At 36.0% G+C, this 72,089-nt stretch overlaps 1 protein-coding gene across 3 annotated transcripts; it reads right to left on the bottom strand.

Moving 5' to 3' along the window:
* Positions 1 to 12,709: 12,709 nt before the first annotated feature.
* Positions 12,710 to 68,976, bottom strand: Sms (spermine synthase). Of its 3 annotated transcripts, none has more exons than XM_081760146.1 (9): positions 68,849 to 68,976; positions 62,830 to 62,915; positions 52,393 to 52,613; positions 43,334 to 43,445; positions 31,171 to 31,293; positions 29,999 to 30,153; positions 28,609 to 28,698; positions 22,287 to 22,478; positions 12,710 to 15,086 (listed from the first exon to the last, which is right to left on the bottom strand). In XM_081760146.1, the coding sequence occupies exons 2-9, from the start codon at positions 62,888 to 62,890 to the stop codon at positions 14,934 to 14,936; spliced, it is 1,107 nt and encodes a 368-aa protein (XP_081616272.1). In that variant the 5' UTR covers positions 62,891 to 62,915; positions 68,849 to 68,976; the 3' UTR covers positions 12,710 to 14,933. The 3 variants fall into 3 exon arrangements, with proteins under 3 accessions (XP_081616272.1, XP_081616271.1, XP_081616270.1); XM_081760145.1 differs by having other exon boundaries at positions 68,644 to 68,968; XM_081760144.1 differs by having other exon boundaries at positions 68,814 to 68,968.
* Between the last annotated feature and the right edge of the window lie 3,113 nt (positions 68,977 to 72,089).

Raw genomic sequence — 72,089 nt, 5'->3', positions numbered from 1 at the left:
ACTTTTTTAAAAAGAAAACAAAGGAGCCAAGTGTCTGATTTCGTTCTTAAAGCCAAACAATCTACAAAGACCTTGGACAACACGTGATATGCGCTTGTCGTGTTAATCTTGATATTGCTGGATTCCAATCAACATCCATCAGCTCAAATAGGTTCATTCCCATGGTTTCAGTATTACTTTCTTCTTTCCCGTTTTTTTTTTTTTTTTATTTTTTTCTTCTTTTTTATTTTTGGTTTATTCTCGCTCGAATATTAAAGATTCTCTTTTGAATTTGTGTCTCAGTCGTAGATGTATTTGATATTTCGTTACATTTCACTGTAATTACCTTCAAAGTTTCGGCTTTCCTTCGTTTACTTTCTGGTAGCTGTGACTTTGAAAGTACCACTGGAAACTCTTTTTTTCAATATCCACAAATGCACTTTGATTGAAGCTATCGTTGCTACTTGCCCGTTTCATGGCTTTTAAGATACTACGCCATAGGTTAAAAACAACGAAATGACTGCGCGATGAATGGGAGAAATGAATAATCACTTCTTTTATTGATACGACTCAGTGCTACGTGCAGAGGAAGCGCGAGTAAACGTTCATAAATCTGGAGCAGACTAGACCTGAGTAGTGGCTTGTTTTATTGATACGAAATTGAGGGAGGAGATTACTCCAGGTGTAGTTACTCTGATTCTCGAGCAGGACTTCTCAGGAGTAGTTACTTATTTTTATTGATATCACCCAATGTTTTGGTCATTCAAGCAGCAGTGATGGGTGTTCTTAATGGGTTGTCAGAAGCGGACTTCCAAGAGATGTGCGCTGCGTGGAAATCGCTAGTAGTGGTGTGTCGATAACCGAGGAGAGTACTTCGAAGAATTTTAACAAGTTGTACCAATCGGATCAACAAATTTCATTTCCTGCAACGTTTCAATATTTTCCAGATAAACCCTGCATATATGGATTCAGATGCCGCAAGAACAGGTTACATTTTCGCCCTTATCTACTAAAACCGAAAGTCGTAGAAATCTACCATCATTTCTGGTATCAATTTTGATTCTCATAAGACCGAAAACTGTAATAGAAGAAGACAATTAGGTTTTTGATTTGGATTCGGGATCTCAAGATTAAATTCAATCTTAGCTCTTATTCTTCTATTGAGGCCGAAGTAACTTCCGATTTCAATATTGATTCGTATAGAGCAACAGCTAAAGCCAAGTAGTAAGAAATGGTTTTCGATGTAAATTCAGCCCCAAGAACAGGTTTCATATCCTACCTTATTCCTCTATTGCAACTACAAGTGGTAGCATCTACTATTTCCGCTTGCAATATTGAATCACTGTAGTTTGGAAGTCTACTGTATTTTCACGATGTGAAACGGGAAACTCACTTGTTTTCAACTATGTTTTTTTCAAGTTTTCTTTTTTTTAAAAAAAAAAGTTGCTACAAACAGAACGTAGTCTGTCACAGTTTTGATCATTTAAAAAAATAATTTTGGCATTTCAAGTTATGAAAATTTTCCTTAAAATGTCTACAAAATGTTGGTATTTCGTAAAAGGAATCTGCTAGACACTCTGGCAATAGTATTAAATTATTGTTCTCAAGTTGCCCGAATTAAAAAAAAAAAAAAAAAAAAAAGAGTATTTATTGGTGTACACTTTTGATTTAAACCGTCAAGAGCGCTACGAAAGCAAGGATTTCTTTCAGTTTGCATCGACGCTTGCGGTAATATTTTCTAAATCGCCTGTTGCCGTCTACTACTTCGCTTTACACCTAAGACATTTCAGTTATTTCAAACTTTGTAGAACAAAACTGAATAATCTTCACTCTCATAATTTCTGTTTGTACTCTTTCATTAGAAAGTTTCCTCTTCTATACAATAAATGCTACAAATGAGTGTAAGTTTCTCTAGTTATTTGGAGCTTTGTTGGTAAAATTATAAGAGCCCAATGACCACGCGTCTTAGGGCTTATTCAATGGGTGCCTTTCAATTGCAATGCGTCTAAAGGGGCCCATAGACGATATCATAGACGTTTGTGCAAACACTAAGCCATACACTGTTCAACTGTTTGCACAAACTTCAGTTCAATTTTGAATTTGATCGCGTATACATGTCCACTGAAGCAGCTGGTTTAGTGATAGTAATTGCTTGTGCTTTGGAAGCAAAAAGACCAGCAAAAGCAGAAAGAAAAAAAGAGGTGGTGGTTCAAGAAGCGGTCTAAGTTTAGTCATCAAAATTTAATAGCCGAGCTTGAGATAAGTTCGACTGTGAACTATAAACATTATTTACGAATGGATTCAACTACATTTGGTGAAATACTGGAAAATTGATTTTATTCCTCACTGACTCTCTATCCGCCTTCTATTTCCTTCATTTTATCCATCAATTTCTCATATGGCGTTTTTTTTCAGGTTCCTGTTTTCATAATCTTCACTCTTTACCAAGCACAGTTCAGGTAAATTTCGATAAAGTTCAATAAATTCTCGCCAGAATTCTTGATTCCTATTCATTAACGCCATAGCGCAAGATATATGCCTCTGTACACTAGACCTCCTACTGGGAAATAAACCTCGTGTTTGCAGAAGCATGTCCATAAATTATGCACGTGATTGCGCAAACATCATGTCCGTGTAAACAATTTTCGAACGAGTTCGATGTGAAAAAGGTTTGCACACACGTTTGCGCAAATACTTCATACAGCACCACACATGGTCAAACTGCACAAACCGTGGACCGTGTATGGGCCCTATTAAAGTATAGGACAGGTGCCTCTTAATGACAAGGCGTCTTCGAAATTGGATTAACGTGCTGTCAATGACCAGGCGTCTTCGAGTTTTGTTGGTTTGATCAACCGGACGAGATTGATGCCTTCTGTGATGTCCTGTTTCCTTTTATGCAGAAATGTTGCTGACTGCTTGAATCATCGTCACTTGTTGATCGTTGGTGACGGTGGACGACATCTTCGCGGCTGTCGTCTGAAGAGTGTTTACATCTAGCACGTGGTGTAGAAACACATGGAACCTTACAATATATATATTGTACTTTTCTTATCTCACAGGCGTCAACTTTATAACGCAGTTCATCTACGATAAATGTGTAACGTAAAACCTGAGGTGTTGACATACGGGAAATCGTTAAAAAGTCGAGCTATATTTTAAACTAGCTCCCACGTAACAAAGAAAAACACACACACAAGTTGCATATCTGTAGCCAATATAAAATAAAAAAAAGCTGTAAGAACTCAGATTATGAAACCCGAAGAAAGCTGGAGATTTTTTTTGAAGCTTCTGTATATCTAATTTGAACCATGAAGCTGAACATGGGGTCTCTCACTCGAAAAACTATTTGTATTGAATTATCTACGTTTTTTAACAGCAGCAACACTATATAAAACGAGATGTACAGCTTAAAGTGGGATCTGAAACAGTGCAATGCGTTCGATGTTCTTCCATTGCGAATGAATCTTGAATCTTGCCTGCCAAGAGCACACGTGCTAGTCACTATGAGGGCTCGCGAAAGATGAGAATGCTGATCCAAGAAAGTAGTTGAAAACATTTATTACGTCAATAAGAGGATATTTGTGTCATTCTTACAACAAAGAAAAGCTTGAATATTTCGCATGTTCTTTCTTAAATTTAAAAAAAAAAAAAAAAGGAAGAACTATATTCGAGAAATGAAACATATAAGAGTTTAACGTCCCACAATTATGCTCAGAGGCTAAGGGAGACGGTGATCATGAATAGCATTGAAACAACTAAGAAAAAAGGGAAAACCCTGAGAAAACATAAGTACACGGTGTAAGTCCACTTGGCATGAGTCGGAATTGAACTAAGGACCCGCGCACCAGAGGTGAACACTTTACTACTGAGTCACTGTGGCCCTAACAATCTTTCGAGTAGTTCTTTTTTTTTTTTTTTCTTACACAAGCCTTACCCCCATCGCGCAGAGGAAGAAGGTACCTGATTAACGAGTACCTGAACCTACTTCTTTTCGCAGCAATGTTTCAAACTTAATCATCACCAACATAAAATAAACCTGTTTTCTTCTTCTTCTTCTTCTTCTTCTTCTTCTTCTTGAGGATTATGACCATAAGAAAACCATAAAATAAAACAAACAGATTGTATCTTTTTCTTATATTATATTCTTGTGACTTCAGTTAACACAATGGAATGCTATTGTCATAATGAAATTTTAAAGCAATTATTATTTATTTGATTCACAAATTATCTACATAATATAATCGTTGTGAAACTAACAGCGACTAGCAGCGTAAAAAATATACATAAGAAATAGCTGATGGCACAACAAAAAATGGCATTAATAAAGCATTTATATTTTTCTAAACAGAATATATGGCGATTATCATTTTAAAATACATATACATGTGACCTTTCCTTGAAAAATATGGCAACATAATACAGAAAATCAAATATTTGTGCTTGGAATATATACATAATGTTCAACCAAGAGTTAAAACACAGTGAAATTCTACCAAGAACTTTTACAGACAGAACAAGCTTACAGTTATCTGTTCGCCAACAAACACAAAGTAATCGAATACTGATGCACGCGATTAGTTATAGCACTTGGTTTCCTATTACTATAGAACTATATCAAAATTTGCCACAGGTAACAAAGTGTCATAAAGAATGACTTCTTACCTATTGTAGATTTTCCAAAGCTGATTTTACCAATGGCTTTCTCTATAAATTCTGTAGCTAACTTGAGCTTTCATGTTTCCATTTGAAAAAAATAAACTGATTCCAAAATGGCGATAATTAAAATGATGACTACGAACCTCAGCATTTATTATAATTATATCGGAGATTTACAAGACAGCAATACCTGATGGAGTGTTATACAACAATACCTGGTGCTTACCGTTTTCAAATTAAAAACGAAATATTTAAGCTTTACTTCCCATGGTTACGCCGGTTAGGCTAAAGGAGACGGTGATGATGAGAAATGAATGAAATGGTGGAATGAAGAAAGTGGGAGGAAACGGGAGAACCCCGAGAAAACCCACGCACATGGTGTTTTGTCCACCACAAAGCTCACTTGGCGCGAGCTGGGATAGAACCAAGGACCCCATGCACCAGAAGTGAACGCTCTACCACAGGGCCACCGCGGCCCCTGGTTTTCAAATTAAATGATCCAGTCCAGACGTCTGTAACACACTCTATGTATCTCCTCAAGTTGGCTTATCTGACCCCTTAACCATCTCAAAAGACATATACATACATATTATATATATATATATATATATATATATATATATATATATATATATATATATGCATTAAGTTACGTCCCTTACACTTCATGTCTGGACGGCTATGTAGCATACAATTTTATAAAGCAGAAGTAAGAAGAATTGTTTTTACACGTAAAAGAATTCATTATTAACTGCAAATCATTTGGGTCATTTAGCTTCGATTTCTGCTGTCACCAACGTTTTTTTTTCCCTCTTCAAAGCTTTAGATACAAAGAATGACATTATATATAACAAATACCTGTTTCATCAATTGTTATAGAGACATTACCTAGATCAGGTCTGAATACAGATTTCATATAACATTTTTTAGGTATTTTCATCACACACTATCATTGATATTCTAACACAGTGAGTTCTCAAAATCCAGTCTAAATTACAATACACTATTTCCTTTTATCGTATAAACTGTTTGTACGTTCGTCACATTAACTGCAAGTGTATTAACTAAAACTATGTTCAAGTTATCTGGAATCTACTAAAACAAACTGAAAGATCTTTGTACTAAAATATATTGTATTGATCTACAAATCTTGGAATGAGTCTTTAAATTCAACTGCAAAACTTCGGCACTTGTTTTAATTTATTACAACATTTGATAGTAAACTCTCATCAATTCTAATACGATATCACATTTAACGTAAACCCAGTAGCGTAGCCAGGATGTGTGTTTGGGGGGGGGGAGTGCTGTTATAGGTACATATAGAAAAATTACAAACAAAAAAATATATAAACATAAAAATATATAAAAAAATTACAAACATCAAAGTACTAAAGTACATTGTCGGACCTCTTTGGGGGGGGGCCCAGCCCCTCCCCTTCCCTACGCCACTGCGTAAACCACATGATTTGATTAATACACCTGCATGCTTCTTATATAGCTTTGAAGGAGAAAAAAGCGTTAAATGTATATTGAATTCATTTTATAAATTTGACTAGCTATTACTAACTGGGCGAACAAACATGGTACAAGTTGGATCAGGCTTCAAGATTTCGCTTAATAAGCTTATCCTCTATTTTCAACATTAGGCTTATTACTGTTGAAAACAACAATCTAAAACTCTTGTTATACAAACGAACCTGCTTACATAAATAATATAAAGCTATATTCTCAGTTTTTTCACTCTCCGATAAGGATTTACACTAAGGAATCTGAGATATTCTTTAGAGATGAAACACAAAAGTACACGCAGATCTGACAAAGTATTCAAGAATACAAACTAGCGCTATGTACGCTTAACTGAATAGGGTATTTTCACGATTTTCAAAAACACTGCAAAAAGTATTTTTAAAAATATTATAATGCAGTTTCTCAGTGCATTCAAAAGAGCTGCCAAAAAATACAAAATTTACAGGAAAAAATTAGACAATTTTAATTTCATTATATAATGAAAAATCATACCTAAAATTGAATAAGAAACTTCTCAAGATGCACGTTTCTTACTACAAAACCAAAATAATCACACTTTTAAAAAAATCGGATAATAGAAACAACATGCTAGTCATTTTAATGTCGTACAAAATCAGTTATAATATGTTATTTTATTGCATTACGTCTGTATTTTATATTGGTGTGCCCTCAGTACAGGTAAAAGGTGACATGGAAACTTCTGCCTATTATAAGAAATTAACTGTCGCGCTTAATTATTACTATTGTTATCATTTTATCCCAGTTATTGTGTTCCATATGCTTGTACAGTAGTTCGACGGTTGTCAACACAAAACAGAGAATATTCATGACTGCTCCAGTACATGTTTTGGAACTAGTTGAAAGAAACGAAGGAGAGGGAAGTGGTAAGACTGTGAGTACCCCAGTTGAATTTATCAACCGTGCGTTTCCGTTTACGAGGCGCAGATGCGCTGTTCCAGGCTAGAGATATAATTGATTCAGCTGAAAAGTGACTGGCGGCACTCCCAAGGGAGAACACCCGAATACAGAGTTTTCAGAGGAGATTACCATCTTCGTTAGTCAGATGGGGGAGGCCTTCCGAAGTCTTAAGTTGAGAGGCCTTAGAACTAATCACCTGGACTCTATAATTCTAATCACCCTACAAGGAATGACTAAGAGGATTGTCTCCTTAGAAGATTGATATTCTTAGGTAGATAGTTACGAGAAGTAGTTAGGTCGCCAGTCTCGGGGCACTTCAAATAGTTCTCAGTTGAGTATATAAAGAAATAGCCTACATCCTAGCGGGAAAGGATTTCAAAACCTGGAAATAATCTCTTTGTGTTAGGGGCGCGGTGGCTCAGTGGTAGAGCATTCACCTCCGGTGCTTGCGGTTCCTGGTTCGATCCCAGCTCGCCCCATGTGGACTTCGTGGTGGACACTGTGCTCGTGGGTTTTCTCGGAGTTCTCCCGTTTCCTCCCACTTTCTTCATTCCACCATTTCATTCATTTCTCATTATCATCGTCTCCTTTAGCTTAACCGGCATAACCGTGGGATGTAAAACTTAAACATTTCATTTCATCTATGATCGCTTTACAATCAATCGAAATTACAAAAAAAAACACTTTTGTTTTACGCCCCACGAATATGCCATCCAGGCTAGGTTAAAGGAGATGGCGATGATGAGAAATGAATGAAATGGTGGAATGAAGAAAGTGAGAGGAAACGGGAGAACCCGAGAAAACCTACGCACACTGTGTTTGTCCACCACAAAGTTCACTTGTCGCGAGCTGAGATCGAACCAGGAATCCATGCACTAGGGGTGAACGCTCTACCACTGAACCCCGCGGCCCCTCAATTGAAATTACGTGGGTCCATCTTGATTATTCGGCTTTAATGTGTTAAGTGTATTTTAATCCCGGATTTGTTGTATATCGGTTGTATTTGTTATTCGTGTTACCTCCTGAGGGAATTAATTGTTAATTAAACGGATAGGGTGATTGCCCTGGACGAGAACAAGCTCCTGTTTATTGCCTAACTCATCGAAAAGACCCAAGAAATCACACACAATAGCTGAAACGTTGTTAATGCCTGCCTGTAAGGAGATTGTGAAAATAGGCCTGGATTCAGAAGCTACATGAAATTTCAAAACTTTCTCTCTGTGCGGATACAATCAACCGCTGAGCATTTTCAACTACATATCTTTGTGAACTGGGCTACTCTACGTTAACTGAAATTAAAACATCAAAGAGTCGCAATGTCAAAGATTCCTCCAAGGCTCACCCACCCATGTGCTGAGCAGCCAAAAGTATCACATTGAAGATATGACTACAATTAGTTATTTTTAATAGTAATAGAAAAAATTTTACTTTTTTTTTCTACAAGAGAATAACTTTATATAAGAAGCTTAAATCCACTGTGTGCTGTTCGCCTGATTTCGCTCTCACTGAACCTAACTCTAGCAAGCCAATAAACACGTATATCCCCTTGTGCGAGTGTGTTTTAATAAATGCAACATTATAAAACAATTTATATCTTTTTTTAGCCTATAAAGAAGAAAATTTCGATGATCTAGAGACGGAGTAAATTAACTTCTTACCATTGTTAAAACGAAACAACGAAAGAACACTAATAACCATTTGACACCCGGATCGTATACAAATAGCTACAATCTACATACCAAGTTTATCCAGTGAATCAATTTTGTTTAACACATTCAAGTCGGAGCCCATTCCTCCGATGTTTTTCCCTCAAGTCGGCGGATTTTACGATACTTTTCGATTTTTATAAAAAATAGTGTAAAAATATTAGAGCAATGAAATATTTATTTTCTTGAAATATAAACTTAGTACTACGGAATACAACATTATCAACCTGTTTTCTCCTTTTTATGTACCTTTTTATATTTTTTTATAAACGTACTTTTTTTCAGTTATGAAAAAAGACCGACAAGCAATATGATTGATTATAAGTATGCACGTATGACCTTTTTTGGCGCATTACAGTCCTTCAAATGTTACAAACCATCAATACAAACATTAGATACTTTGAAATGGCAGAAAAGTATAAGTATAAAGTAAAAATATAGTGTAAGACCGATTGTTTCTATTTTTCGCCTGGAGTCGCCCTTTTGTTGTTCGCCCTTTTTGCATTCGCTCTTCTGTCGTGCTACTATTGCCAGAAAATTTATAAGAATATAAATAAATACGATTGTTGTACCTAAGAAAATATTACAAAAAGATATTTCCCACCCACTCACATAAATGCTTATGCTACAGTCATCCTTATTGGTCAGTTATTACAAGATAAAAGAAAAAAATCAACTTCCACGCTATAGAAGCGCCGGCAACGTAATCTGGGTCAATATTTGAATCCTCAATTTCAGATCCAGAATTAACAGCAAACTCATCAAGCATATTCCATATTTCTTCGGAAAAATCTCCCATTTTGAGTCAAAACTGCATATAAAGACGCGGGAAACGTATGCCAATTGTTATCGCTCTAACTCGCTCTGCACTGGATGCACTGACACCTGGATTTTTTTACATGTACTAAAACAATCACAGTGTATATATGAGAAGTCGAAAGTCATTTACAGATACCCATCCAATGTTCAAATTAACGGAAATTTCATCACGTCGGGGAGACGTGATCCGTCCACTGAAGAAAAGAAAAACATCACGGCTATGTCAGTGGTGCCCATCCCCCCTTATGTCGATGACGCACCCCCCCCCCAATTGTCTATCCGTAGGTGTTCTTCCATGAAAAAAATCTTCTTTTCGATTAATTTTACCCCCCCATCAAACATATTTATATAGATTTTTAACCCCCCCCCAAATATTTCAATGACGCAGTTTGCGTCATAGCCCCCCCTTGTGGGCACCCCTGGCTATGTGACATGCTGAGACTTGAATGTGTTAACATTATGAAATGAATTACGTAAGATAGCACAACAAAACGACTTCCTGAAAATGAGGGTTTGTTACATAGGATATTGAAGTACTAACTAACTAACTGTAAAACACTGTACTCATATTTTTTTCTTGAACCAATTCACTGGAATATAATCATTTTCAACAATTACTGGCAAGTTTCTTGCCGTAAGCAAGGGATTTCCATGTACTAGGATCCTTTGTTAACACCTTTGTTTTGACGTATTATCCAATTCACAACCTTTATTACATCATTTAATAACTATTATGAAAGCAGTATTTTGAAAATTGTGAAAATACCCTATAGAAATCCACCAACATCCTGAAGAGAAGTTAAATAGAAATTATAGGCGGGAAGTTGAAGAAAACAAACAATATGGCAGCTATGGTTTCAGTTAACACAATTACTGACGCCTGTTGTTTTTAGAGTACATTACTAAAAGACTTACTAATCCTTTAAAAAAAAATATACATGGTGTCTCAAAAGTCCCCTTACATAGGGTAACTCTGTTATCAGAGTTATAACAAAATGTAAGAGGAGAAACAGTCTTCAAATATGATGTTTTCAATCTAAAGTGAAAGAAATTTTTAAATGGACAAGCTGTTTGGGCTGTACACTCTTTATGCGCCAAATGTTACATGAAAATGCAACGTTGCCATTTACCCAGATCCACAACATAAGTGAATGAAATTACTGTCTTTTAAATTAACGTGTCGATGGCCAGCCCCCATTCACCATACTCCTATAAAATTTGTCCACCTTGCAATCCAAAATTATGCACTTATCCATCTTCACAAAATTTATCAACGTTGCATTTTCATTTAACATCGGGCACATAAAGAATGTACAGCCCAAACGGTTCGTCCGATTTCAAAAATTCCTTTACTTTAGATTGAAAACATCATATTTGCAGACTATTTCCCATCTTTCATTTTTTTGCAACCCTGATAATAACAAAGTTACCCTATGACAGGGGACTTCTGAGACACACTGCACTTGATTTATAAAACACACCTGTCAAAAAGATTTGTCTCATTCTGTTTCGACTAGGCTATGTACAGTCTTGTTCAAAAATTTTGACTACTTTGGTTTTGAAGGCGATATTCTGGCAACCGTATATAGGTAACTCAATACTTTAGCTCTAAATCAGGAACTCAATTGGCTAAAGAAAATCCAAGTTTCAGAAATAAAATGAAATCTTTCAGTTCTACGTTCCACAATTATGCCGGCTAGGCTAAAGAAGACGATGAAAATGAGAAATCATTGCAATGGTGGTATGAATAAAGTGGGAGGAAACGAGAGAACTCCGACAAAACCCATGCACACTGTGTTTGTTCACAAAGTCCACTTGTAGCGAGCTGGGATCGAACCAGGGAGCCCATGCACCAGAGGTGAACGTCCTACCACTGAGCCACCGCGTCTCCTCTAGGAGACCGTGATGAATGAATGAAATGGTGGAATGAAGGACGTGAAGAAATAGAAGCCCCGAGAAAACACACGCACATGATGTTTGTCCAGCACGAAGTCCACTTGGCGCGAGCTAGGATCGAAAAAAATAGCATTTGTTTTTATTTAATTTCAAATACGGAAGTGAATACAGGGCATTTCAAAGGGAAGTGGGTGGCCAAGATTTTTGAACAAGACAGTACATACATAAAATTAATTTCTTCCCTTTCTATAATTTATTCATTTTTTATTTATTCGATCCCATTAATCATAACAATTTCAGAAGGTTTTTACTATTTTGTGAACAGCTACTACGAGAACTACATTCATCTCAATCTCTTTATGTGACAGAATCATGTACGCTACAGATATATATTAATATACACTCACTATCCGTCTGGGTTATCAACAGCACAATTTAAAAGAAAAGCTTTGACAACTTCTTCTTTCTTTTGTTGCAACCAACGAACGCCAACAAAATAATAATTAAAAAAAAAGCGGTATCAGATTTAGTTAGAACACTACGATACTACAAATATTGAAGAAATTCGTAAACAAAAATTGGAAAGATATCAAACATACTATAGACACATTTTGACTCTGTAATGGCTTAACCAAAAGAAACACTTTCTCAGAATACTGCAAGCTTTACATTAAATAACATAGACAACAGTAAATAAATATCAAATGTGTTCAATAACAATATTGAATATTTTTTCAATTCCTTTCAATAAAAGAAAAACATATACATCTTGACTATATACTCATTATAATTACTTTTGGATGCCCCCTCGTAAGGCTAGGTTATCAATATGTACAATCATGTCCAAAATTATTGTCGCATGTCTATAAATATGTTATTGTAGGAATATAATTTGATAACGATTTCGCCAGATATTTCTTATAATGTTAGTATGTGTATAATCGGCAAATACATGTATGTGGCAAATTTCATGTCAAAAAAAGCAGTAAATAAGAACAATAAAACGAAAACAAAACTTTCTTGTCCGTTTAGCAACATTTTATTTTATTCATTATAATTTTTGTATTTATAATTCTTTTCCTATGAAATTTACCACAAATATACATTTCCCGATTATATACATAGTATCAGTATTAAAGTACCCTGCAAAATCATTTTCAAATTATATTCTTACAAGAAGACAGTTATAGATATGCGACAATAAATTTGGACATGAGTGTACCTGTATATTCTATCAAAACACAAATAAAAACGACGACAGAATAGGAAATTCAACAGTTCTCTTCGCTTTCCTTTTAGATCACTTTAAGTTTTCTTTAAGAGGTAGCACCGTTCAAATTTAGTATTAAAATGAACTAAATACATATATACACACACTATATCACAGAGCCTTCCTCTTCTGGTATTTTACACCTACGTTCTCATTAACAATGTTCGTTATCTTGAAGCAAGAGATTCTTCCATCGAATTTGTAACTAGATTTATTCGTATATTGCACCGGCGGGAGCTCATGTGGTTCGGATTCCACGTTAATTAGTAGGTCCCGTCTCATATAGCCTCGCTGCTGTAAGGGATGAAAACTCAAAATCAACTCTGATTTGAACTTAAAGGAATGAAACTGCTTTATATTCTTGGACATCTTTACCTTTCAACTATTTTAACTTATATTATAATGGAGCGTAGAGAACATTTATTAACATTTACTGACCTGCATGTTTCTGTAACAATCTCGAATGTTTTTCCTCAGTAGGTCTGCGCTTATTATTCCAGTTTGTCAATAGAATTGCTCATATATATTTTTGTTCTATAACTGCCAGTATTTATTTAATTACAAGATACTGTCATGTACGTTGCTTTAAGTATTTTAAGAAACTCACTTATTATAACGAGAAACGAATCAGGCAAAAGTTAAAGGTGTACCTTCAACAATAACTACTTAATAAATCATTATTTTTTCAGGACATCTATGAACTTAATTGCTTCATTCACTTAATCAACCACTGATGAATCTGATCTGTTGTTCACAATGGCTCATGAAACCATACAAAAATTTAAGAATTCCAGAATACGTAGAATATACTCCAGTTAACTTTATCTCCACCCTGCTAATATAAAAGGGAACCCACTCAACTGAGCAACTACCATTTGTTCTTGTTCCCTCACTTGTTTAAAACCGAATTATTTTCCTAGTCTGCCGTTTTGATAACTTAATAATGTGTTTTATTTTCACGTTATTTGAAACTTTTTATCCAGTAAAACTGAATATAACTATTTTCAAAAAAAAAAAAAACTATTCTCAAACTCTCCAAATTAATCTACCATCAGATGATACGAGGTACAACACACATACCTACTTAATGAAGTATAAAATTAGCTGTCAACTTGTTCGATATAAGAAATGCAATACAGAATTTAAACAATAGGGAAATTATTAACCTGAAACTTTCATCGAAAACTTAACGATTTAATCTGAACTTTCTAAACTACTTTTTAACTCTAATCCAGGGGTATAAGTGACGGGAGCGTGTGGGACGTCATGCCCCCACTTTCAAAAAAAGGAAATCTATAGCGTCCCTCCACTTCCTAACAAAAATTACAATGGGTTAAGGATACAAACAGGGGACGGTGTGACGTCACTCGGTCCCCTACCTTTTCAGATCCACTTTTACTCCTGCGCCTAATCAATATGTTAATTTCGAAAAACATCTAAATTTGTATATTACCTGTATTAACAAGACTTTATACTACGACTTCACTAAGTTTATAGATATCTCAGTACCTACGTCTCATTCTTTTTCATTTATTTTGAAAACGACGGTTCAGCAATTGATAAAAAATCACCCATTTAACTTCCAAGTTTGTGCATTTTACTATGGCAAGAAATAAAGTGATCCTTGTACAAGTTAGAAAAAGAAACACTCAAGAAAGACGAAAAGAAAAATTGAAAAAGAATATAGTTCTTTAAGAAATCTTTCTTCAAAAATATTTTTCTAATTTCTTGCTGATTAACTTCAATATAAAAAAATGAAGGAAAAAATCACACCAATCTACCTACTTGTTCCAATGTCTATAAATACCGATGTTTCTACAACACGTTCAATAAAAATCCTATTTTCAATAATATCTGACAATAATACATGAATATCTTACGAACGTAAGCACTGGATTCCTAATTATTTTAACGTACTAAACTCGGATGAGAGAGTGAGATGCCATATCTCTCAATATTTTACCTCTTCATTGACACAAATTCCTTCTACACTCGCGTAACGCCATATGATTTCTTTCTTCAACATGTGTGACCATATTACCACTCATCATTAATAGAAATGTATTTTCCTTTTAATATTCCATTCATTCTTTTTGATTTTTCTTAAAGTAACAGTAACAGACTTGAACTGCAAACAAAAGTATTATGACCAGTATAGACTAGTTGGGTTTCTTCCACACTTGATAGAAGATCCAGTCTTCCATAAAAGAGGGTACAAATGCGTGGTCTTTCGAGAATTCCACTGGGACTTTCAATTTCCTTAGCTGCTCCTCATACATGGCTAATGCTGCAGCAGAGGAAGAGCCATTTCCCTATGTAAGAAAGAAAAAAATCAATTCGTCTATATTCACTGTCATACATACTGTGACCGACCCTAAAGAAACATAGAAAATTCAACAATTCTCGTACAGTAATTTCGTCAACATTTCCAATGTCTTGTTAGAGACACGACATGCAATAATTTGGAGCTGTTAAGAAATTAAAATTAGGAAGTAAGAAAATCTGAATTTCTACAACGTTAGCGTTTACGATCTCTTACCGACTCTTGCACAACGAAGTTACACACACCTCGCGTCGGCTCCTCGTATCTATCAATGCTTACTTCGCTGGCCGCACATAATGGCGCTCTCTACTGCAAGCTGTGTAACTTTGTTCTGCACGAGTCGCTTGGTGAAAACACTGCTACTGAGATACATTTGGTGTTTCTATTCCGAAATGGACACAATCGAAGCAGCCGAAGAAAGATGGAAGCGGAAGGGACACAAGAGAAATGAGAATTGTGAACTTTGGCAAAGGATTGTTTGAAGGGGCACTCACCTTGAGGGCCCTAAAATGGTGAAAAAACTGTGCGAAAAACACGTTTGTTTTCAGTTTCATTTTCTTTAACAAGGTTGCTGTCATTTTCAGGCCTCGAAAAAAATATATGTTGTACCTAAAGGTATAACAAATTTTTTAACCAAAAATTCAGCGACATGCCCCCCCCCCCTAAAAAAGTTTTTTCTATATATTTTTTTTTTGAAACTTTCAACACGCAAAAAAATTTAAAAATAAAAAAATAAAATAAAGAAAATACGCATCGATGGTTTTGAAAAAAATTGCACATTTACATCTAGATAGTATCTACAATCTGTGAAGCTTTCAAAATTTTTCGGCCACCCCACCAAAATTTAAAAATATTCAATTTTGAGCATGTATGATACGATAATTCGGTAAGGGGAGGGGGAGGGAGTCAAAAATGTTTTTCGGGGGTAGTTTTAGGTCAAGGATAACCTTTTGGGTCAATAGCGACTCAATCTGGATCAAGGGCCGATTTCACTATCTTACTAGGAAAGACCCTTTATCAATTTTAATGAAACTTTTCCCGTGCTTTCTGCCATGTTTCCCAAACAGGCCTATTATTTGAGCTTGAAATTACTCAAGTGTAAGAGAATAAAACAGAGTTAAAGTCACCCCCAACCGACATGTCCAGCTTGTACATATACAAAGTACATAATGTAATAATAATTTTTCATCAAAACTTTTGTAAAAGTTATTTGAGATTCTATTAAATAGGACTATACTTCCTCATCATCTTCACAGCTTAAGGTTACTAAAATACAGGGTGTTTCAAAATGAATTGGGATTTTAAGGCTTTATAGCATTTATTATATTTACGTACAATTATAAACAATACATCAAATGAAAGATCAAATCAAAAAGTTTCTGCTACAAGTGTTCAATGTGAGCACCTTCGCCACACGCAGGCATGTAGCCAAGGAGGGGGGGGGGGGGTCCGAACCCTCCCCCCTTCGAGACTAGAAATGAAAAAAAAATAGGGAAGGATGAAACAAAATGAAATGAGAAAAAGAAGGATCAGCGTTAAAAATAAACTACAGAAAGCTTTTGGTTACTCTTTTTTATGAGGAACTTTGTATTACTTGCAATACATGATTGCGAGGTGAACGATATATCCTGGAAGAGTCAGGGAATTTGAAATTTCTAGAAAAGTTGCAGAATTCTCAGTCAGGGAGATTTCAAGCTTCCGAAAGCACAGTGCTGTGGTGTAACAGCGTGGACATTTTTTTATCATAATTTTTTGTCATCGCATCCTTGCAATATCAAACATGTTATTTCAAAAACAATTTTCTACTGCTCCTTTAACCTGTCATTTGAAACAGACAGTAGTTGACGGAATAATAAAAACAAAAATATATGTGCAAAGAAAGTTCTGTTAACATTTGATTCAACAGAAAAACGAACGCAGATATTTCAAAATATTTTACAAGACTTTATTGAGTATGTACTTTTATAATAGTGAATATGTACTTTTTATAATAGTTGAGGTCATATTGAAAGGAAAATTGTTATATTTGAACAAACAGAGGAAGGATGTAAATGTATAACCTTTTTCAAGAAGTTTTTTTTTTTTTTTTTTATTTATTTTACTCGAGATTTCTTCATAGTTTATTAAAATACTTACCAACATATCCTCACAAACCAATATATGTTGATAGTAAAGTAGTTTAGATTGATCGAGTTCCTGGACATTCAGAATTTCATGTCAAACCTCCCCACCACCACCCCAACACCCCGTTACGAAATCCTGGCTAAACGAACCAATATATGTTCCAGTAATATTGTTTAGAATGATCGAGCCCCTGGTGTGATGACCACAGTATTTCATGTCAATCCAGACCCCTCCCCCTCCCACACACACACACACACGAAATCCTGGCTACGTGCCTGCCACATGGTACACACAGAGTCGATAGGCGAGAAAAACCCATGAACTCTCCGCCGTGATATGACATAAAATACATTCCATTTAGGAAAGTCTAATTGCACCTGTACTATCTCGTGGGAATTTGCTGACCTCCAGATGCGAACATTATGTGTTCACATCGCCACTGAGGAGAAATGTCGATTCATCGCTGAAGACGACACGATCCAGAAAATCTTCATCGTCATGCAGCAACATTTCATTGCAAAGTTAGCACGTAAACCGTAGTCTGTAGCAACTGCACACGATAAGGGCGCAGTTATAAGCTTCTCTTTAAAATTCTCCACACAGACGGTTGCACTATAACTATAGATTCAGTCTTTGCAAGCTGTAAAACACAAAAAGCTTTCTGCTCACTAGTAGTCATCTTTGCTACTAAAGCTTTCTAATGGCAGACAGAGGAAAAGACCGCATGCGTATGTACAGAACTGTTTGAGTTGCTCTTTCATTTGATATGTTATTTATAATTGTAAGTTAATTGTAATAAATACTACAATGCCTTAAAACCACGAGTTTATTTTGAAACACACTGTAGGTCAAGAATGGTGTATATTTTCTTCCACAGTCTCCTATATACAGTGTCTTTCCATTAACAAAAGGTATTCCTATTGCTTCACAGTTGAAATTAATTAGGATAAAAGTGTGAATTTGCCACATGTTTAACTACAAATAACCTTTAAAAAATAATTTTAAAATATATTTTGTGGTTTATACAATATTATAATATTTAATATTTAATAAATATTAAAATATGTATACAATATAAAATATATTACTGTATAACTGTATAACATTATAATTTAAATTTCTTGTAAATATTTTAATTGAACCGTTTGTTTGTATTAGCTTCAAGAATAAGTAAAGCTGATCAGGTAATTCTTAAAATAATGACTTATGGTACTGTTCAGTGACACACAAGGACCCTTACAAATGTGATTTCTTCGACGCCTGTGTTATTTCTTCGAAATGTACTTGATGAAAAGAGCAAAAGCGACTCTTGAAACGATTTCATCATGCTAAATATTGCAACACAATACAGGTTAGTTATTGTTTATACCGTATTAGCCTAAATATAGTACGATATTTTTAGTATAAAAACAATTTCGTAAAACTCATATTCGTGTCTTATAACTGCAGTCTAGTTTTTCACATTATCTATAAGTACATTTCATAGCTTATTTAACCCTTAACGAGTTTTCGTAACCATTTGGTTACACATTTTTTGATTTTGCCTATTGGGTTGAAGAGTGTTATATTTCGGTATTGTTCGTTGTAGTTATTTGTGTACATACTTTCTGCGATGGAAGAGCAGCTATTGCCCCCTTGTGACAACTCTGGTGAATTTTATGCGGGAAGTAGTGTGTGGATATGTTGTTGTTTTGCAAGCAGTGATGGAAGCAGACAGAAAATATTAAATACTGAAGGTAAGCAGTTTATGTTTTTATTTTTCTCGATATGTTCTTGTTTGTAAGTCATTGCCCAACAATGTGCAGGTATGAAAACGGAATAATGTCAAAAATTGATTACTATTTACGATAAAAATATACTACGTAACCATTCGGTTACATTGTTCAGTAACGGATCAAACGGATACTTTGTACAGGAAAAAATACAAAATATTGGACTAGCTTATATTGATGTATCTTTTGATATTTTTATAGAAAATCTAACGTGAAAAATAAACATAGTACTCTGTTTATTAGTCAAATTTTAAATTTCATACAGAGGCTCATTATGGGATATATATATATATATATATATATATATATATATATATATATACTGTATGTAAATGTATATGTGTGTATAAATAAGTTTTACTGTGAAATCTCATGTCAGATGCAAAGGAGAAATATTGTGATAGGCTATTTATATTTTTGCAGGTGACTGTGTTTCGTCAAAAACGGGTGAAGAACATACCACCGTTGATATATCCTATGGACGGAAACTAAGCATAAGGCCAACAGTAGTGATCTCTTTCTCTTCTAATCTATCGGATTTCGAAACCTCGGAGTTAGAACCTGATCTTACTTTCAGTGATTCAGATCCAGATTATATACCTGAGATATTGTGCAGAGTGAGGCATCAGTCAGTTAAGGCTCCTGTAGCACAGGAACATCTTGGCATTTACATTTGGTTCATGGTATATGTTTTTTGGGTGGGTAATGGACCATATTTTTTGAAATGGTTACCCTGGCGGTCATCTTGGAAGCCGTAATCTTGGATCCAACAGTAGTGGATTTTTAAATGGAAGGGGATATGTGGGGTATCATTTGACACGACCTCAATTTCAGGGAAACAGTGATACAGACTATTTCACCTACCGTTATTGGTTCAAAAGTTATTTTGCCACAAAGTGTGAAAATTCGGCATTACAGCATTATTTGCTCTATGTGCTATCCTTGAGTAAGGCAAGCTGCAAAGCGCCTCTGCCAATCCGCATGGATTCGCAACAGCATGTCAACGGTTTCACAACATTGCAAAATTCTCTGCATCAGATGGTGAATATCATGGATGGGTTCTTGATAAATAAGGTTCCTCAGATGATACCAGAGGAATAGCTCTAGTGGCGTAAAAGCTGGCCCACTCTATCCGTCTCCGTCGCCCATTCCAATGTCCCGGAAATGGTCTATCGAGCCATTGGCGTGAACATAAGGCATAGTGAATTAGAGCTCCGTTTTGCTGATAAATTATGGGAAATCACTGTCCTCATTCAAGAGAGAGGAGTCTGAGTTTTTAGTCGTGTACATTGATAACTTTTTACAAGTGTGAATTAATGCAATATTTGAAGGATGTAATGAAAATCTCAACTCTACCAACAATGAGACAAAATCGCTTAGGAGGCAGAAGATAATATTTTTTTTCTTATCTTCTGAGGCAAACACATGAGAAGTGTAGACAAGTCAAACATGTTCATAGAACTCTGCCGTACACCAATGAAATCAAAATGATGGTGTTTTAGAATTTTTGGGTACATGCTAGATTTAGTTGTTGTAAACAGCTGATTACTTTACAAAAGAGAGTGTAACGTACTTGGGAAATCATTCAGACATCTTAAAGTATTTCAGGCTGATACTGCATCTGCACTAGTATCATGCAGAAAGCCTAAACGAGGGAGACTATCTTTAGAAAGCTTGGGCGAACCTCAAGTGAAAATATGTCGACCTGTTGCTACGTGACCATATGATGATACAAGGAAAGATTTTGTTGCTCACTGGCCAGCCTACACATCTAAGGGAAGATGTTTTTGTAAGTCGGGAGTAACAATCTCACTAAAGAATTTTTTTATGCAGTTCCATCTGTAAGTATATGTATCACGATAAGGAATGTTTTTGTCACTTGGTAATTTATATCCTTTCTAGACCCCTAAGTCACTGTTACACTACGTTGATATATTCAAATTTAAAAATATAAAAAATGATATAAAAAAGAAGAAAATTCTATAAAACTACGCATATATTTGAATATTATATTTATTCAATCTCTATTTTCAGCGAAATGTAAATATTATTTTTTTCTATGTGGACTCATAGATAGTACCTTACATTTGCTTATAAATTAATATTCGAGAATTAGATATTAAATCCTATAAAGTAAACAACTCTTACCATGTTTCATTTATTTCTCCTTTCTTATGAGACTACTTTTCTTTATTACTATATGGCTACAAGTACTCAAAAATCACTTTGCGGAAAACTGTGCAATGTAACCATTTGGACACAACTCAGTTCTCGAAAACTATTGGCGGGAAAATTTAGAAAACTACTTTCAAATGATATACAAACCAAATAGACGACATATTGCAAATATCATAATTTTTTGATAATTTTTAAAGGTAGTGAACTGTTAAGGGTTAAAGTAGCTCAGTGGATGACTCATTACAGAATAGAAAAGCGATCACAAGCTACTAATAGCTCGCGAGGACATTTTCGGTAGATCGTGTTAACGCTCCGGTTCGCTATCATTGATTTATCCACTGAACTGACGCTAACAACAACAACTGCTTGTTTCTCCCGCGCAACTGCTATTGTCAGCCTCATCTCACAGTTGATTGTAAACGCGTGGGATTGTGCACGTTATGTTTTTCGTGTGTATATTAGACATTTGCTAACTATGTTTTTCGTGTGTATATTAGACATTTGCTAACTTTATGTTTTTCGTGTGTATATTAGACATTTGTTAAGTTGAAAGTTTGATTTCATATTTACTAGAAATTTAAGTTTATAGGCAATAAACAAATGTAAGTTGGTAGTTCTTTTGATTGGTAGCTCACAGTAGGATTTAAAAATGGTACGGTAGCTCAGAAGTTTCATAAGTTTGGCGACCACTGGTAAAGAACAGGATTAGTAGTGAGTCTATTGTTAAGGGTTTCAAAACATTCTGTGTTTCTAGATGGCAGTGAAAATATTACTTTATGGGATGTTAATCAATGTGAAGAATCATCCAGTTTTACTTCAAATGAGACGGAAGATTATGATGATTGTGGTTTACGGTGATGGTCCATTAAAAATCATTTCAAAAACTTGGGAGTCATTTTATATTCGAGGATGTACTACATATTCTGAGCAATATAATATTTATACAAGACTTTTTCAAGCCTTGTAGTTAAGATAACAATTACTTGATATGAAGAACAAGTTTCCATCGACCTGTTTCACACTGAAATAAATAGTTAATAAGTACGGTACAAAACAATTACTGTTCATACTGTTCAAAATTTATCATAAATAAACTCATTCAACTTGATACATACGTGAGTCATGTATTTCCCTGTAGGTTTCAGCACTTGCATTGATGTGTCTAAAATAAGCCTTATGAAGTTCCAGATCTCGCCTTGAGGAGTTGGAGACAACGGAATGTCCGTTAAGTCAGCGAACACATAATCAAATGTGCGACCTTCTTTAATATACTGGTTAAGGATTTTTATGCAATCATCAACGATGATCTGAAACGAAAAATACATAATGATGGAATAAGTGTTATTTAAAGTACTATGAGAATAGTAGTAGATACAGACTTGTAAAGGAAATCTGTTTGATTAAACTAAAGCTAATATCTCTGGCACGAAGTTTCGAAAGGTTTAAATACACCAACCAGCAATCTAAAATTTAGGAATAATTGGTCAGTACATAGCTGTTGTCTCATCGCTGTTGTAGTTGGCTCCTCTTTAATGAAGTTTACTACCTCGTTCTTTCGGGTATCTACCCAAATGACCTCACGACGGTGGGTGAACACTGCACTACCGACAAACGTGTTCTTCCAAAATGGTCATTCATCAGCCAGGCCAGACATATTACTGCTTCACTTCGGTGATTTCACGGAATTTGGTATACCTGCGTGGCTAGGTTGTTGGCAGAATACAGTCGACTAGCATCCCTATGGGATTGGTAGTTGATCTCACAGGATCGGGTAGACCAGTATGGCTAGTAAGTTAGCGGGAGATCTTGCGAAATCGGATAGACCATTGTTGCAAGGGCGTTGGCGGGTAATTTAACGAGAACGGGTACACTAGTGCAGCTAAGGGTATTGGTGGTTGAACAGGATTGGGTAGACTGGCGCAGCTAGGTCCTTGGGAATACCTTTGAAAAGCCCACACAGCATGACAAAATACTTAAGCAAATCAGGGTTAAAATAAAAGTTACGAATAAATTCCTTGGTGTTACAGCCTGCATTGGATTATGGTACGTTAAAAATTATTTTTAGTTAAGTGTTATGTGGTCAGTATTGCCTGTCACTACCATTATTTTTGGCGGCATTCTTTAACAGAGTTCGCTACCATTAATTCAAACATCTCCCCAAATGCTCAGCGAAAATTCTTTCCCCCACATCAGCGATCAAATCTGGAGATGTATATATTAACCAATAAGTCACGAGAGGCATACTAAATGTACACACTGGCATAGAAAGTGGAAAATATAACTATCTTGTAATGCACAATAATACACAAGTTTTTCGTAGTGACAATCAAGTACCTTGGTTGTTATGACCTAAGCAGAAATAAGTACAATCATTTACGAAAGCCACCACTCCTTATTTAAGTAAATATTTTGATTTGTGATTAACGCTTTTATGGTTCAGATTCAACATTAAGCTGTAAATCTGTTTTATACACTGACCAGCCAAAATATTATGACCATCCGCCACTTTTTGAACGAAGTCATTCGGGGTGACGTAAGAAGCACGGTGCAGTATAGAACCTCTCGCCAGACGGCGACAGGGATCTCGCTCGGATCAGTAATGCTTATGTGAAGAATGGGGAAGGACGGTGATATATCATAGGTTGATAGGGGCCAGATTGTGATGAACAAATGGCTGGGAACTAGCATCTCGGAAACGAGCGCGAGCTGGCGTGGTTCGTATCTTCCAAAGGGGAATGGGGGGGGGGGAAGAACGATAAAACCAGCACCAAACCACGAGATATAGAATATCCATACCTCATTGAAAATGTCGGATGTCATGTACTTTCGAAGTTGATACAGCGGCACAAATCTGTCTTCAACACTGGAGGTGAGGGGGGAGTAAGACCGTTCCCATATTATTATATATATATATATATATATATATATATATATATATATATATATATATATATATATATATATATATATATATACATACACAGATGGTGATCAGAAAAATGGAAACACCTGTAGTTGGCAACACGTCAGATGTATGGGTTGGCAGTGGTGTCGTGGCGCCCGCAGCGCTGGACCGCTGGTGGTGGTGTGTTAGGTCGGTCTCCATACTACGTCAGGCGCAGTGGAACAGCAGTGTCCAGTGGCTGCAGCAGACGGAGGTAGTGTAAAATGGGAGACCTCTCAGATTTTCAAAGAGGACAAATTGTTGGTGCGCGGTTATGTGGAGTGAGTGTGACGGCAGTGGCTACTGTGTTAGGTGTGTCGGGTGGGACAGTGTCGAAGGTGATGACGGCCTACACAACACACGGGAAAACCACATCGGGGAAGCGGAACAGTGGGCGGAAGAAAATCATGAGTGACAGGTCACACCGGGTATTAAAGCGCATTGTCACGCAGAACCGTCGTACCACTGCGGAGCAAGTGATGGAGGAACTCAATCAGCACCTCCCCCACCCTGTTTCGACAATCACAGTCCGCCGCGAATTACATGACATGAACTTACGGGGTCGTGTTGCACGGGCCAAACCGCTCATCAGGGACCATAACGCTTTCACACGCCGCAAATGGTGCCGCGACCATGCAACTTGGACCGTTGAGGACTGGAAACGTGTGATATGGTCGGATGAGTCATCCTTCACCCTATTCCCAACCACGGGCCGTGTTTATGTGTGGAGAACGCCCAAAGAAGCTTATGATCTGCAGTATCTCAGCCCAACTGTGAAAAATGGCGGCGGCTAGGTGATGCTGTGGGCCGCAATATCATGGTTTTCATTGGGTCCTGTGGTCATACTTAGCGGACGAATCACTGCGAACGATTATGTCGCAATTTTAGGAGACCACTTGCATCCTATGGTCCGGATGTTGTTCCCGTACAATGACGCCATCTTCCAGGATGATAACGCACCCATTCACACAGCTGGCGTTGTTGCAGCGTGGTTTGAGGAACATAGGGATAATGTTCAACACCTCCCCTGGCTCGCCCAATCCTCAGATCTCAACATAATTGAACATCTGTGGTCCGTCTTGGAAACACGACTCCGGCGACGATTTCCACCTCCATCCTCTCTCACAGAACTGGCCGATGCCCTGCACGAGGAATGGTGTAAAATACCACTTGCTACCATTCACGACCTCTATGCCTCCATCCCACGTCGCATCAAGGCTGTTCTGAAGGCGAAAGGTGGCCCGGCACCATATTAATCTGGTAAGTTGCAATTTCGTTCAAGTGTTTCCATTTTTCTGATCACCATCTGTATATAGCAATGTTTGAAAAACAATGCTGTGGAGGATTAGAGGAGCACATTTGCCTTCAACATTGGGAGGAAGGCAGATTTGAGGCTTATTCTGGAGGACATCAATTTCATCTCACTTTCCTTTGTGGCAGTCGGACACAAATCATTACATTTCTAACTCTCCCCCACCCACCCCAAAAAAAAATTCAAATTGGATTATTGGGGGGACATGTCCCCCTCATTCCCCCGGGATTTGCGCCAATGGTTGATACAGCAGGATTTGGGGCAAACTGTATCACAATTAACAGTGGACAAAGCACACAGTTCACCGTACATTGTTAGATATGGTCCTCTGCAGCCAATGTCCACACTTGTATACCAATGTTAACCGCGAAATCCTCGATCTCGACTGGAATGAGCACGCGTCCATCGTCATTGGACCGCAGAGCAATGGCATAACGTTATATTGTCCCATGAGTTAAGATACTACCCTCATTAGATCGATAGCTGGGTCAAAATCTGTCGTCTTCCATGGGAAAAGATGCTCGAGATATGCACAGTAGTATGATGACACGTCGGCGGTGGCTCGATTATGACTTGGGGAACCTTCACATGGTCATCCATGGGCTCGATAGTGCGTGTGGACAGAACCATGACGGTTCCTGGCTATCGGCAAGTCATTACTGATTACGTACACCCAATCATAACGGTCACATTTCCAGCTGGGAATAGCGTCTTTCAGCAGAACAATGATTCTTGTCACAAGGCCAACATTGTGCTGAAATAGTTCGAGGAGCACAGTGGTGGATTTTAATTGTTGGAATAGCCACCGAACTCACCCAATCGTAGCCCACTTGAGATGTCACAGAATGTCAGATCAGAGTTCACTGATCCCCTCCGCGAAATTTACACGAATGAAATGGCTTGCGTGTGCAGATGTAGTGCGCCATGCATCCACTTCTTATGAATGTCTCATTGCTTCCATGCCAAACGACACTGCTGCTATCCTGCGAGTCAAAGAAAGACATATCAACTGTTAGGTAGGTGGTCATAATGGTCTGGGTAGCCAGTGTATAATCTCGGCGCAGAAAAAAATAAAACCTAAAACGAAACCAAACTTCAAAACGGTGGTAGGTAAATATTTCAGTTTATTTATTTATCCCTGAGCAGCTCTAAAATTATCTTTGACTATGAGAGGGAATTTATGTCTGTCCAGCGTAGATTAAACTTTAGTATTGTATGTTTGGCTTTATTGAAATATGAGACACAAAACAGTCGTAATTCTAGATTTCTACCCTCGCGGGGGTAAAGGAGAGGGCTGAAGAATAGAATTTGATGTTTGAACGGATTAACACGTTTTATGATCCATATGTTCTGCTGCTGTTTGGGTTTACTGGTGAAAAAAAAAAAAAACCCTAACTTTACTTAAATAAAAAAATCAACATTATAGACTGACTATTCTATAACTTATATGTAACTACTACTTTATATTTCAAGCCATTTGGAGGTTCCTCTGAAGTATAAAAGTGAGAAAGAACACGAAATCATGAGGAAACAAATGGAAATATACAGAACTACCCAAAGATTTTGTTAAAAAATCTTAATTACAGTTCTTTTTGAAAATTCTTGTATTCTTACCCAGGGTTAAAATTAAATCACTTAACTGTGTATTTTCTTTGGTCAATTGAGAACTTTATTTAGAGGCAAAATATTAGAATTTAGTACACACAGTGTTGTCGGACTATGACTTTTTAAACATAGTCCGCCAAGTTGGATGGCCAAGACTGAACAAGGCTGTACATCAGTCTTTTGTTAGGCTTAGTTGATTTCTCATGCTGACTCATCCGCGTACAGCTTTCAGTTATATTTTCATACACAAGTGTTCATTTTCTTCATCTTGCTATTGTTTCTACAGTTTTTAATGGGAAAAATTTGTTCTTACAATTTCTCGAAATAAATTCTAAGATATTGTTTATATTTCATAAATTAGTGTTTCATTGGGAAAAGCACCAAAATAATTTACGGGTAATGACTGTAAGGCAAGAAAGTTTAAACGAGAGATCAGCAAGGTTTCTTCTCCCCCCTCCTCTCCTTAAAAAAAATGTCTATGGCATTCTTGTGCCGAGTATTCAGACAAACCAAAGAGAACAATTTTATTTGGCATCACGCACATGTGTTTTAATCTCTGTGCACTAGAGCAAACGTTAAATCTACTTCTGCTGGAAGAGGAATAAATAGTGAAAATATTCACGGCATTGTTACTTGATAAGCTTACTTAAATTTTGAAACTCAGAATTTCAATTCTCCATATATAAAGACTGTTCAAAAAGTATTGGGATTGATTTTTTTCTAGCTAAGGAGAAGGAGTGCAGGGTGGTCTCCATGCCAAAGGGCGTTGGTGGAGGATGTCAGGTATATGACGACAGCCGGCTCAGTTGCGTGTGAGTCTTTCCAGAGTATGGACTGCGCCCTGAAGTTAGTAGTTGTTTTGTGCTGTTGTCAGGGATCAAGTATCAGACAATTTGCAGATGAGAAAAGTTTTGTCCGAACAACAGAAAGAAACCCGTGTATCAATTTGTCAGGTACTGTTTGAACACGTGGAGCCTGATTTTTTTTATTTTATTTTATTTTATTTATTTATTTATTTTTTTTTTTAATGTGATAACAGGTGATGAATGTATCTCGAAGCATAACATGCCAACGCTCTCTCAGCCTTCCTACTGGCCAGGCTTGGTCTTGATTTAACTTTTTTCTCTTCCTTCAAAATGAAATGTAGCCTAAAAGGACATGCAATGGGGAAAGAGTGAAAGCAGCTTGGACACACTGTTTGAAGGAGATTCCAACTGCAAACTTCCATGGGGCATATTTTGCACGGCAGAAGCACTAGCAACGGTGTATCGTAAAGCATCTTACTTTAAAGGATTTTAACCCATTCTATATATATTTGACATTTTCTCTTCCTGTAGTACCGATACATTTTGAACAGATCCTGAATCCTTCCCTCTCCTTCAAATATATACAGCTTCAACTTTTGGTTGCTGGACACACAGGTCACGTTTAATTAAGTTTCTTATTCACATTAGAAAGATGCTGTGAAATGATACGCCATACAACTTTTTTCCATTTCTACGCAGCCACATTAAAGAAAGAAACACAAAAATAAGTAATTTTATCATACCCTGTTAGTTTATACTACTAATATTACCTCATAATTGCTCGCTTTGTAATTGTCTAAGCAATTCCCACAACAGCTACGGAGATGAACTTTACACGCCTTCATAACCATTTCATCTATCTGAAAGAATAAATACAAGAGAAATATCAAATGGCTGTTTTAATTCAACGAAACTTGAAACAAAGAAAATATAAGCACAACTCTGTAAATCTATTTTGAAATAACGCGGAATTAATAACCCTGTATCACGAAAAACCGTTCTTCCAAGCTAAAAACAATGTGAATATACTAACTTTATCTTCACATTACCAATAAAACAACGGTTTTCTATTATACTGAGAGGGAGGGGGACACAATACCATACTTCGGTAATTGGCAGTGGCGGCGTTTGGACGTTAAAAGTGGGAGGGCAAGATATGATCTGAATATTATATCAACGTTAGTTTTCCTGGTTGTTTCTAACACTGTTTGACGAAAGGTTGTGTAACTAGTAGGATACTACCTTTTTCAGTTAAAATACCGTATATCGTATTTCATATTTTATTAAGTAAATTGACAAGAGCAACGCAGATAGGTACTAGCCCTTTGTACTCAAACAACGAAGGTGTAAGAAGAGATTTGATTCCTTGCTTATGAAAATCTTAAAATTCTATCTGGAAAATTGTGATCAGGTTACTTAATAACAAATTTGAAAAACAAATAAATAGAAAGCATAATATGAATCATAATGAATAATGAGGCTTGTTTTGTAGAAGTTATATTAAAACTGAAGATTAATGAACAACTTATATTTTTAATTCCATTCATGCCATTAAATGTATGTTATTACTCTTAGAAAATGAAATACAATAAATACTACTAGCACATGTTACTACATTTAAAGAAATACGCAACTGTAATATTTATTGCTTTGAATGGCAATTAAAACGTAATTCCTGTAGCTTTTTCCATCGGAAGACAAATAATCAATAGGTACTCACGCAAAGGCAAATATTATATGACACCACTTTTTTTATGAACCAGTAATACATACAAAAACTTTACATTTCCAAATAAAACTATATACATTAAGGGGTCACTTCAAAAAAGTGCGTAGGTAACTGCCCCCTCTTGCCCCCCTTATCGCTGCCACTGCTAACTGGATATAGTTACTTGTCGTCGAGTGTACTAAACTTTACAAATGAAGTACATTAGGTATTTTCCAAACTTTTGCCATTCAAGAAATAAAAAACTTTATCTGAGAATGTACTTTTGTAGAAAGAATTAACTCTTTGCGAATGGATTGGTAACGGTATTGCGACACACACCATTTGTTTTTTGAGTCATTAGTCTTCAAATATAAAAAAGATGACAAAAGATCAGTGATCTTACTACAATCTTTAAAAAAAAAAAAAAAGTCAAAACTTCAGACAATACTTACTTCGATCATAGTAACGAATTTTGGATTTTCTTTCAGTAGCTCCCACAAGAGGGCTCCATCTCCACCACCCAAAATGACTATTTCCTTATTTTTATAATCTTCCTTCCCTCTCTGCATCAGAGTTTCTGTGTAGATCAAATCACTTTCTGCTAAATCTAAAAAATACCGTATATCAATTTAGTTTGCTATTAAATTCTACTTCAGCATCAAGTTCTTTCACAAGGTTCTTACTTAGAGCTTATATTGCCTCTATTTTTAATAAAATTCACAGATTTTTTTTTAAACTTAGCTTTTAATCTGGATAGATTTATTTTCATCATATCTTTTGTTATATATTTTTATTTTGTTCTTTTATTTAGGTAATTCAATTATGAAGACTAGGAGCTTGGAAACACTGCCTACATATCTTGCAAGCATACATACTAATACATTACTATACTGCATACATTACTAATCATTAAAAGAACAAATACTAAACATTAACAGAAAACTCAAATAACAAAAACAATATGTAAGATAGTTTTTCTTGCAATGACGAACGAAGTGATTTATTACACAGAAAACAGTTACTGCACAAATGTTCAGTGTTACTAACTTTCAAACATTACGTGTTTGCAGTAAATGGTGTTACAATTATTTTGATAACCATGTATGAAATTGAACAAGAATAATATGGAAGAATGTACGGACATGTGGGATAAAAGGAAGGACCACGAGAAAATCCACAGACACTATGTTGTTCATCATTCGTCTGAGATCGAAGCAAACTAGTGAGCTACCGAGGCTCCATACTGTAGATTGATTTAAGTATTAACTGTATAAAGACCATTACTAGCCAACATCATTATTGAATGTGTTAGTATGCAGAGTATCAGGGTATCACTATGATGCATTAGAATCAAGATTTGAAACAATAGAGGAAATGTCATGTAAACGAAAGAATGTGTATAAAATCGTGGCACTGGATACAGAGAATAATCAGCATTTTGAAGTGTATTAGCTATCGGATACCTAATTGAATTGCTTATCATCGAAATTTCGGATACCTAATTGAATTGGTTAATCATCCTAATATATTATACCATCTATTCATTTCTTTAAATTAAAAATAAAATAAGAATTAGACTGTATCCTAATAACGAACGAAAGAACTAAATTGTAGAGATACTCACTTTGCAGATCATCCAGGACTAGAATATTCCCAAAACTCGGCGAATGAAATATTTGTATCTTCTGATATGGAGATTTCGCCTCATAGATTAATTTATCAATATCATACTCCATAATACGTTCATCTGAATATGAAAATAAAACAGTAAGAAGTTAACAATCACAGACTTAAAATCGAATTACATTACATAATACCAAGTGATTAAGCCTTGAAACACACACTCGTATTCTCATAATCACTAATAGTTTACAATATATATGTACTAGGTGTGATCAAAAAAATACGGTGAATAATTTTATTAGAAACAAAATTGAATTTGATTTAATTTCCTTCAAAATACTGTCCTTGGCTAGCAATGCACTTATCTCAACGTTAAATCTCCATGACTGGAAGCATTTCTGGAAAGCTTCTTTTGGAAGGTCGTTCAGCTCCTCTGTCATGGCTCTCTCAGTGTCAGAAATGGTGTCAAAACGTTTTCATTTAAGCACGGTTTTAATTTTTGGGAAGAGTCAGAAGTTGCATGGTGCTATATATGGAGAGCACAGCAAATGTGGACAGACAGGAACATTTTTTTCGGCCAAAAACTCGCGGATAAAATGCAAAGTGTGGCACGGCAAGTTTTCGTATGAAGAAGGAAACTATCTGCCCATTTAATTGGCAGTTAAAATGCTTTTCACGGACCAATACGAAATGTTTAGTTCTTCGGAAAGCTCTCGACTAGTCATTCGCCTGTTTGAACAAATTATATGTGCCACTTTTTGTACGTTTACATGTTTTTTGACGTCGAAGATGTCTCGATCGTTGCTCGTTTTCAATCAACTCTTTGCCGCTTTTGAATCGCTCGTACCCAAAGGCGCCCATCAGCCCCCCTCCTTTAGAAGTAATTGTGCTTCGGAAGATCGAAAACCCAATAGATATTTTAGAATAGTTACCGCAAAATTTGGGACAACATTTGAAATGTTGCTTATACTTCCCCCTCCCCCTCCCCTTTGGAAACCACAACATGGGCGCTCTTGCTCATACCATTTGTAAACAAGTCTTCAATGCCACAGCTTCATCGTCATACACTAATTTTGACATTTCGTAAACTTCTTTGGCACTTTTTTTTGCAGCTTAGAACACAACTTAATGATGGCGCGCGACAGACACTCTTAACACATCCTCACTCTTCTGCCCCTGGAAGCCAACTAACATGTCACAACTCGTTCAAACTCGACACTGACTGACTGTACCAAAGGTTTAGGCTAGCGGGATTAGTAGTTGAAATAGGTAAAACATCGATAGATGGCCCAGTGCAACTACATTCACCGTACTTTTTGATCACACCTTATATATATATATAGGGTGTTAATGAACTATACCAACAAACTGTAAGAGGTGATTCCTCACACCAAAATAAGAGAAAAAGTTCATATGGACCTGTGGGGAAAAGTGCATAGTTTCAAGCTAGGGTTGTCCAAAATTGCGAAAAAACCAAATTTCAAGAGGTCCTATTTCGAATTTGAGAAACAGTGGATGGTGTCCTTATTAGCGTAAAGGAAGTCATGCATATGCAGTCCAAAATTGCACATTTCATTAATGTTCAATGGGTGCACAGAGTATTCCCTGCACGGTGAAATTCCCAGACATGCCATCAACCGCATTTTGAGATATGCTCTGACTTTATGATTGGTCCAAAGTAGGCAAACGATAAGTTTTGATAGCAGGGAACGCAAAATCCTTTGGCGCGATGTCGGAAGTGTTAAGGATCGTCAGCAGCATGGTCTCTCGTACTCGGGAAAACGCATGCTGCGATGTTTTCTTCCACGCTTATAAGTGAAGAAAATGTTAAATATACCGTGACGAAATACATCGCATCACACGTTATTCGGAACACAAAAAAACATGGAGCTGCCTGTTCCTAACACTTCCGACTTCCCTCGGAAGCATTGGATGTCCATTGTTGTCAAGGCTTACCTCCTGCCTACTCTGGACCCTCCTTGAAAGCAGGGTATATCTGAAAACTCTATTGAGAGCATATCTGAGAATTACATCCTGTAGGGAATACCCTGCAGACCTATTGAAAATTGACGAAATATGCACTTTTGGATTGTGTATGCGTGGCTTCCTTTACGCTGATAACGACCGCCATCCACAGTTACTGGAATTCGAAATGTAGGGCCTGTTGAAATGTACCTTTTTCGCGATTTTGGACAGCCCTAGCTCTGAAACTATGAACTTTCGCCATAGGTTCATATGAGCTTTTTCTCTTATTTTGATGTGAGGAATCACCTCGTATAGTTTGTCGGTATAGTTCATTAATATATATAATTTTATCTAGCTCAAAATACTCGAAACTCTTCAAACTGTTTTCTCAATATTGTTGTAATATATATTTCCTTAACTTCGAAGCGTAATCACAAATGGGAACAACTACGATTGCGTTTCCTACTATTCCTAACACATTACAAATACTGATACAAATGTTAAATATTTTTGCAAATAGTGATCATTTATATCCGTGCAGTATAATAATATTAAACTATACTTTGAACTTATATAAACTATAGTAAAACACTAAGAAGGCGATGGGTTTGCCCTATTGGTTATTGCCGCCGCCTTTATATCAGCGTACTACAGCTTTAGAGAATCTGAAGTCCTCATCTCGATTGAGGAGGAGTTGCGGATATTAAAGACAGGCAACAGCGACTAGTAGCGAAGTGTCGCCACTTCTCAGCTCATTGTAATATCTATCTATTGTACATCATCAATGAAACTTTTACTTATTTTCTTTCTAATTTAAACGTATTAAATTTAGTTTGAAGTTCTTATGATTATCATCATCTTGTAGTGAAATTTAAATCTCGATTATACTATAAGAAAGGATTCTGCACAGGGTACGCTCCTACTCACTCATTTTAAAATTCACCGTCGCAGAAACAAATGCTTATTACGTAATTCAATCTTGTGCTTGTTAAAATGAACTTAGCCTATGATGTATCTTTCTCTGTACACCTATCGAGTACTTCTCATGCGATCGAATTTTCCTGCTTATATTAGACATCACAATCTAACTATCCGCCATATTAGGTTACCTGTAAGGTATAGAAGTTCCGCGGTATGTAATTTTCAGCACTTACCGGTTTGATTTTCAACTACATATTTTCCTCAGCACTTTTGTTTTTTGGAAATCCTCAGCCTGTACCAGTTTTGAGTTGTTTTTAAACTACCCTGATTTCCTCAGCACTTTCTTTTTTTCTTTTTATTTATCCTCAACCTGTATCTTTTTTTGCGTATCAGTACAGTATACGTTTGAGTAAACGTCGCAGAGTCATGACTTAGCTGTTGACGTACTCGTTTAACTCCCAATCAATAATCAAAAGACCAGAACTGCTAACTGTTAGATATAAAGTTCTCATCTTAAATCCGGGGATTTAAAAAAACACTTCCAAACCATTTCAATGCTCTCTAGCATCTTTGTCAATGTTTTCTACTTAATGATGACACTAGAGGGGTAAAAGGCGAATGGGCTCGGTCTATCCCTCCCTCCTAGATATGCTGCACTGTAAGTCAAGAATAAAACTATTATTTTCGATATATATAAAAAAATAGCTGTTCCACCAAAAGTTTGCTCATCTGCTCCCCCCCCCCCCCCCCGGAAATTACATTAACGCTGGCGTCGTTACTGCTTCTAACTGTTGCTAAATTGGTTATATGTGGGTGGGTTCCTATCTTCTTATGGAAATATTTATGAGAGGAAAAAGTACATGAAATCGTCATTTAACAAAAATGTTCAACTTGGTTCTTGAAATGAAAAAATACTTTACAAAATGAAGTTTTTTTCTTTTTTACTATTTGAAGGTTGATATATGTATTTTTCCGTTGGTAAAAAATGTTGGTGCAATATTCTGAATTTTCACTTGTCTGTCTGTCTGTTGATGTAGAAAGTGGAATGTAAACTTACTTGTCAGAAAAACCGTTAACAATTTAAAGTTAACATGAATTTGATTTTTTTCAAGTTTATCAATAAGCCATGAACAATAAACAGCCAGCGCTATGTACAAAGTTAGTTTTCACGAGGCTTTTTTTTTTTTTTTTTTTTTTTTTAGTTGTGTAAGTATTTTCTTCATCTTGTGAACACTGATAATATTGAAAAAATGAACTATTTGTAAAGATTAAATGTATAAAACTAATAAATTATAGTTTTATCTATTGAATCTTAAGTTTTCTTGAATTAAACATGTTGTCATCCCTCATCCCATGTATGTTCAAATTTCCAAAAATGAATTAATTAATTTAAATACGGTTTCCGGTTGAAAATTACGTTCTTTACACGCCAACGAATTGTACTGATTTATCCCTTCGGTATATGCTGAAAATTACGCTCTTTCTACGTCACGTCTTCGAAATGTGGGTGTGGAGAAGAATGGAAAGAATTAGTTGGGTCGAGCGGAAAACGAATGAGAGTGTGTTAGAAATGGTGGGTGAGAAAAGAACACTTTTAGATATTATTAGGAAGAGAAAGAGAAACTGGTTGGGATATTGCCTAAGAAGAGATTGTATCATGAGGGACGCCCTAGAGGGTATGATGGCGGGAAAGAGAGGAAGGGGGCGAAGGAGACTACAATTAATGGATGATATAAAAACAGAAAGATCATACGAGAAGACGAAAAGGTCAGCGGAGGACCGTGGAGCATGGAAGCTTCTCAGCTGCGGCAAGTGACCTGCCAATAAAGGCAGAATATCTATGATTATGATGGTGACTACGTCACGAAAATTGCATTCAAATTTATCCTCTCCAGAGGTCATGAGAAGTACGTTCTTTCTATGTCAAGAAAATTGTATTCAGAGTTTTCAATAGGTCCTGAGAATCACACTCTTTCTACGACAAGAAACTTGTACTCATATTTATTCTTTCCGGTATTCCTGATAATTATTTATTTCCACATGAAGAAAACTATATTCAATACATGGCAAGTACGCACTTTTGCTAACGACTGTACACTCATCTAAAAGAAAAACTCTTGTCTTGTAAAATCATTCCTTGAGGTAACTTCAGGGATTATGAGAATATCACTACCACAATTGCATTAGATCATATTATTAATACTTACCTTCAGTTTCGTGTAATAACCTAAATAAGCAAACCTGATGCTGAAACTGCTCGAGAGATAAATACCATACATCTTTCAAAATAATGCACAAGAAACTTTGCGCGCAATTTCACAAGTACGTACTATCTTATGTACAACACATCATCACAAATAAGCACTGGTAAAACAGTATGCATTTCATCAACAATTGTTGCAGATTTAATTGACTAATTATTTCTACATTCATGCATCCGAAATATAATTTAAAGTGTATAATGGATAGTGAATTAAATTTATCTACTAGCATTCATTTTGTAAACTTAAATAACAATACAAAAGTAAATCTTATATAACTACGTAACTATGCCACAGTCATTTTAACTTAACCAACCTCAGTCAAGAATCAGGAATTTTCAAACTGTAGAATTAAACAAAGAAACAAATCAAATAAATAAAATATCACAGAAATTAAAACCACATATAGCATAAATCAGGCCTGAAAAATTAAACTTAAGGGCAGAAAATGCAAGAAAATAGAAAAAGAAATAATATTTGCAAAGTTTTGCACAAAAATAAATAACAAAAACTAATAAATTATTTTCGGTCTTTCTTAAAATTGTTACGCGTGTAGAATTAATGCAAAATCTTACGATTAAAAGAGTCTGTTACGTTATTTTGTTATCAGTCCTGCAATAACAATGTTATCAGTGTAAAAACAAAATAAAAAGGGCTTAAAGAGTATTGAAGAGAAAGATCCGGTCGCACGTTATTGTTAAGTCGATGAGTCGTTTGAGGCTTGAAAGCTAAGTGTCTGTGCTCAAACGATCATACAACAAAATCGTGTCTCCGGGTTTTCTCGGGGGTTCTCTTGTTTCTCCTCACATTCTCATTCCACCAAGTCTTACATAATCACTCATTTTCATTAGTCATCAGCTTCCTTTAGCCTGAAGAGTATAACAAAGGGACCTTAAATATTAAAAAAAAAAAAAAAAAAAAAATGCAGTTGCGATTACCCCCAATTTCGTCTATTTCCTAAACTATCACGGTCCTGGGTTCTCCCTTGGAAAACTCACTCTTCTATCTATATTTATTACCGACCACGCTTCTCTTGTCCGAGTCGTACCGTCGATTTGCAAGACCAATGCTGTAGGTAAGGTTCCATACCCAGCATGAAAAAAAAAAAAAAAAAAAAAAATATATATATATATATATATATATATATATATATATATATATATATATATATATATATATATATATATATATATATATATATATATATATATATTTTGCACCAATTTTGACTCTCTCATATCAATAAGAATGATATCCTACTATTTGTATGTGCTTCGGGACATTAATAATATACAGTAGTAAAAGTGACTTTTATAATATTTATCATCTCTAAATATTGTGAATACCAAGAATGAATTAGAAATACTAAACTTTTTACTTTCGTAAAGGCTTAATTCTTTCTTCCTATAGCGCGGGGCCAGCGGTAGCCACCCAACTTGCTCCACCTAAGGGACGGCCCTGTCTACACTGTTCAGATTCTACATATCCGAACACAGACCACTGCAAATGCACCTTCGAATGAATTTTCATGGCATTGTCTTTAAAAAAAAAATCTTCATCTTAATTTACCTTCTTTCATCAGAAAAGACGTAAATATTCATATATCACCATTCTATCGGTTCCCCCAAAATCTTTTGCCTTCCATTTTGTTTACTTCTCTTCATTTATGTATACGTATTATTTGTCTTTTTATTTCCTTTGTATTTTTAAATCTCTTTCTTAACACTCTTTGTTTATTTAATGGCTCCAGTGCAACTGTCTTCAAGAACGTTGTAATTCTTCTTTCTTTATTCCTCGTTATCTTTTATTAGCCACTAGCAGAATGTCCGTTCTTCGCACGGGGAGAATACGTTTCATTTTGGACATAAAGAGCACCAAAACTGTCACCAATCAACTTAGGAACCTCAAAAACTATGAATTCGACACTAATATTAGTCATTTTCTATTATTTTTACATGTCATCATCCCCTTTAGGTATACTAATGAGGGCTGAATTTGGACTTAAGCGGCATCGGAAGTGTCACTGTTATCTCAGCGATTCCAAGAACTATGAATTCGACATTAATATATCGGTCATTTTCAATCATTTTTAAATATCTTCCCCTTCCCCTAAGTTCCACCGTCAAAGTGAAATGATAAAAACAATCCCAGGCCCGAATCTCATCTGTGTTGGAAATTTGATCGAGATCAGTCGGATGGTTCAAGAGTTATTAAGTCACAAACATAATCACTTTCATATAGATTCGTACTGCTACTTTTACCATCCCTACTAACTCATTTTTACAAGTTGCACACCAAATGAGCTCTATAGCTCACATTACCGCTGACGCATTTGATAGTATTTGATGACATTAGCAAGTGAGTTACAAAATGGGTTAAAATACGATTAATGTTAAATGAAAAGACAAAAAAAAAAAAAAAAAAAATGACTAACAAATTTTAGTAGAATATAAAATAAAATTTTAACACAAAGGCATAAACTGACTGTGGCACTCTCACTCAAAAATAATAATTACTTTCTCATGAAAAAAATAATTACGTACTGAAAAACTACTAAGAATAGTAACTGTACTATAAGATGTGGGTGAGACAACAAACCTTAGTTTTCCTCCACAGTTAGGGAACTATACAAATTAAAACAGTTATTTTTCAGAAGTCCTAATACAATAATTACAAAACATATATATGTAAAACGTGAGATTCGTCGGTAGACTTCCAAACTATGGGAATTCACTAATGAAACTTGAAAATACTACATGCATAACTATTGGTTATCAGAAGAGTCAATTCAAAGACAGATTCTGTTTCTCGGACGCTGAATTCATAACGATAAGAGATTACTTCTATCTCTTACTATATTTGTTCTATAGGGATAAATATTAAAGCCGGAAATGGTAACTGACATCTTATCACTTCCGGTTGCAATAAAAAAAATACAATGGGAGATGAAACATATTCTTCGTACTAAATCCAGATGAAAAATCTGCTTGTCGCTAACGATTTCCGTTTTATTCATTATGCGATCAGTGTTGTGATCAAATAAACGTAGGTTTTCACCATTTCTAGTTTCAAAAGACACATGACAGTCGAGAAAAAACCCATTCTTGGGGAACTAAATCTGTGTCAAAAACAGTTTTTTGGTATTCCTTACCGTTTTTGCTCTATGGAAATATTGAAATCGAAAGTAATTGTAAATTCCGATCACTTCCGGTTTTGATAAAGTATTGTGGATAATGATGGTATGTTCTCTTGAAACGCTGAATCGACTGCCGAAATCCGCTTGCCGTTATCTGTTACCGTTCTTGTCATATGACGATCAACGTTAAAACCAGAAACGACTGTTTCTATCATTTCCGATTTAAACAAAGAGTTAACGGAAGATCTGGGACCTAGTCTTGGGACGCTGAATCGATAGGAGGAAAACGCTTCCCAATATATCTTACCATTTTACTCTATAGAAATCAGTTCTGAAATTCAACCACTTCCGGGTTTGGCATAGTGTTGTGGATGGTAACGATACGTTTCCTTCAAACGCTGATTCGACTGAAAAAACGCTGGAACCAGAAATGGTTACTTTCAACTTTATTTCGGTTTGAATAACAGATTAGCGGAGGAGATAGAGTCTATTATTGAAACGCTGATCGACTGCAAAACACCCTTCTTGGTACATCTTAACGTTTTAACTCTAATACCGTCCTCAGACGGATGGATGGGGACGGACAGCCGTTCTGTAAGATTTCCAGCATTCATCCACAGTATAGTTTGGAAATTAATAGCCGTTTTATAAGATTTCTGACAACTATGTGTAGCATAGTTTGGAGGTCTACAAGTACCAAGATCTAAAATTATTTCAGATTTTATGTTTATTACTGTTATGAAGATAAAAATGTAACATTTAATTCATATTCTAGATCAGCTGGAAACGTAAATTACACTTGCAGTGAATTAACGTTTATGCCGCCAGTAAGTATATTTGTTCCATCAAATCAAGCACCTTTGTCTGGTAAATTCTATTTCAATGGACCATAATATAACTAAATAGCTTTTTACAGCCAATATATCTCTGTCATCAGCTTCTGTTCTTCATTACTTTATTATTCCTTCAAATCATCGTATCATGATAAGTAACATCCGAATAACACGGATAAAACTACCGTGAATCCTAAACATTATTCCGTCATAATTTTATACACATACGCTTTAGTTGCTTTCTTTTCTTCTCACTGTGGTATCTCTTCATTTCAATAAGGCCTTCTGTGCCAGTGTAATAAATCACTTCCCTACAATTACTAAGCTCACTTCTATTCTGAAGTTTATATATGTTAACGCATCGATATGGCCCAGGCATTTGTGTGTACCCACTTTAAATTTCTGGACTTTAAATTACGTAATAGGACTTCTTTAAAAATAGATATATATTAATTTGAGTTACTTGACCGAACTTCGAACTTCGACCGGTTCGAAAAACATTTATCTTGATACGCCTTTGGTATGTCGCTCTGTTGATATTTGAAGTTTTTTTTTTTTTTTTCAATCTATTACAGTAGACTCCGAGTATCCGGCCTAATGTGGCGGAAGGGCAGGCCGGATAGGCCGGATAACATAAAAGCCGGATAGGCCAGATAACAAAAAAGCCGAATAGGCCGAGTAACAAAAAAGCCAGATAGGGCGGATAACAAAAAAGCTGAATAGGCCGGATAACAAAAAAGCCGGATAGGCGGATAAAATAAGCCGGATAGGCCGGATAACAAAAAAGCCGGATAGGGCGGATAACAAAAAAGCCGAATAGGGCGGATAACAAAAAAGCCGAATAGGGCGGATAACAAAAAAGCCGAATAGGCCGAGTAACAAAAAAGCCGGATAGGCCAGATAACAAAAAAGCCGGATAGGCCGGATAACAAAAAAGCCGAATAGGCCGAGTAACAAAAAAGCCGGATAGGGCGGATAACAAAAAAAGCTGAATAGGCCGGATAACAAAAAAGCCGGATAGGCCGGATAACAAAAAAGCCGGATAGGCGGATAACAAAAAAGCTGAATAGGGCGGATAACAAAAAAGCCGAATAGGCCGGATAACAAAAAAGCCGAATAGGCCGGATAACAAAAAAGCCGGATGTTATGGAGCAATAAGTATGTGACTGGAAGGATCGAGGATTAGAGAAGTAGTAGCTATGAAATTATTTCGCTGGGATAAATACATTGGCATTGTAAGGTCAGCCGTATCATTTAATGGCATGTCAGTTATCAGCTGCTTTCGTATGATCTTTTATTCAAGATGGCGTTGGACCAGTTAATTCTGGTACAGAAAGATGGTTCAAGATGATTAAATTTCTTGTGAAAGATGGTTCAAACGCCGCTGAAATTCCTCGTTGACTGTTGTGTAAGTTTGGAGGGCCGACTTAGTACATTCATTTGTATTTGAATGGTCCAGACGCTTTCCTAAAGCTTGTAAACACATCGACGATCGATATTTCTATTAAGGTCCGCCAAAAAGTGACGAATGATGTCATTTTGTCAAACCAGTGATTCTGAACGATTAGACAGTTGTACCTGACGTTGTGATAGTTGCTTACTGGTACAGTCCACAGCAAAAAAAAAACCTGTAACATGAGCATTAAGTTTATTGTGAAACGACGAAGTCTTTTGCTTCAAAATAAGTGTCCAAGGGAGGACGCCGAGGTTTCTCCTGGCATGATTCGTGCCACTTAGACTTTATGTTGATTACCTGGGCTGTTCGGCGTAGTTTCACAATAACTTTATGTTGATTACCTGGGCTGTTAGGCGTAGTTTCACAATAACTTTATGTTGATTACCTGGGCTGTTAGGCGTAGTTTCACAATAAACTTCCATGCTATGTTGCAGGTTTTTTGCTGCGGACTGTACAAGTGAACATTCTCTGGATGTTATCATCAACCATCACTAGTTTTCACAGTTTCGTTTCGACGGATACCGAAACAATTTTGACCGAAAAGGAGGAGAGAAAGAAGTTGTAACTTGTCGATAGCTGTCAGCTAGTCACGAATGTGAAGGTGACGATTTTTGGCACAACATCGTTACAACCATTAAGTTATGAGTACAACATTGCATGCCTTAAATAGGAAGGGCACCCATGCACTGAAAATCCCTAAAAGAATTCGCACAGCGCCATCTGTGAGTAAGATTATGGCAAAGGTAATTTGGGATCACAGTGTATTGTATATATAAGATTTCTTGAAAAAGGGAGAATCTGTGAATGCTGACAACTATGCCACACTTACTTTCTGATAAAATTCGGAAGGCTATACACAAATTTAAAGGTGCCACTCTCCAAAAGATAACGCGAGACCACACACAGCCACCAAAACTGTGACAGTTATTGACCAATTCCAATGAGAAACACTACCGCACTCAGAATACAGTCCCGAGTTGACTCTGAGTAATTATCATAGATTTTGGAACTCTGAAGGAGCACCTCCGAGGACAGAAGTTCCACATAAATAGCACAAATATTCAATTAGGTCTCCAATGAATCGCGGAAGAAGCTCGTAGCCAGATGAAAAAAAAAAAAAAAAATTGTGCTGAGGTAGCAAATGAACACGTCAAAACATGGTACAGAAAATTTCAGTTCCTCTCTCGCAATAGTATAAGAATTAAGTCAATCCGGATATTTACTAAAGCTACTAATGTGTGTATACATGGGATAACGTTTCTTTTTTATTTACTCAAAATAGGATGCATCTGTCGCAATGTGTTCCAAGTTTCTTCATGCACTGGAAAAATTTTCACATGAATCTTCTGCAACATACACTGAATAACTGATTATTGTACTGGAAATTGGACGACATACCAGTGATAAGTGGGTAGTTGACCATCCTCTTTGCTATTTCTATATTATAAAGAATTTGATAAAGAGCAGTTTTGGTAAAGGGATGGCATGCGTTTCAGAGGAAGAAAAATACTGTGGAATAATCAAACACAAGAGATAATATGAATATCTACGAAATAGCAACTTAAAATCAAAAGGAAACAACTGATACGTACCTGAAGATAAGAAATAGTGTTCTAATGGTCCGCCTCGTTTCAAAGGTGGTAATTTCTTACTCCTCGAACAGGACAACTTTTCTCCAAGAACACCTTCTAATTTCCGAACTTGCTGTAAAATTTAAGCCAAATGAAAAAGAAAACAAAAAAAAAACAAAAAAAGAATAACTGAAAAAACATGCAGCAACTCATGCAACATACGAGGGAAGGGGCGGGGGAGGGAGTTGTGACGATGCCATCTGCCCTGGCTTACCTGAGGTGGTCAAGTACACATCTAACGCTGCTCCCCGCCTGATAGGAGGGAACAGCTTACTCCGTGTGCATTGACATTTGTGTTTCACTTCCAATTCCAGGGCACGTATTTGCTGCAAAGTTTGCGATTTTCATTAATTACATCTGGCGTGATTATTACTTCACATTAAGCACATGAACTTGGAAATAAGCAATTTCAAAACGCTACAGCAACATGAAATTCAAGAAACTAATTATGTACTGTATGGCATTTAAAATATAAATTTAACAGAACTGTAACTCAACTGCAAAAGACCTGTTCACACATGAAATTCATATAGATTGTAAAGGGAAAGATTTCGGAATGTAATTCTGCAGTCGGTACTGGAAAATTCTCTCTCATTCTAAAAATATACTAGAAGCAGCGGTTCTCAAACTGAGGTTCTTGAAGTCCTCTTAGAATTGGATATTCGTCCAAAAAGTAATAATAATAATAATAATAATAATAATAATAATAATAATAATAATAATAATAATAATAATAATAATAATAATAATAAATTTGCTTTCGAAGGAAATACAAGTAGGATGGACCACAAGACATTTTGAACAATAACGGTAGTCCCCACTTGAAAACAAAAATATTGAGAAACGTACTAATGGGTTATCTGTTTAACAGTAATAATTAATTTTGGCTAATGGACACTGGCACATCGGTGGCCGTTCAACAGACTAATATTGATCAGCTCTTACGTAGATTCCTCACTACATCATGATACTGAATCAGCACCTAAAATATGTCTCTCCAGCAGAAATCGAAACAAAATTTCTAAAAATACATAATTTAAAACAAGGCAGAAAAAATGCTTGATGAATAGGAATATATATATATTTTAACATCAACGTAATATTAATGAGGCAGGCAGAACCTCCGTTACAACTCAACAAATTTCAACCAAATGACTTAACTTCCTCTCTTTTCTTTGGTGAAATTGGCGTACAGAAGTGTAATTTCATTTTTCCTATCGATAGACATACCACATCACGACAAAATTACAACACAAGTCATTTAAAAACACATTTAATACTTTACAGTAATATATGAATATTAAGTTACAACAAACTTACGATTCTCCACGCAAAGATCGCATGAATACATCTAAGAAAAAGTTATATTATTGAATACTTCCGTCCACTAAAACGAGGAAAATGCATTGAGAACATGCGCTTATAACAAGCCTACCGTTGTTCCAGCATACCGTGTTTACCTCCTGTTATTCTCATCACGTAACGTTTTTTAAATTTGGGGGTTCAAGTTTCTTGTTAATGAGTAAACAAGCTAGTTGATCCTTTTTCATATTCAATAATTATATAAGTATTCATATACAATTATAACAAGCTTTTCCTAATGTCGCAATTTTTGCAACACTTATTACAAACTTCTCTTTCTCTCTCTCCTTCAAAACTTTGTCTTTGCAGCTGCAGCTTTCTATCATCAGTAGCCTTTTATATATATATATATATATATATATATATGCAGAGATGAAAAATCAAATTTTTTGAAAAAAATGTTCTAGATTGTCCTCTCGTCTTCTTTTTTCCAGGATCTAACCTTCGAACATGTTTTGGAAAAGAGTATCATGTCTGTATAACTCCTTCAGTGTGGGTGGCGAGTTAACTCGTGTCTTCAAAACGCACCTGCTGTGCGGATGGCGTATATATATGCTTTCATTTTGCTTTGGCTATTTTGTATTACGTATGGCGAATAAACTTGCCCATAGTATGAGCAATGTTATCCCGACAATATTTAGCGAGTTTGCGCTCAGCTGGTTTCAATTGTTGCTTAATTAAAAAAAGAAGAGGAAAAAGAAAGAAATTAAAATAGAGTTTGGAGTTCGTCAAATATAGTTTTCATTCTTTGTTTTGTTTGAGAGCAGACAGCACAGTAATGGCTTCAAAACGATATTTCAACGATGCTGACATCGAGGAAGAGTTATTAATTAGTGATTCTGATGTAAGTGATTTTGAAACAGATTTAGAATCAACATCCAAAGTTCTCAAAAAAAAAAAAAAAATACACTTTTTACAGCGGTTCGCATCTGAAAATTACGCACTGAAGGGGATAAGTGTCCGATTAGCTTCGCTTTGTGTATCTCTTTAGCTTTAAATAGCTGTCTTCCCTCACCTAATTCTTGCAATACCTTCTTATTGTTCTTCCTGTCAATTCAAGTAGTTTGTGTAAACCTCTTTCAAAACCACATTTCCGCTGCCTCGAGTCGAGCTTTCCCTTGTTTCACCCATGTGTCACGACATTCCATACAAAGGTTTTTTAGAAATTTCTTCTTAACGTGGATATTGATGTGCTTGTTCATAAAAAGGTTCTTTTTATTTTGAAAGGCGTTCTTGCCCACTACCGATATGACATTTGTTGTTTCTATATTGCAACCGAGATATAAAAATTTGGCCACTTTCACGAGTCGATCTCTTCCTTCTTCTACCTCCCTCTGCCTTTTTATTTTTAGTCCTTCTCTCCATCTTTTTTCGTTGTTTTGTTGTTTTTATAACCATGACTTTGATCTTCTTGGTATTTATTTTTAGCTTACGATTCGTTATTTCGTACCCTGAGCATTTTTTCCGAGTTTTGCCACTAAAAATATACTCACAATAAGTTGTTTTATTATTATTATTATTATTATTATTATTATACCACAGCGTTAAATCATCTGTGGAAGACAAACCACATCGGCGGAGTATCGATGATTATGTAATCCTGTTTTCTAAGAGACGGGACGGAGGATAAAACAGAATTTATCCTGTTGACTGCGTCGAAGCAGCCATTTAGCAGAACAATCATCATAAGTGGCAAAAACGGATAAACAAACGTGTCACGTACGACTAATTTAGACCAATTCTAAACACAAATTTCCGACTACTTTTTAGTTTACTATTTAAAATTAAGAAAATCAATAAATTTTACTGAGAATCGTTAGACATCTCTGTCAAATATTTAACTCCAAAATTTTTACGCGGCTTAAAAAAAAGTTGAATGAAATGTTCTTGTTATAATCACCTGATCTCAACTAACCTCACACGGGACATGTTCACGAGCCTGCTACGACATACTTCTATTATGATTTCGTGGATAGCATTCCTATGGACGCAGTATTTGTTACGCAAAATTTATGAACTGCACTCAATGGATTTAAAAATTAAAAAAAACTGACAATGTATTTCGAAGTTTTTTGATACAATAAAATACTCGTATACCACAGATACCATTACACAGACGTTCACATTAATTTGATTTTGTATGTAAGAAACACAAAAAGAATCAATGTTAATTGGAATACATCGAAGTTTCGTGAGTAATTAAATATCGTGCTTTATTTCGCTCTTGGTTATTTTCGGTTCGGTACAGACTATAAAAATGTATTTTTTTAAAGGCATTTTAAAGCTAAAATAGATAAATACAATATTTTCGACCAATACATTGTTATGCCAACGATTTATAACAAGCAGTGTTAGTGTAGAGCTAAATGATCGCTCTTCTTTCTTAAGACTATATGAGGATGGGTTGATAAGTTCTCAGCCTCACCAAGGAAACAAGTAGATAGGAAGCTTAGCTGTTTTTATTCAACATATTCCCTTTGTAGTGCAATGCACTTTTCACATCGCTGGTGCAGTGCTTGCAGACCAGACAAATAGAAGTCGGATGAATGCTCTGCAAACCAGGCCTCTGTTTGAGAAATGACGTCATCGGCGCCATTGAAATAAGTTTCTTTTAAAAACATTTTCAATTTAGGAAAGAGATAAGTCTGATGGAGCCAAATCAGGCGAATAAGGTGAATATTCCTGTAGTTGAAACCGTAGGTCGTCCAATTTTTGCAATGTCAGACGTGCCTTGTGTGAGGGCGCATTGTTCTGGAGGAAGATTACCCCTTTTGACAGCTTTTCAGTCTCTTCTTCTTTAGTGCTGCTTTCAATTTGTCCAGAAGAGATGTATAATAAGTTGCATTGCTGGTTTCAATCATTTAAGATAATCCAGCAATAGAATTCCTTCACAATCCCAGAAGACCGTAGCAAGAACTTTAGCAGAGGAGCGCTGTGTCCTAGCCTTCTTCGGACGTGGAGAACTGCTGTGGCACCATTCCGCCGATTGCTGTTTCGTCGTGGGATCGTAGAAATATAACCAGGTTTCGTTATATTACCAGCCGTTGCAAAAAAATGGCCTTATCCGCTTGAAATTGGGACAGAATTGCCTTACTTGCCTCCACCCGTTCACGCTTCTGATTTGCGTTCAAAAGTTTCGGAACCCATTTTGCCGCGACCTTCCTCATACCCGAGTCTTCATGGATAACTTTCCATACAATCATTTCGGGAGAGGTCACTGAAATTGGTCTGCCACACCTTGGATCATCGTTCAGACCAAACTGTCCACGTTTAAAGTTCGCTGCCCATTTCTTCACAGTGACATACGACGGTGCCTTGTCCCTCAATGTCGTGACAAGGTCGTTGCGGATCTCCTTCGGCGAGAGTCTCTTTAGGAAGAGGTACTTGATGAATGTACGGTGTTCAAATTTACTAATTTCTGAGACGTGGGCTGATATCCTCACTTTGGACCCGAAAAAAACAAATTTAAAATTGGTTTATTCAAGCCAAATTTTGCACAGTAGCTTCACAAATTATACGCCTCATAAACGTATATAACTTTTATATCTAGCTTTGTTTGAACCTGGGTAGGCTGAGAACTTATCAACCTACCCCCGTATGAAATGTTGATTTACATACATCTTTCGCGGAATCTGCACAACATAGATCGATATCATTGGAAATTGAATCGATCTCCCGCACAGAATGCGTTACCAATTATTTAAGCCATATAGAAGCCCTGTATCTAAAAAATACATATAATCGCCAGCGAAAAAATACAGTACACTAGTCCTATGGATGTTACGTTGACAAAAATCAAGCTAAGAGACTGATTTGAATACATTATTAGGGACGACATACGAACAATTTCTTTCTTTCCACATCGAACAAAAATATGTTGTTCAAATTTGACCATTTACTTTTAAGTTATGGCCAAAAGTATGCATGGATACTTCTACTGGCTACTACTATACTGGCTTATGTTTCTGTTACTAAAATAAACTGTAAAACTCTCTAGATTTACTTATGGATACTATAGAATACATATTATGTATTTACTTTGCACATCCAGATTAGTTATTAATTAATTTCAGCAGTCTCTGCTACTTTTATCAATAACTTAAAAAAAAAAAAAAAAAAAAAAATACATCGGATCCATTATGAGATCTTCCTACTTATGGAACTATCCTACTTATGGAACTATCTTGAAAGAATTGGTGAAACATTATTTCTTCAAAAATTACTGAAATCCCAGAAAATTGATCACTTACGTACTTCAGCCATACTTTCTTAAAACAATGTGATAAACTACTTACTTATTACACTGAGTTTGTGAAAATTCCTGAGTGAAGAAAATAACGAAAATCAAAAAGCCACGTAACTGACCTAAAGGAAGCAAAATCTCACACTGGATCTTTAAAAAAAGTTGATGAAAGTACCAGAGACTACTGAAATTGATAACTAAGTCACCTAATCTGGACACTCAAGGTACAACCACTAGATATAATTCTGGCATTACATCCGGACAGAACAATGGTCGACCAAATGGCTTTTGTTAACTTATCAGATACAATTCCCGTTGCTTTTGGCACTCGAGACCGGAGTGCCTAGCCCTTTAATTCACGTAGTTGTCCAGTTGCCTAATGGTGCAAGATTAACACCGAAATTTGTTCTCTTACCGGGAATTAAACCCAGAAACATGTGCATCGAATGCCGCGTGTATATAACTATGCGATACGACATCTCATTCTTTCTAGTTATAAAAATTACTACAAGTTCGGTTTAAGAGTAGCGTGTGTTGCACGGAACACATTTGTGCAAATATACAAAAACAAGACAATTAATTTTGGTACCTACTTGTTAAGTTCCTCTGCCATTGCAGATAAGTGTTCTTGTTTTCGTCGTTTTTGTAAGGTACTCCTTTAAATTTTCTTCTTTTAATCTAAAAACGACACATATTAATCCCATTCTAAATATCCACCCTGTGATAAATGAACGCAATCTGTGTTTGAAAATACGGTGATTCGAAGACAAAGGAAATTACAAGACAATTAACCCGTTTCCATTTTAAATATGTTCCTGTAAAAATCATCTGGTTCTTCTAACTTCAGGTATTACTCTTCTTTCATGCTCTCAAATCACGAACAAAATAATAATGATTATGACATGAAATATCAGCTGTAATAAATCCTATTGTGTATGTATGTGTGTGTGAGAATTTATAGAAGTTCTAAAAAGTGAAAAGAAATTATATTATTTCACACGCTGCAGTATAATTTAATCAAAATTCTTCTCCCTGTAACACAGGCTCGCAGTTAGACGGCCCTAATGAGGAGGCTCTAAACATGCGGTCAGTGTGTCGCGTCGCCCTACCTCTTAACAAGCGTATCGAGAGCTTACTGGACCTAGCGACTGTCACGCTTTTATTCATGAGTTCAACCTGTTTGCCTTACACGCTGGGCGGACGCCCTACCTCTTAACAAGCGTATCAGGAGCTTTCTGGAACTAGCGACCGTCACGCTTTTATTCATGAGTTCAACTTGTTTGCCTCACAGCGCTAGGTGGACGCCGAAAATTGCGAGGTACCAGCTGGAAATCCAACTCGGGACTACGCGGACGTGAGTCCAACGCTCTAACCATTTAAATACTGACCTCTCAAATTGTATTCATGATCTAGTATATTTTACCATATAATAGTCCAAAATACTTGTACTACTAGTGTTTCCATCACTATGATAACTATCTGTGTGTATATACAGTACCAGTTTGTGTTAAAATATTTTCTTAAAAAAACATTTTCTTTTAGTACTTAATACGAAGGTATATCATAAAATTATAAACAAGCCTAATACATAGAGAGTAAATTTACCGATTACATTCTCAGAAATGTTGACTGAATATTTTGATAGTTTCAATATGACGATAGCAATTCATATGACCGCAATATAAATAAAATTCCAATTCACGTACCATATGTAAGTGTATCCATTAGTAAAAATGAACCGAAATAAACCATTATAACCTCATTTTTATTTTCTCCCACGATTTTAACGAATTCTTCTATCAATGTTAGAAAGGTTTCTGCTATACATATTGGTTTAACGCATAGGTGAATTCGAGAGAGTGCGATGGGTCGTTCGACCCCTCACCCTTCCAAGTGACAGAAGTATCAGTTATGCAAAAGCCTGGGATCAACCTCTGGCTCTATGCAAGCAATATATATTGGTATTAACAAAAAATGATCGTGTTATTCGGAAGGAGAGATCAAATATTCAGAGTTCACTTGAACATTCCAGATTTGCAATTATCCACCTCCACGATTTGTCAAGCAAAACAATGTTACATGGGGTCTCGTTTTCGATTGTTGGTGGGAGAGCAATGGACAGAATTCACCTAAATTGAAGGTCCATGTCTCATATTGCCTCGGTGTTAAATTTTAGCAAACAAACGAAAAGGAAGAATGTTATATAGAAAACTTTCACAAGTAGTACAAATGCCAAAATACAAGTTACTTTAATTCTAAAAGCTTTTCTTTGTGTTGCTACTGGAAAACAGTAAAGTCTAAAGCGCCCACCCCTAGTCTAACGGATCCCTACGGATCTAGTACGATTTTAAGAGCTTACGAAAGTTACGTAAGCGTAATAATGTTCGTAGGTTTTCTCGGGATTCTAATTGTTTGCTTTACCAATTCCTTTACTCTCATTTACTTTCTTCTTTACTCTAATAAATATAAAGAAAAGAGCAATATTAAACTAAATTTTATCTCCTTGTGCTGCAGTTGAACCTAGAAGGAAAATACAACAGTTGAACCTAGAAAGAAAGTACAACAGTTGAACCTAAAAGGAAAATACAACAGTTGAACCTAGAAGGAAAATACAACAATTGAATCTAGAAGGAAAATACAACAACTGAACCTAGAAGGAAAATACAACAACTGAACCTAGAAGGAAAATACAATATTCGTAAAAATAGCACTACAATTAGATCAAAAGATATCATATAACTGAAATTCGCTAGTTCTGTAGGACGTGGAAAGTGCTAGGTTAGACTGCATAGGCCATTAAGATGTAAAAGAAGGGGGACGCGGTGGTTCAGTGGTAGAGCGTTCACCTCCGGTGTTTGGGGTCCCTGGTTCGATCCCAGCTCGCGCCGTGTGAACTTTGTGGTGAACAAACACCGTGCTCGTGGGTTTTCTCGAGGTCCTCCCATTTCCTCCCACTTTCTTCATTCCATCATTTTACTCATCTCTCATCATCACCGTCTCCTTTAGCCTAAGCGGCATAAACGTGGGACGTAAAACTTAAAAGATTTCATTTCATAAGATGTAAAAGAAGTAGCATATTGCGAATATGCTGTTACTAATACATCTATAGATGCTACTAATGTTAATGCTAGTGTAATTTAGTGTAATTACCAAAGTGAGTTTTATAGATTGACAGCCTTGAGATTATGGACTGTTCAAAAAAATACTTGATGGTACAACAGGGTTTCATACTACGAATATTGATAAAATATTCTGTAAGAAGTTCACACAAAATAAACACAAATGGTTAGAAAGAAAAGTGTGTCAATTTCGGTGTAAATTTGCCTGCTGTTAATCCTTAAAGCTTACAGAAGTCACTCTTAACTAGTTTTTGTAAATAAATAAATAAATTTTTAAAAAATCCAAGACTTTCTACCTCGAACGTTAACAATGGTTTCTCCTCGTCGCTCTTGAAGTATTCAATGTTGAGTGTGAGCAGACCATGATTGAAAGCTCGAATGGTAACAAAACTACCCCGCTGGCCAGTCAGCACAGCAAGGAATCCGCCATCTATCTCGTACACATGTTCCAGTTTCAAGTTCTTCACAAAATCCCTCAGCACGGATTCTACGTTCTGTTGCAATGTTTTTCTCTCCACTGAAAGAAAGATTAAAAAAAAAAAAATCGATCACTTCGAAAATATTCCTTAAAAGAAAAAAATAATAATAACTGAATAAAGTGAGGGAATGCCATTACTCTGCTTTTCTCATCACTCTCTCAGAGATGCTATCCTCCTTTTTCCCCAAGGGCAAAGAAGTAACCCCACCAAATTTACAATCTCACCCAAAATTTACCACTCTGCTCCCAAAATGTACGTTTCTCCAGTTTGATTGTACAGTCCGCAGCAAAAAACCTGCAACATGAGCATGTAAGTTTATTGTGAAACTACGCCTAACAGCCCAGGGATCAACATAACGTCTAAGTGGCACGAATCACGCAAGAGAAACCTCGGCGTCCTCCCCTGCACACTTATTTTGGAGCAAAAGACTTCGTTTCACAATAAACTTACATGCTCATGTTGCAAGTTTTTTGCTGCGAACTGTACAATTTTCAATGAAAAATTATGTCCCTCAAATATTTTCAAGGGCGAAAACTGGGCCCTAAAACCCATCTGTGGGCAACCCTACACTTATTCTACGTTAACACCTTGCAATTTCTGTTCTGCAGCAATCATGCAAAATATAGTTATCATAACATAATCACGTGATACCATGTTAAAATTATTGTGTCAATATCGCAGAAGCTTGAGATCTTGGCTTTCTATCTATGGCAATAAAACTGGAAATAAATAAACCACCATGTACATTCCTACTCAATTTAACCTCCAAAGATGCTCGCAGAAGTAAAGTAAATGAAATATTAGGATTAATAAATAAATAAAATACGCAAGGTAGATAAAAACATGTATTTGCTTTATGATACATTGTATAATGTTCACAGTATTCGACATTAACTTACTTCAGATGTGGATTGCTCCATCGTCTGTTGTAGAGTAGGGTGACCAGGTAAAAAAAAATTAAAAAAAGAAGAATACTCGACCAACTGGGATAATTTGACAGTCCATACAAGAAATTACTAGCATATTACGTAACTACGAGCCAAAAACGGGACACCAGAAGACTATCGGAAGAACGGGACAATCTCGTCATATATAGTCACTGTATGTCGTTACTCATACCAATGAGGAGGAAATCTCTAGCTTTCAAACAACCAGTTTTATTTATTTATTCAGATTTCAATTTTTATATGATCTTTTAAACTTTTAACAAGAATCAGATTCACTTGTCTTTTGATTGATTTTTTATTTTATTTATTTATTTTCTGAATTTCTTATAACAGAGTTTATCTTCTGAATTAGTAGCACACTATGTAACTACGAGCCAAAAACGTGTCTTGTGTGTTGTGTTCTTGTGTTCCGCTTACGCTTTTCTCGGGACACGGGAAGACTCTGGAGGAAGGAACAATCCCGTTAAAAAGGTATCTATTGTAGAGGCCTCCAAAAGTTGGATATTTCTGATATTGTAGCATCTTTTATTTGTATTACTGAATAATCAATATGGTATTGTAAGTTTTCGCTTAGCATGTAGATTTAGAATATGTAATAATCCGACGTAGTACCATTAAAAAAAAAAAAATCTTTAGGTTGGGTTGGCAACATTATCAATCTGGTACTATTACATAATATGTGTACATAATGTCTCCCTTTCGCTATTTGTACCCTATAAAATTTCAGCGTTTACTGTGGTGGGAACATGAACTATTTCTCACATTCTAATGTAAAATTCAAACACTGTTATCGATCTTTGAGCAGAAACTAAAAGTCAATATGAATAAAGGATTATGAGACAATATCTATTAATTTCAGTTTTTTCTCTGTCAACGCGGCATTCCACAACAAGTACTACTTCCTTTGTCAAGCCAAAACTAGGACTCAGGAATGAATGTTATTTATTTGGGTGCTCTAGGTTGAAAATTATTTGTAGCTTATAAACTATTGAATAACAAGTGAAGAAATACACTATAGATGTGTGGTAGATTTTAAAATAATTCTCATGGTTAACATGACACTTATAGCCTTGGAAGGCATACACCCTAAAACTGATAAACTAAACTCACGCATCTATCGTATAATCCAACTGGAGTTAATCATAGGGCTAATAATCCAACTGGAGCTAAGCAACAGAGTACACTTGAAGAGACAAACTTAATATTATATCATAATTACTTGATATTATACATAAAATCTTTCATGCAGTATCACTAAAGAATATTGTTGATACATTTTTAACATTCGCCTTCATGCACCCTGAGAAATATTTGTGAATAATCTTGTGCTATATATTTGAAAGACTAATCAGCCTTTTAACTTAAAATCTTTACTTTGTATCCTTAACTTTAATTCGTGTTTAAGTTATCTTCACAACATTACAATCCTCTCTAGAATCGTCTGTAAGTGCAGGCGTGAAGCTAACCGAAATCTAGTTTCTTGATTACATTATTATATCACTCCAAAACCTCCAAATAGAAAAATCGGCGCCAAGCATTCCGCGGTACACTTCTGTCAATTCTATTAATCAATTCTGAGGTTTTTTTTTTTCTTCTACAAAACTTTTCCCTTAACTTTAGTATTTATTTCTTGTGCCCACCGCTGCAGTTGAAGACGAATTGGGGATTGAAACATTGTGACCATAATGATTCAAACACGAATGAGTTCCAGGTTAAGATTTTTGAGTTTCAAATTATGTACCCAAGAGTACAGTTTAGGAATTAATCAGCTCTCTTTTTCTGAAAACAATCACACAAATATCTGTCATCACAGAACATGGAAATGGAAGTTATAAATTAATTGTTAGTTATTACCAGAATTACTAATTGAGACAATGAGATCATTACGGTAAATTACTCTAACTAATTCAAACGGAGACATATCTACTAACAATGAATGAAAATTGTCATACCATAAAACTTCCAGATATAAAATCTCTGTAGAGTTTCAATTTCAAGGCATTCTTCATCGGCATCTAGCAAAAGACATGATATATGAAATTCTTTGTCCATCCAGTAGATTAGCAGATAAGGGACTAGTTTAAAATCTGACAGGAAAGATTTTCATCTCTTCCGATTTTACTAGTAGTGAAAAATCCTTGCTATAGTATTCCAATGTTAACTCACAAATAGCAAACACTCAACAGACGATCTTACTAATTTATTTATTTATCTTTCACAAGATATTATAATACAAGTTGCAGACATTTAATCCCGGTCAACTACTCCATTAAGTATTGTACACAATTAGGATTCACGGTGGCGACGGTCTTGTAAATCTAATATAAATAAAATAAAGAGTTTTCTGTGTCTGTCTGTCTGTGTGCCTGGGGACCAGACGAGTGGACCGAGAATTACCAAAATTTGGTCACGGGTACCTTGGTCCAGGCCCTAAATTAAGACGAAGCTTTTTTTTTTTCAAATTTCGAACCAGGGGGGAGGAGAGCGTTTACCGCTACCGGCCAGGGAACCAGACAACTTGACCGGGAGTTACCAAATTTTGGTCATGGATATCTTGGTCCAAGCCCCAGAGCAAGGCAAAGCGTTTTTTTTAAATTTCGAACCAGGGGGTTTCAGGGGGCGGAAGGGGGGGCGTTTACCGGGACATGTAAAAGTAGTAGAAAATGACGGATATTAGTGTCCAAATCATAGTTTTCGCGGTCACTGAGATCAATGGTGAAACTTTGATCGCATGAACTTCCAAATTCACCCTATTCGCCTGCGGGCCGGGAGTCACTGGGGGAGGAGGGATACCGAAACATGTGAAAGTAGTAGAAAATGACAGATATTACTATCCATTTCATAAAGATAGGCCCCTGACTTCACGGTGCTGCCGTGACGTCCAGTCAAAGCTTATATTTCATTGTCGTACCTCGTTGGAATTGCTGGAATGTTGTCTTTTCAATACTTAAGACATAAAAATTTTCTTTGTACTATGTAGTGAGAAAAAAATAAAAATTAATGAAAAAGTGCGTATTTTTTCGTACTTTTTTGGTAGATCAATGTTTATAGAGCTATATCTCAGAAAAGAGATCACGTGAAATAATTTTCTGTGTACAATATGTAGATGCATCCATTAACTGTAAGTTGTGAAAAGTTCAATTTTCATCACTTGATATTTTTTGTGTAATTAAAACAAATGTACGACGCTCTGATCTCCTTTACCATGGTAGGTAGAGAAACGTACAAAACACTGTTCGAAAATTTGGAAGTCTAGTCTTCCAAATATTTGGAACTATTAACAAAAAAGGGTTTAGTTGGTAGAGTATTTATTTTTTAAGAAAAAATGTTTACTTCAACATATTCTCTGCGTTAAGCGGTGAGCCATGTTGCAGCCCAATCTTTAAATTCCCCGCGCTTATATGAAGAAACAGCATACATTAAATGGAAGTGCGGCAACGCTGTCGTGCAGTGTTGTCGCGTTCAGGAAGCTTGTAGCGCGAACCCTACTTCATAAGAATGTAATAGGAAAAAGTATTTATTATAACCTTTCACAACATCATAAAAATATTAATGCATGTACACTCATGTCCAAAATTATTGTCGCATGTCTATAAATATGTTATTTATTGTAGGCATATAATTTGATAACGAATTCGCCTGGTATTTCTTATAATGTTAGTATGTGTATAATCGGCAAAGACATGTAGGCTATGTGGCAAATTTCATGTCAAAAGAGCAGTAAATAAGAACAATAAAACGAAACTAAAATTTTCTTATCCATTTAGCAACATTTTGTTTTACTCATGCTAATTTTCGTATTCTTTTCCTATGAAATTTATTACAAATATAGATTTCCCGACTCTACATATAGTATCAGTATTAAAAGTACCCTGCAAAATCATTATCAAATTATATTCTTACAAGAAGACAGTTATAGATATTGCGACAATAATTTTGGACATGAGTGTACCTCAATGTAATAGATCGAAATAAAACGTTGAAGTAACACATCCAAAAACTCATCTCTTAATCTATTTACTTCATTCACTTTCGTCATGGCTTTGTTGACTCATCGCTGCTCCTGCTATCTTCCCTAATATTTATAAACATTGGCTCCATTTCTGCCTCAAGATCTGTCAGTATACACACTCTCCACCTTACGAACATGTTAAAGGTTAAAAAGAAATGAATGTACTGTAGCCTTGGCAATCATATGTTCACCCAAGTTCTGCGATCAATTCCCCTGCCGAATGTAACACAGAATGAGTCCTTCGTTTTCTTTCAACGAAAGTAAACAATGCAATGAGTAGGTGACGAGAGCTGTATTTGCGTCTAATCACGTCGCACTGATTAAGCCTTCAACACTTCCCTTCGGTTCGTAGGCGTCAAAAACTTATACACACACTCACATCATATGGGTTCATTGCAATGAGACGGACGAATGGGCATTTATATTTTCGTGAGTATATCTTGTGCTTTTTGATTGAAAAAAAATGGATATTCCTTCATGAGCGGCGGTATTACAAAAAGAAGAGGCAAAATGTTTAGCGATAATGAAATTGCAGAACTGATGAATGACTCCGACTCAGACAGTTATGAGTTAGTAATTAATAGTAAGGACATTGATTATTCTGTGCTCAGTGGCGTATCCGGGAGTGAACAAGATAGTAACTCTGTTTCAAGTAAACCTGAGGCTGCGCCGAAAAAAAAAACCGCGTCATTCCTATTCAAAGGCAGATTCTAATGTAGCTTGGAGCTCTTAGATCTGAAAACAGATTTTCTGTGAAGTGTAAACCCAATATTACATATCAACTAAGGTTATATCATATAATAAACTTTGTGCGTGTTTTTGTTTCTGTGCAAGTGTATTTTATACTGCGTGCAATAAGTGAAAAACTGACAAAAAGCAACAAATTTTCGAGGACCATCACATGCAAATCCAAACAAGATAAGAGTTCGCTTTTCTAATTTTGAACACTTGGTATATTTACTGTATATCCTGTTAATTTCTAAGAAATTGTTTTAAAATCTGGGGAGACATTACATTTTAAAAATATCTCTAAAAAGTGCCGGACAGTGTGCGTGACAAGTTTAAATACCCGCAAGGCTGAGAGTGTATACGCGCCAGGAAAATATGGCAACGTAGCACTCCGTATAAACTGCGATAGCGAAGGGCGCAAAGCAGAGAAAATCATAATGTCATATTTGTGATTGTTTATCTTTTAAAACAAATCAAAACAGTTTGGTTGAAAAAGCTATTTTAAGATCTTTCTAAAAGTTTTCTCAGATTGTTAATGCACCGCAGCAATTCAGAGATAATGATGTCTCACTTTTTACTGAATAACAAGAAAATTACTACGTGATGAGTAATGAAATTTTCAGAACTTACAGGTAATATATGCATCTACATATCGTGCACAGGAAATTATTTCATGTTATCTCTTTTCCGAGATATAGTCCTATAAACACTGATTTACCAAAAAAGTACGAAAAAATACGCACTTTTTCATTAATTTCTATTTTTTTCTCACTATACAGTACAAAGAAAATTTTTATGTCTTAAGTATTGAAAAGACAACATTCCAACAATTCCAACGAGGTATAACAATGCAGTATAAGCTTTGACTGGACGTCACGGCAGCACCGCGAAGTCAGGGGCCTATCTTTATGAAATGGATAGTAGTGTCAAATGAATAGTTTTCGCGGTCACTGAGATCAATGGTGAAACTCAAGATCGCATATACTTTCATATTTAGCCCTATCAACTAAGGAACGAGGGCCATAATAAAGGGGGGTCACCCAGACGTAAAAATAATCTACAATGACCAATATTAGTAATAGTTTTCGGGGTCGCTGAGATCAATGGTGATGCTTTCATTGGCGATGACTCAAATTCAGCCACCATTGTATTCGGGTCGGGGTCACTGAGGAGGGGAATTCCGAGACATGTAAAAATAATTGAGGAGGGGAATTCTGAGACACGTAAAAATAATCTAAAATGACCGATATTAATGTCAAATCCATAGTTTACGGGGTCGCTGAGCTCAATAGTGAAATTCAAAATAGCGTTACAAATTTAGCCCCTATCAGCTAAGGGACGGGGGCCATAATAGAGAGTCATCGAGACATGTAAAAATAATCCAAAATGACCGATATTAGTGTCAAATCCATAGTTTTCGCTGTCGCTGAGATGAATGGTGATACTCCCACACGCGTTGACTTCCAAATACAGCCTCCTCGGCTGCGAGCCAGAGGCGTTGTTTTTTGAAAACTGGAACCAGGGAATCATACGGGGCGTTTACCGAGATATGTAAAAGTAGTAGAAAATGACCAATATTTGTGTCGAACCCATATTTATCGGGGTCGCTCAGACACTCCCGATAGTGTTTACGTTCAAATTCAGCCCACATCGGCCATCCCAATGAAAACACATCTACTTTGTTGGGTATACATTCACACAAATTAGATCAAATTTTAGAAATGTTACTTAATTGTTCTTTCGTTGTTTAGTTTGTTTACATTGAATTTTATCTCCGTGCGAAGAACGGGCATAACAGCTAGTCGTATTATATTTTTGTCCATAATACAAATAATGTCACTTTGTAATGTCTGTTCTGAGCTTAAATGATTAACACGTAGCATTACATGCACTTCACTTAACCACCATTACAAAATAAAGACATGTAAAAAATTATTAGATTCATGTTTATAATTGTATCCACAAGTTTTTTTAAAACAAAATCAGTCTGTTATTACAATATCTTCTTTTAATTGTAGATTGTATCTTCTTGTAGCTAGGTTTGGATTCTTCTAAAAGTCCCCATTTTGCTGGGTTCCTTATTTGTAATTAGTATTTTGAATTTCTGTATACATTAACATGAAATTAAACCTTTTAAGTTTTACGTCCCACGGTTATGTCGATTAGGCTAAAGGAGACAGTGATGATTAGAAATGAAGGAAATAGTGGAGTGAAGAAAGTGGGAGGAAACGAGAGTTCATCACGAAGTGTTTGTCTTCCACAAAGTTCACTTGTGCGAGCTGGGATTGAACCAAGGACACCATGCACCAGAGGTGAACGTTCTACCACTGAGCCGCCGTGGCCCTACATACATTGAGGTATATGTATACATTCAAAAATGTGAGTAGAAGGTAAACATTCTAAAAAATTATGCAGAAAACACAACAGTTCCGATTTATCCGTCAGCATTTTCCCTCATCCCTACACGTTCTTTGAACTGATACTCAATTGATGATCTTTAATTATGGATATTTTGATATTATTGTTACTTTATGATATTGTAACAACTTGAATCATTTTAAACATTTCGAAAAGAAGATATCTGGAACTGGAGTAGTCGAAAAAGTTGAATTCCACAATACAGTAGAGAAAATTTGTTCAGTGCTTCTATTTACAAATTTTTATTACAAAAAATACTTCTTGAATATTTAAATGCATCAAGTAATTGAAATGAAATCTTTCAGTTTTATGTAGCACGATTATACCACGTAAATTAGAGATGGTGATGATGAGAATGAATGAAATGGTGGTACGAAGAAAATGGCAAAATACGGGAGAACCCCGGAAAAACGGCCCGAAAAAATCCAAGTACACGGCGTGTGTCTACCACAAAGCCCACTTGGCATGAACAGGGATCGAACCAGGGACCCCACACATCAAAGGTGAACGCTGGCTCTGAGCCACTCTGGCCCTTATGCCCGATCATCATTTTACTATTGAGTGATATTATTATCATTTTACCGAGTGATTCGCAGTTCAAAATCGTCTATTGAGCGTTTGCTATTTTGTGTTTTACATACCAATATACGAGGGTGGTTCGATAATTGTCCCTGACCTATAAGCAGTATTATTTTTCCAAAAAAAAAAAAAGTCTCCTTTCATAGTAATGCATTTCTTCTACCTATGCTCTAAAGCCACTATGTCAGCTTCAAAGAAAGTCTCTGGCTGAGCTGAGAGCCATTCCTCCACAGCTTCAATAACAGCTGCATTTGAGTAAAACAACTTCTTCTTGAGGTGCTCCTTCAACTTTGGGAACAAATGAGTCACTAGGGTCGAGGTCGGGTGAGTAGAGAGGATGTTCCAACACATGCATGGATTGCGGCACCAGTAAGATGATGTGGGCCGGAGCATTATCTTGGTGAAACAGCACTGTTCGCTGCAACATCCCGCGCCGTTTTTCCTTGATTGCTTCGCGTAACTTAGGGATTAGGACTGCATAATAGCCCCCCGTGATAGCGTGTCCAACTTCCAGGTAGTCAATAAGGAGCATACCCATCGCATCCCAAAAAATTGCGGCCATAACCTTGCGTGCTGATGCTTGCACCTTGAACTTACGTGGGGGAGGCGAACTGCTGTACCGCCACTCCATGCTCTGTCGTTTGGACTCGGGATCATAGTGGTGGAGCCACGTCTCATTCACTGTCACAAATCTATCACAGAACTGTTTCAGGTCTGCCCCCATAACCTCCAAACCACCCACTGAACATCGAACCCTGTCTTTCTGATTTTCACGAGATAACATTCTGGGTACCCATTGCGCTGACACCTTTCTGAATCCCAAGTGTTCATGCACAATGGTTTCCACTGAGTCTACAGATGTGCGTGATGTCTGCTAACTGTTGCACCGTGATTCGTCTGTCTGCTATAATCGTATCATGCACAGCATCAATGTTTTCTGGGGTGCATGCTGTTATTGGAGGACCAGCACCAGAGGTCTGTTGACAGCTTTCCTTGCCGCAACGGAAGTCGCGGCACCAGCTCTTTACCACCTGGTAGGAAGGAGCCCCATCACCCAACACACTGATTATGTCCTCATGAATCTCCTTTGGACTTAACCCCTTTTTCTGGAGGTACTTGATGACAGCTCGTTGTTCGGTTTTCCCCATTTTTCAAGCTAGGTGCCACCTCCCACTCCACAAACGACAAAAAAGAATATTAATATAGCAGCTATGGTTTTGAAATTTAGCATACAGGCATCTAAGACATTAGGCTACAATATCCCCCATCATCCATCCCCTCTCACGTATTTTAAATATGCCGGAGACAATAATTATTGAACCTCCCTCGTATATCGATTTTGCTGTACGCATAAAATCGGAAGAGAAGAAACTCCTTTTACAAGATTTTAAGCTCATTCTATCACTTTTAACACACAGGATGGCCAAACAAAGAATTTCATATGACATGTCGTTTATGCAACAAACAGCAAGATTTCTTCAGATGCGCCTAGGAAGAGAAGAATGCCTTGAAATTGTAAGCACTTTTATGTCTTTTGGATGTTAACAATACCGTTAGTATTTAACTCACCAGGATTACTTATAACATCTTGGCTAACAGTAAAGTCCAATAATATAGTATGGGCTGGCATCCTTCTTTAATGCGTTAACACAAATCTGAAAAAAAAAAAAAATGTAAGGTAAGTTCAACAAACCAACTTTCGACTATGGCTTTTTCAAGAAGTTTAATAACAGATAAAACTTTATCGCGGTCCTTACAAATTTTCCGAGTTTGTCTGAACAGGTCTAAATAAATTTAACACATTACAGAGTTTGATATATAAGATTTATTTTTCAAAGTTAAAATTTACTATATTATCGCCAACTATTAAAACAGGAGTTAAAATAATGGTTTAATTATTGTTCATTAGATGCAGTAGCATACAAATCAAACAACTCACATTCGACATTGGACGAAACCAACTGCAAAAAGCATCTCTAGCCTAACTCAACATCGGCCCGGGAAAAGTTAAAATAGTAGCTAGGCCTACATTTTTTTCTAACATTTAGGAGTAACTGAAATTTCAGGTTTAAATCCAGTAGCTGGATCAGAGTTTGGTCCCCATTTTTTTAAAATATACCGGCAAACTAAAATATTTGGTCGCCAAAATTCCGCTCTCAATTTTTAGTTTCACCTCCCTTTAGCAATTATTTTTATAACTCTAAATATGATGAGACTCTGAACCCTACGCTGACCATTCTTCACAATAATAATGTTATAGTCACTGGGCCAAAATTTATCGAGTTATCTTATCTTCGAAGATCCATGTACAAGTTCGCTATATATAATATCTTATGGTTATTACCGTAGTCCTGGATTCGATTTCCACTAAGACGTTCGGTGTAGATCCAGCATTTGAAACAATCAAGAATCTACTTCAAAGAGGTAGTGAACCCGTCACCCATAACGAACACTTTAAGGTTATCATCAATACTACCTAACATCTCATTATTTTATTTACCTAACATCTACATAAAACTAGAGAGCCATTCAAGTCATTAATACTGAACTACTGTACAAATATATATATATATATATATATATATATATATATATATATATATATATATATATATTAAGGTATCATAACGTTATTCGCGTGGCATAGCTTTCAGAATGATCTGCCAATAAATTCGAACCTGGAGCCTCTCAATCGTAAAACAAGGCTCCTTTTCCTGTCATTATTAGCCTACAAGTGCTCGAGCAAAAAGTTTTCTCATCACACTCGCTGACTCCTCCCGCTGGTCTAGTCAGTCGCTAGCGCGCGAGAGAACATAATCCTAGGTTCGATTCCTGGTGGGAAAGCACTGAACGCATTACAGTCGTTCGGATTCATCTTAAGCTTTAGGTCCATGTTTCATGTAGTATCGGCGCTGAATACGAGGGTGATAAACAAAGAAACAGAAATCACATTTGGTATCAGTAATTTAACATGTTTTTGTTTTCAAAAATGCAGTCCTCAAATATTAAAGGGTTCTAAGTAGAGGAGGCCGGGGTAATAAGAGACAAGAAAATATTCTTGCATTTGCATTGATTTCTTGAGGAACTAGAAAAAATATATGTGATTGTACTAAAGAAATGAAACCTGCTGATGTATTAACACATTTTTCCAGTTGCTTTTTCACACCAAAAAAAAAAAAAAAAAAAAACGAAAAATTTTGTTTGTCAGTGTCTCTTATTAGCCCTAAGAGGTAATAAGAGACAGGGCTTTCAATACTCATAACATAAAATAGAAAATGAGTAGTGGTTTAAGGAAAAATCTTCAGACAATTCAGAACAATTTACTTTTTTCAGATCTGAAATATGTACATATGGTCCCAAAATATCAAAATTAGAAAATGAAATTCAATAATTCGTTCGGAAAATTTAGTTGCCTGACTATTAAATATCACAAGCCATTGAAACAAGGTATAATTGCGTTTTACGGAATCTAGATACATCATGGATAAAACTCACACTACCAAATAAAAAAGAATGCTAACAAGAAATTTTCTGGAGAATGTCAAAAATGAACTTAAAAGTGCCTAAATTCTCAATGAAAAAAGCACCGCATTTGAAAAATAGTTTTAGCTAACTTAAATGGATTGAAAAAGCTATTAAATTGTAATCATAAACGAAGAGAACATTGAAAAATGTTGTAAACCTATTCTTGTTCAAATTTTATGTAAAATGTAGCCCATGTAAAACTACATTTTCGAAAAATATATAAGATGAATATTAAACCTTTTACGATGTACAGTCGAACGATCATATGAAAAGTGTACAAAAGAGTTTGGAAATATCATGCTAGCCTATATAAAATCCAAGTTAACATTTAAAAACCTCATAAATCTAATTTAAACTTTAGTGTAACATAATTATAGCAGCTAGGCATTAGGTCCATAAAACACAAATTTGGATGGCACTGTTTGAATGTCATCATAGGCAGGCCAATTGAAATCATTTAGTTCTTTTTTCAAAAATGTAACCTTTCACGGTCCTTCATCTGGGAAAGCAATAACCTTCCCAATATACCAGTCAAGATCGTAGTACACGGCGTAATACATTTCTAAGCAAGATTCTGCTCTGGTTGGATCAATTTCTCCTGGCAAAATTTCACCAGTTGATGATGATATTAGTTGGTCCAAAGCATATTCTCCACTGTCACTATCTATGCACAGACTCGGACTGAATTGCCAGGGTAGGAATTTTCCTACTTACTTCTTACATACAAAAATAGCAGGTTATACACGTCACATGTGCTAAATAAACATAAAGTTGAACTGGGGTAATAAGAGAGAGACCCTTAATTGACTTGAAATGCAATGTTTCAGCAATTTTCAAAATTTCACATCACTCTTCATAATCTTAGTCACAAAGTTACATAGCAGTCATTTTAACATTTGTAACTCAATTTTCACAATAACACTTTATTTTAAAACAGTCACGAACTTCTATGGTAAATTCAGAGTGAAGGTACTTTTTTATAGCGTGACAACAATATAAAAACTCATATTAGTTCATAAATACAAGTGGCGTAGGAAAGTAAAGGTATTGACGTTGCCATTACTTATTTTTTATAATTTTGATTTGATATTTCGGGTATTTTTTGGCCGTGTCTCTTATAAACCCTGTCTCTTATTATCCCGGCCTCCCCTACTATAATGTTGCTGAAACCGATGTAAGTCTTAACTCCCAAAATATCTCTGACGTGCAAAGGTGAAAGACCATTACCTGGAAATTTCGTCGAAATTGAGTTTTTAGGAACAAACAAATTATATGACCATGGGGGACATTAACTGACTAAAGCAAAAAGCAGTATCTATACTATTGGCCAAGTTATAAATAATTAAGTAGCGAAGTAAGTCAGCCGATTCACCCGAATCGGTTGTTAAAATGGGTTACTTTACAATCCCCGCTTCAGTTGGTATCCTTACGCAGACACGAGAAATTGCACTCGATTAACTTTAACAAAACGAGTCCAAATTTCCCTAAATCGATCCTACTCTACTCTAACCTTGAAAAGCGGTCCTATTTAGCGATGCGCAGCTGAAGCGTGTATTGTAAAAGGAAGGCATTCAGTATCTCCAAATCCAGCGACGACTCTGGAGCTGATACTGTGACTTATAGTGAGCCATTTAAACGACCTCGTTTATGCGTATACCCACCATCGCTGACGTACCTCCTCCTTACGGACGCAATCCCTCGGGCTCCCCTGTTGCGCTCCTGCCCTGACTCGGTAAAGTAGAATTAGTGCTTTCTAGAAGCCACCTAAAACAGGTTGTTTCGTGTTTTATGTACTGTAGTTTTTATGAATATGTCCACACCGTATATATATATTGATCACAGTTACAAATAACGAACCGTAATCACTACCAAGTGACTTGGGGGAGAAACTAAATAATATCCACTGTAAAGTTTATCCGAAATTAATTCTAGTACTATTTACGAAAATTAATATTCAAAATTTATATAAAAACGCTATAAAATTTAATTCTAGTCACCATTATTAATATCATCGGAATAAATAAAAATAACAGTATAATCATAGAGTACGGTTATAATATTAATACTAAGTCAATTTATAACACTGATAATTGAATCGGTTGTTAAGTGATTTTGAATGACACCACTGCATGTAAGCTGTATACAATTGATGTTGAAATAATCGAGTTATTATTTCATTCAATATAGACTTTACAATTAGTAGAACTGACGGTCTATATGAAGGGAGCTTACATTTTTTTTTCCGAAAAAATGTTAGGTTACGTTAGGGTTAACTGTACGTTCATTCAAGCAGATGGTTCTTCTACCAAATAGAAAAATTATAGGTAAAATACGAAGTGAAACATTTTCCGTGAAGGAATGTGAGTGTGAATGTAAGTAATTTCTGTCAGTGCACAGCGTACTGAAATGAATTTTGAATGGTAGTGAGATTTGTCAAAATTTAGTAGAACCTAAAAGCTCTAACTCAACCTGAAAATTTAAGAAATCTGTCAAAATTTGGTAAGCAGTAAAACAGTTTAGAACATAAGAATTATTATCAGTATTTTAGAAGCTCTAAGCTAACCTGAAAATGTAACAAATCTATCAAAATTTGATATAACCAACCTGAAAGCTCTAACCTAACCATAAAAAGTAAGAAATTTGGTAGGACCATCTGCTCGAGTAGTGCGCTTCCGGTACATAATGGGCGAAAGTTTCTCAAGCATTTCGCATTTCTCTTCTACATCATGTATACTACTTCTATTCCATTCTTAAATGAGACACAAATCAATTACATTTTCCTTAGCTCAATTAATTACATTTTCCTTAGCTCAATTAATTTCTCTTATAGATCTACTTTTAACCTACTTCTGGACACCTAAATCGGGATATAGTATACATGAAGCTACATCAGTTCCCGAAGGAGCAGGACGCTCATACTTTTAGGGATTATTCATTGAGGATGTACGAACTTACAAAGGGGGTAACAAAGCGACTTTTATTTACTTATCGACTGATACGAAAATAAAAAGAACGTACCTGTACTTTATATCTGTATGTGTAGTGCCCTTGTACTTTATCTATGACTATGTGTGTGTGGGGGGGGGGATTTAACGCATATTGCATGTCTTGTGCACATGGATACTTCTTACTATTGCACTACGTAGAAAATTTATGGTATTTCATGTAGAAGTGGTAATAGAACACAGAAGAAACGCAGATCAGGGGGTTCTCATGTATACTATTACCTTTGGATATAGTATACGTAAAGCCGCGTCAGATCCCGAAGGAGCTGGACGCTCATACTTTTAGAGATTATTCATTGAGTATCTACGAACTTACCAAGGGGGTAACAAAGCGACTTTGATTTACATATCGACTGATTCGAAAATAAAAAAGAACGTACCTGTACTTTATATCTGCATGTGTAGTGCCCTTGTACTTTATCTATGACTATGTGTGTGTGTGAGGGGGGGGGGTATTTAACGCATATCGCATGTCTTGTGCACATGGATACTTCTTACTATTGCACTACGTAGAAAATTTATGGTATTTCATGTAGAAGTGGTAATAGAACACAGAAGAAACGCAGATCACGGCGTTCTCATGTATACTATTACCTTTTTTTTTTCTTTTTTTCAGATATTGAACTATGCAAGGATAGGGTCATAGGTGCTTCAAGTGGTAAGTTTTAAGCAGTTTGCAATTCCCTTTGAAACATTATACCATATACACATTATTATAGTTTAAATTATCTTGCCCTTGCACTTCAGTTTAGTATGATAATTCTGTCTGTCATTTCATTGTCATCTTGGTTTAATCATCACGAGAAAATGAAAGAGAAATATTTTAAAATACAAAACTCAGTATGTTACTTACTAATGTGAAATCTCGTTTTTACTATTCAATTTCCACTACGACTAGACGATGTTGCGATGGTCACGGTCTCTGTGAAACCGCGTGGATGTTACATAACACTCACGCCGGCAAAGTGGAAATTACAGCTGTAGCACTGCACGAGCGAAATGTAAGATATGCTGAATACAAACCTTCCGTTTCCAGGCTGTATCTGCAGTTTACTTACAACTACACTTCACGTTTCTCGTAGAATTAATTTTGTTTGCTTGAGTTTTGACTATTTTCAACTTCCTTCTCGAACGGGAATAACCCTCACAGCTCGCTCATCTCTTATTACATCAGAGCAGCACTCAGTGTTGCCAACAAGTTGATACAAAAAGTCGCTAAATAGGAGATGAAATGACTCCAATTTTGGTGAAAAGTCGCTAAAAATATTTTCGTGGAGTTTTGCCTCTTATATATATTTGTGTATATATATATATATATATATATATATATATATATATATATATATATATATATAAAACACGTGATCAATTCGAGCCATAGTACTATATACGCTAAAAGAACGTATATGAAAGACTCATATACAGGGCCGGATTTAGGGGGTGCAAAGGTGCAAGTGCACCCAGTTCGTTGTAAATATACACTACCTAAAGTGAGAAGGTAGCAGCAAAAATAGCAACACCTTCCAAAAATTTCTGCTGTCATGTTTCCGTTTGGGCTTAAAACAAAGGGAAGTTTTGCAAAATCAATAGTTTAAGTCAATTTTCTAAAAGTTGAAAGAAAAGGATTTACCGAGAACAGACACTTAGCATTTCCAGGGCATTTCTTCACTCACACTACAGATGCCTAAAGGCATTTAAAAAAATCCAACTGCAGTTACTGGTGCACTCCCCTCAGAAAATCCTAGATCCGACCCTGCTCATATATAACTAACAATAATTTCACTTATAATTTTTTTTAACTTTATGATCAATTTTGCTTCAACGAAATCTAAAATAAGTTTAGAAAAACGAACAAAATTCAAGGTCTAGGAAAAATCTTACTTCACTTCTACTCACGTTTCTACAAATAATCTGTTTTCTATTGTTAATGAAATATTTGTGCTTCTAAACGGAAGCTCTGTAAACTAAAGAACATTAAAACCTGGAGTTGGTCCCCGTGAGAGGGTAAGAGATAACAGCAATCAAAGCGGGAATATAGAGATAAATGTTATGTACTCTCCCAGCTCGTCAACATCTGCACTGATTCAAATAAGCAAAAGTAAAATAAACATATATCTGAACTGATTTGAGCTAATAGTACTTATTTTATGATAAGTTGTTCGCAGTACAAAAGTCGCTAGATTTGTAAATAAGTCGCCAAATCGTCATTCCAAAATCACCAAAAAAGTCGCTAATCGGAAAAATTATTTTCTGTCGCTATCGTGGAATGCGAATCCCCTAGATTTAGCGACTTTTCCTCCAAATTGGCAACACTGGCAGCACTATTTAGTTCGCACGATAAGGTTGCAGATAGCGAGCGGCGGAATCACCGTGATCAGCGAAGTCACTTTTGAGAACTCCCTTTGCGCCAAGTTCACACAATATTGCGAAATTAAGTATTGATAATATTTCCCATTTAATATTATGAAGCTGATAATATTTTAAAGCAAAAGAACTCTAACCTTTGAAAGTTTCGGTTCTCTAAAGCGACAGAAAGGGAATTCTTAATTTTTTTATAGGATATTCCGTGAGTCACACGGACATAGCCAGGAAGGTCTATGGCTATGGGGTACAGACACGTCCACCTCGCCTCCCTGAAAGTTACGGAGAAACGGAAAAAAATGGGACTTTACAGAAAATGGAATTTTCTTGTTTTATTTAACAACAATAATAATACTAAGTTCAAGCATTTAATATGTAATTTAGAAAGACTGAAAGTTAGGAACTTGTTATTGACAAGACGATACTATACTAATTAAAGATAATATCTATCTACTATCTCTGTTTTAGCCAGTCTTCTCGGTTTCAGAGGTAATGTAAAGCTCTAGGGAGAAGAATAAATTCATTGTCTGGGAGGATTCTAACAAGCCCGTATCCACGGAGGTCTAGGGGGCCGGGACTCTTAAATTTTTACTGGTCTCCTAAAATTTTTACGATAGGCTTGCAAATGAACTATAATATGGTTGGATTGGGTCCCCCTAACTTCTACCGGGCCCCTCTACATTTTTGGACTGGCTACGGATCTGATTCTAGAACTTTCTGCGTGATCTGAATAAAATAGGTCTACCTATCAATTTCGTTATTTTTGTTTCTCTAGTAGAGTAATAAAAAATACTATCTAAACAAAATTAAATACTAATTTTCTTATTAAATTTTAAAAGTGGCAAAAAAAATCTGTTCCCGCCTCAATGACATTTCTGCCTATGACCCTGAATGTACATAACAAATTAGCTATTAATCACAAATAATTGCTGACATCGTGTCCGTGGATTTTCTCGTGGTACAACCGTTTCCTCCCACATGCTCATCCCACCAATTATTCCATCGTCATTCATTTGCCTTAATCATCCGTCTCCCTTAGCCTAAAGAGCACCATCGTATCACGTTAAACTCAAAGATTTTCAAATAATAGCTGCCTAAATTGTTTTTGCTGGTAAAACTTTTCCCATGGCGGTATTTCTGTAAACAGGCATCGACGATCGATCAACTATAAGGTATCCTCCTAAAGGAAGTGAAACATACTCTTTTGGTTTATTCGAAAGAAACAGATAAAAGTAAATAAATCAGTGCATGGCTAATACAGCGTAGCCAGAACCTTTTGCTTAGGGTGCATGAAAAATCATGATAACGAACTTCTATAGCAATTTCTTGGGCACTTCAGGTTTCAATAGAGGAGTAACCAAGGATGTTATAAAATAAAGGATCTGCCTATACAACAAAATCGTGAAGCCATACGTCACGGCTTCGCCACACCTACTCTGCCCACTCCACGCCACTAAGATCGCAATGTTTCGAGCCAACAATCATGGCGGAAACGAGAGTAGCCAATCAGATTTGCCAGTTTAGACGATGCTTGATTGTTTTTTGGCTTCATTGAGTTCATATCATGAACATACGTATGGGCAGATCCCCTATTTTATAACATCCTTGGGAGTAACAGCTGAGATGAAATCTACTTTTGAACAGTTGAATCCAACTCAAAATATTCCTTGCTCTTTTTTTTATTATTATTATTTTTCCTTATTTATTTATTTTACTGTTTATGCTCCATGAACGATCCAAATTTAAAGCCGAAAAAGGTAGAAGTGGAACTCGTTGTTCTTGGGCACCTTGATCTCATTTTAAAAATAAAACATCAGTTATCTGCTATCGTCTTTACTATACCTAATATCTGTACCTGAGAGCATGAAGTGCGTACGTCCAATTTTGGCGAAAATGATTAGGATAATAGATTTCTGGGCGTTCGGCATCTAATGCCAT

This window comes from Thermobia domestica, chromosome 5, assembly GCF_964235325.1.
Source record: "Thermobia domestica chromosome 5, izTheDome1.hap1.1, whole genome shotgun sequence".
Lineage (NCBI taxonomy): Eukaryota > Metazoa > Arthropoda > Insecta > Zygentoma > Lepismatidae > Thermobia > Thermobia domestica.
This window is presented reverse-complemented; position numbering and strand designations above follow the sequence as displayed.

What these genes read in the sequence shown, in the direction of transcription:
- Sms (XM_081760146.1), bottom strand. Translation starts at nt 62,890, where the DNA reads ATGCCAGCCCATACTATATTATTGGACTTTACTGTTAGCCAAGATGTT. An exon ending in AGATGTTATAAGTAATCCTG is followed by an intron (nt 52,614 to 62,829) that starts GTGAGTTAAATA and finishes TCTTTCTTTCAG; the next exon opens with TGGAGAGAAAAACATTGCAA. An exon ending in AACCATTGTTAACGTTCGAG is followed by an intron (nt 43,446 to 52,392) that starts GTAGAAAGTCTT and finishes TAAATTTTACAG; the next exon opens with CAAGTTCGGAAATTAGAAGG.